This window comes from Centruroides vittatus, unplaced genomic scaffold (genome assembly GCF_030686945.1).
Source record: "Centruroides vittatus isolate TY-2023 unplaced genomic scaffold, ASM3068694v2 contig_371, whole genome shotgun sequence".
NCBI classification, from domain to species: Eukaryota; Metazoa; Arthropoda; class Arachnida; order Scorpiones; family Buthidae; genus Centruroides; species Centruroides vittatus.
Window position 1 is genome coordinate 310,573 of NW_027122194.1, and position 72,089 is coordinate 382,661.

The 72,089-nt window shown below is 33.9% G+C and overlaps 2 protein-coding genes across 3 annotated transcripts; one reads left to right on the forward strand and one right to left on the reverse strand.

The window, feature by feature from the left end:
* Positions 1 to 5,230: 5,230 nt before the first annotated feature.
* On the forward strand, positions 5,231 to 53,501 carry LOC136975383 (vesicle-associated membrane protein 3-like). 2 transcript variants are annotated; one of them, XM_067270424.1, is made up of 6 exons: positions 5,231 to 5,337; positions 7,946 to 8,051; positions 31,641 to 31,719; positions 32,179 to 32,258; positions 50,193 to 50,244; positions 52,974 to 53,501. In XM_067270424.1, coding segments are annotated over exons 1-6 (339 nt in total). In that variant the 5' UTR covers positions 5,231 to 5,335; the 3' UTR covers positions 52,994 to 53,501. The 2 variants fall into 2 exon arrangements, with proteins under 2 accessions (XP_067126525.1, XP_067126526.1); XM_067270425.1 differs by lacking the exon at positions 52,974 to 53,501 and adding an exon at positions 51,554 to 51,702.
* A 5,483-nt stretch (positions 53,502 to 58,984) lies between these two features.
* LOC136975443 (uncharacterized) lies at positions 58,985 to 59,695 on the reverse strand. The gene has a single exon (XM_067270502.1). It carries the CDS (start codon positions 59,693 to 59,695, stop codon positions 58,985 to 58,987), a length of 711 nt encoding a protein of 236 aa, XP_067126603.1.
* Positions 59,696 to 72,089: the final 12,394 nt, after the last annotated feature.

Below are 72,089 nucleotides of genomic sequence, written 5' to 3' on the forward strand. Positions count from 1 at the left end.
CTCTAACTTTAATTTTATCTCGAGCTAACTTATAGGGCCCCTAAATCGGTTCTCCATACATTCCTAGCTACAACTGAAGTTACAAAATTTTTCCAACTATTTGCCTTAGTAATTGTAATTAATTTCTTATATTGCTTATTAAGACTCCTATATTCTGCTAATTTAAAATCCTTTAAAATCACATCTGATTCCCGTTGATATACTCTACGCGCCTTGCAGACCTGCTTCTTCATCTTATCCAATTCGTCACTCCACCATCTTGGAACCAAAGACTTATCCTTGTGCGATGGGAAGGTTTTCCTAATAGCTTGATTTAAGCATCTATGTATATGTGAGCAATAATTAAACACGTCTTCTCGATCACCAACCCAAGAGGTTACACACGGACCTATCAATCTTGATAAAATGCCCCTAAATCGGTTCCAGTTAACCCTCTTGCTATCCCCATATGAAAAATACCTATTTTCTATATATACCGACAATAACCCTACACAACAATATAACAGGGCATGATCGCAAGTAGTATACTCATACGTTACCATCCGATCAAATATCTTTCTATCAATATGACATGAAGTTAGCATGACGTCCACAAATGATTCCCCCATCGCCGATGAGAATGTCGGAACTCTATTATCTCTATGTACTATTTCACAATTCCACCTCGAAATACTGTCCATCAATTTCTGACCCCTAATATCTGTAAATGATGACCCCCAAAGTACAGATTTAGCATTTGAATCTATCCCAATAATATAATTTTTCCCTTGCAACATTGACAACAGACTATCTAATTCTCTTATAGAGATCTCGATATCACCGCTCGGAGGAAAGTACAAGCTGGCCATATAATACTTTTCATCCTCTCGCAACACCTGTGCAACCGCACAAGTTGTAGAAGATAAATTTTGTACGTCAAGAACAGTCCACGAATCATCAACTACTGCAATCGCGGCCCAAGGAGTACCGTCGGTACATTGAACCACGCGCGTTTTCAAGCCATATCCCACTACCTTACCCTTTACAACGTACGGTTCCTGAAGCAGTAAAACACTTGCCCACCCATTATCTACCAATTGAAGCAATTCCCCAGGTACTGATTTCTTATGTTGAGCATTAACCTGTATAATTCCTATAGAACTTATACTTTTATTCCTATTAACCATAATCAATTGATTCTTTATATCTAGATACAGCTATCTGATACGAATAATAATCCTTTCCCCCGGAGTAATGCCCACTAGACCTATTCATTTGCTTACAAGGAATACAAATCCTAACACTATCATTCGAACAATCCCGAGATCTGTGCCCCTGCTGATCACATTTATAACACATATCTGTTTCGCTCCGACAATTCTTTGCCAGGTGACCAAACAACTGGCATTTATAGCATTTAGCAATCTCATAGTAATCTCGGATAGGACAGCATCTATATTCCACAAATAACTTACCTAAATGTTGAATCTTACTCCGTAGTTTAGGTGATACCTCCACCACCCAATTCGTTAAAAATTCCCTATGCCTACCTATGCGATATAATATCTTAAAGTTTAATTTAAACTCATCATAGCTAAATTCTTCATCACCCAACAGATCCAAATTTAAGTCATATATCGCCTTCACTAATCTTTCCTCAGGTATATCCTTAGGAACATCAACTAACATCATTCGAGGATATTTCTTTACTGGGACTTTAATAGACAACTCAGTTTTCTCAAGAACCTTATGCTGTAATACCTTATCTCTATCTTTTTCATCTGCCAATGTAACCAATATCCCATTCGATCGTAATTTACGTATACCTATTATCCGAATTTTATCTGTAGTAGGATTAATACCAGTTAGAAATTTTCTCTTTACCTCATCACTATGATCATCTTCCTTATCTTTAACTATAACTATCACAGGTCTTCTATAAGTACCTTCCCTAGACTCTCGAATCTTATCTGCATATGTACTACTGTTCATAACTTCTTGCCCTATATTATCCCTCTCTCTATCCTTATTCTTCTCCTCAAGTAACTCCAACCTACCTCTTAACCTTTCATTCTCTATCACTAAAGATTTCACTACCTTAGAAAGATCCCCAAACAATTCCTGTAACTTTCCAGCTGTGGCTAAAGTTAGTCTACTTTCCTTATCCGTACAAAGCTTTAACAACTCTGCCTGCACTTTTTCAACTCGACCTAAACCATCCATAGAACTTACTTCCTCAACTTCCTCTATTTCCCTCGCCTCCAGTTCCTCATTCACCTCAGTCACCTCAGAACCCCTACTCACTCTTTTTGGTATTTGGGACCCAGGATGATCCCCCCAACCCCCGGTACTTGTAAACGTTTCTGTTTATTTTTACCTTCCATATTTATTAAGTAGTATACCCCAAAACCCCCAGACTCAGGTGAGCCCCGAGTCCCTTCAGACAAGACAGGCACCCGACCATCCCCAGGGCCTATGAGAAGGGCCAAAGGCAACCCCCGTGGCCTTGGAGAAGGCCCCCACACCCTGCCGAAGGGTCCTGACCGAGGCGCCACCTCGCACTCAGACAGAGCGCGGGATTATTCACCTCCTGAACGGGGCAGCCAGCTAAGATAGGCTAAATCCCACCGGGCCCCTAACTATGAGGCGCCCCAGGTGCACCAACCCCAGTTTATTCTCTGTACCCTCGGGAATTGCCTTCAGTCCTCTCTCCCCGAGGTAATGATCCAAGCACATGAATTGTCTTCCAGAACTCGGTTAATACCTGAGTCTCCCGCCGTACCAATTAGCTTCTCCAGAAGAGCCCGCCAAAGCGGAAAACCGCAAAGAAGGCAAGGCCCGCCTGGGTACTGAGCCCCTCCGCCACGACAAGGCTGGTACGTACGAGTTGTGAACGGCGCCAAGACGCCGAACACCTTTGGAGGAGTCGTTATTAGTATTTACAATATTTTATAAAAACCCGTCCCTACCCTCAAAATTAAATTTTTCGCCATTTTATAATAGTTAAAAATATGATGACAGATGGCGCCACCAAAATTTTAAACGTCTCAGGGAAAGTTGAGCAACTCGTTGATTGTTTATTTACAATCAATTTTATAAAGATATTTACTTTCGAAATATATATATATATATATTTATTTATTTATCATATTATGATAACTTTTTATGAATACACTTGAAGAAGATCCTTGAGAAATCCAACATTTTACATATTTGGTTTGAAAAGATTCGTTAAACATCTTCTTTGGGTTTTAATTTTGGAAAACGTCTTCGTACTAAAAACATACTCAGATTACCCAAAATAAAAGTTTATGAATTAAAACAAGTATATAAATTTTTCTAAACTTGATAAGAACGAAATTCAATAATAAACGAAAAATAGCAATAGAAATTCATTGTTAAAATGTGAATACATTTTAACAATGAAAAAACATTGCGAGCGAAATTTTTCTTCGTAATGTTTCGCTTTTCTATTTTAATTTTCATTTTATCTTCTCGACAAATTTTGTCTAAGGCTTCACCCATTCAGTATAGACACTTTTTTTTTTTTTTTAACTTTTTCCGCCCTGTGGGCACTAAGATGGCCTCTTTTTGCAAGCCATTATGGGTTCGGCCAGGCCTACAATGGGCGACCGGGTGGTGAGGGACGGGGCCCGACATATCCGGACGGACCACCCCCGAAAAATTCCTGGGGATTTTTCGACCCGTCGGGATTCGAACCTGGGTCTCCCAGAGCGGTAGGCTGCCACCTTGACCGCTCGGCCATCCGGCCCTAGTATAGACACTTGGATCCAGTCGAACACGGAACAGAAGACAAAAATTATGCTAGTATGTCTTGTGCGAGACTGAGTCCCAAAGAATTTCAAAAATCTTTCAAAGATTACAACTAGTTAACGTATTTGTATCGACTGTTATCATATCCAACAACCAAAGGAGATATTGGCAATGTAACACCTGAAAGAGAATTCTTAATGATGAAAATAACGACAACCGCCATTAAAGACACAAACAAATTGGCTGAAACTCGAATTGGAAAGAATGAGAGATAAAAAATTGAAAAAATTACAAGATCTCGAGAACCAAAGTATGACGAGTTCGTGTTAATTAAATTCAATATTGGAATAAATATTGATGCAACTAAATCGGAATTATCGCCTACCAAAATTATATATGGCTTTCCATTATACTAGTTTGTGCAACATTCTTCCAACTGTGTAGAAGATTCTCCTCTGAACTGGTTTGTTCGCCAAGTCCAATCAGAAAGTGCATGGAAACCAAAATTATAATTATAAAATAGAATCATTCGGTGCAATTGTAGTGCTATTAGTTTGGGGTATGCATATTTTGGGCTTAGAAGCGCCATATTTCTAAATCCACCAAGGTCCGAATCTGTAGAACATATTTGCCGTAATGTAAATAAGTATACGTAAAATCAGAAAATTTTCAATAACAAAATTTATATTTTGTGATCATTATTTATTGTCTTACTTCATAGCTTTCGATATGTGAAGATTTTAATTTTTGTGTTCTATCATAGGAAACACTAAAAGAACCTTTATAATCGTATCCATTGTAGGTTCGGCCATGCCCACAATTAGGAATAGCTTAATGTTCTTGTGGGTATTAAGATGAATTTTTTCTTCCACGTCCATTATAGGTTCGGTCAGACCCACAATGAGGTTGGCCAGATGGTGAAGGATGGAGCCCGACATCGGGACAGACAGCTCTTGAAAAATCTGTAAGGTTTTCTACCTGGGTTCGAACCCAGCACTGCATTGATACGCTAACGTCTTTACTGCTTCCAGAAAATTCTTCGAATATAAACAGTTTGGCATACATCCAGCCAATGCCGGATTAACCAATAGACAAATAAGACAAATGTCTTGGGCCCGTAATTCGGAGGGGCCCGGCTTCAGAAAGACCTAGAAAACGGAAACGATTTTTGATGAAAACCAAACAGATGAAGATATTAATTTAACTGGTCAAACATATTTTTAAATATATAATTACATTCTATGTTATTTGTGACAAAATTTCTAGCGAAATTGATACAAAATTTCTGTCTTAGTATAATATTTAAATAATACATTAATTAATTTCAAATATAATTTTTAAAAATTAATTTAATTTTTGAAAATTTCCCTCTAAAATCAATATCATAAAGTATTATCAAAATTATAATTTATGATATTTAAAAAATATACATTTTATAAAAAAAGAAAAACATTTTATTACTTTCTCCCTCTGTTAGTGACATTTGTAATTACTAGAAATACCCGGATGAGTGACGATCGTATACTTGGCTCGATCGCCATTTTATTTAAGAAAAAAAAATAATAAGTTCAATCAAAGTAAAATGTAAGTATTTGGTCAAATGTAATTATAAATAACTATTTTAGTGTTAAACTTTTTCATTTCAAGTTAGAGTGTCTTTATTTTCTTATATTTTTATCTAGTATTTGATTTCATTCAATATGTCAGTAGATAAAAATAAGAACTTAATTCTATTATTTAAGAATTGAATAATAATAATTTATTATATATTGTCTCCTTTAATGTTAACTGTGAACTTCTCTGCACAGCACTTGGTAATGCAGAGAAACATGTTTTACAAGCTGATTTTTAACCATATTGAACTTATAAATGCCAGATTTATTTGATAATTTATTTAAATTCCTTGATATTCGTTAACTTTATCTATGATTCAATATAATTACAAAATATATATCATATATTAATAACTAAAAATACAGCATCTTTCCGAAATAGTGGGACAAACTCCAAAAATGATTCCTCTCTGGAAAATAAGGAAAAAAAGATGTATAAACATACGTCCAGAAATGGACATTTTCGAGAAATTAAGCCTCTTGTGACAGTGTCGAGTGCAAGACAGATTTTATTACTCAACGCTCTTATTAATTCTCTTACATAACTCTTGAGTAAAGTGAGCTACTATATTAAACCATAGGCTACCTATCTGTGTGGATAGGTAGAAGAGGTCCAGTGATGTGACTGTCATATTTCCTGGTCTTACTCCTTTAAATTTTTAACTGTGAGGCTGCCTGAAGAAACTAGGGTTTTTGGTAATGCAGAAATGCCTATGTAACACATTTTGTATTGCAGAGGCATTTCTGCATTTACCAAAAGAATTTTTCTACACAAAACACGAATTTTCTAACACTTTAAAAATTCACAGAAAATTAACAAATTTAATTCCCTGAAAAGCATGTTTTCTTTTATTACACCACTATTTACAGAAGGCCTGGAACTTTAAAAAGAGTACCACAATCCACATTCCAATATCTCCTCACGTGCAAGGAAATGTGTTGTATTTTGAACATTTATTTTAAAGAGAGCCATGTAATAAAGAGAGTTAATAAGAGAGTATATAATAAAATCTGTCTTACATTTGACATTTTCATAAGAGGTTTGATTTCTTGAAAATATCTATTTCCAGACATATGTTTATATGCTTTTCTTCTGTTATTTTCTGGTAAGAATCATCCCTTGAAATTCATCCTACTATTTCAGAAACACCCTCTATAGATAAGATGATTAAAATAAAAATGTGCAACATTTTCTTGCCCATAACTTAAATTTATGTCAGTAGTATGTAATTTCTTGAACCTGAATTTCTTAATTCATGATTTTCCTTCTATCCTTTTGAATGTCTTCTGAGAATGAGAGAGAGAAAAGTTTTGGGCAACTAGGTGATAGAGTATTTGCATGAATATTTGTTATATTTGTACAACTTTGTAATTTAAAAGGCTAAATTGTTAAGTTCAAGAAACTAAAATATTCTTATTATGTAATGTTTTCAGCTATTCTGTTCTCAGCTTATAACAAATGCAAATTTATGTTTTGTATCATTGTTTTGTATTTGATATAAACTGAGAAGGCTATAGAAAGACAAAAAAAAATATTGCTGAATACAAAAGAATGATTTTAATTTTCTGAATGTAGTTAAATATGATGTCTTGCTAAGAATAAAATATTCTATTTGATTGATATTGACCATTTATGAATAAAATAGGCACAAAATATTGTAATTTTCAGTTATGAAATCATCTATTAAAAAGGGTTAATATGAATTTTTGCAAATTAAAATGTTATAAAAATAATAAAATGATTTCCATAAAAAATTTGGAGTTCTGGTTAAAAAAAAATAGAAATTATGGTAATTTATAAACAAAATTTAACAAAAACATTGACTAAGTTTGTCAGTCTTTGATAAATTACACAACATACAGTATTATTTTGAATTTTTATTGTAATATGTTTATTGTAAAAATGGTATATTTTGTATTTTTTAATCTAGAATCTAAAGCAGAGATTCTCAACTTTTGTTGCTCATCAATTCTTTTCTAAACTTAGATTTAATTTATTAACCCCTGTCTATTCTTATACAAAATAAGAATAAATTACAAGTTGGATGATTAAAAATAAGATAACAATTATTAATAATTTTCTTTTTATTTTATTAAACATAAGTCAAAATTTTACTAAAATAATCAAGCCAACTTATTTGATTATTAATATGATTTGAGCTTGATTTTGTATATGATTAAAAGCAAAAACTATTCATTTTACTTCACTAAAATTGAAAGATACAGTATATCAGATACTACATATTATTTTTATTAAATTTTTAAATACAATAAAAAAAAAAAATTATCTACTGACACACACAAATTACCCTTAGTAATTGATTGACCTCCTAGATAAATTGACTTACCCCTCATATTGATAGCACCAGGTTAAGGACATTTGATCTAAAGCATTATCCATTACAGGAAAATTTTATAAAAATTAGAAAGATATAACTTTTGCCTTTGTATTTCTAGCAATTCAGTTTTGTCTTATATATAACTGGTTATTAATAATTTTGACATTTTTATCATAATTTTTATTACAAGTATAACATTCTTCTGTTGAATAAATATGAATATTAATATCATTCTTTTAGGTCATCTGAAGTCAATGTTGATGATCTTCCTCCACCAAGGCCTCCGAATCCTCAACAGCATGCTGCTCAGAAAAGAATACAAAAAACTCAGGCCGAAGTGGATGAGGTAATAAAAAAAATTTAACATTATCAGAAATCTGACGACAAATAATTTTTTATAAAATGTAAATAACAATAATTACGAAAACTGTTAAGTTAAAATTCTACATGAATTTTTACTGTCACAATATTCACAAAGGAATGGAACCTTATGGTTTTTAAATTTTAGGATCAGTACAATCTTTCTAATGAACTTTTTTAAATTTGTAACTTGACAAATTTTACTCCTTTGTCATATAGAAAGTTACTCTTCTTGTTGAATTAATATTAAGTTAAATTAATATTTCTTAAAGTTATTGAACATTTCATTAAACCAGTTATTGCTAAATTTTTCGATTTATACCAGCCACACTAAAATATATAAAAGTTTTCTGGTGCCACTTCATGTATAAACTTAAAAACAATACATGTTAAATTATGAATTTAGCTGTGTACAATAATTGTGAAGTGTGAAGCGCAATAGGAATACACGGACACGTGAATTCAATTAAAACAAATTTAATTTCGCGATAAACAATATATACAGATGAGTTCTTTTGGATTCCCTTGGTCCAATTTCTCTTACTGTCCGATAGTAACAATAACCCAAGTAGCTTACCTTCTTGGAAACTACTTGCCTGACAATACTAATGAAACCCGCACAATCCTTAACTAACTTAAACCTAAGGATAGAAAAGTATAGAGATAGGGAAATGAGAAGAATTGATAGGATAGTGGGGTACCCTTGTTCTCGCTGAACTCCGATGCCGGCTGGTGCTTTATTCTGCGTGTCTCTGGGTTCGTCAATGTTTTAAATATCTTCTACTATAATTTCTTTTCGGTGTCTCTGATTCTACAGTCCGGATCCTCACCTCACGGCTCTCTATTCGGCCCTCGTGGAATTCCGTCTCACGAGCTCGCTGTTTTGTCCGTGCTTCTTCGTGTCTGGCTGGAGAAAAAGTGACCCTTTCAGCCGATTGCAGAGACAGAGTTTACGTTAAACGACGTTTGACAACAGAACGGCCTATAGACGTTGGCTGGCTGAACCGCGGTTTAAAGTGCGTTGCAAAGACGACGAGCGTCTATTTCTAAATGCTCTCTACACAAACTTCGGTAAAATACTGGCTCTTACTTTCTTGGCCATTACTCCCGTTTCAGGCGTCATTTGGCCAATCGGGTTATTCGTTTGTGACGTCAGAAAAGGTCGCCAGCTATATTCTGAAAGCTTCCGGAAATAAAATCTAAGGCCGTCAACAACCATTGTTCGGCAGTTAATGACGACCCTTTTCCATTTCAATATTTAATTTCATCGCCAATATGGTTTAAAATATGAACAAATCCATATTTAAAACATTTATAGCGAATTCGAAATTCGTCTTCAGAATAGATTTTTAACGAATTATTTCGACATCGTATTACTGTCACCCCTCGTAACTGTAGAAATAAATAATTTTAAATATTTTATTATTACTATTATATATTATTTTTATTTCTATAAAAAGATTTCGGTAATTATTAAAATTGTCTCATTTGTTTAACAGAATGTTCTGTAACTACAATGACCTCGAAATGCATTAACGTTTTATAACCGACACGATATTCGAATTGTAAATAAATGCATCTAATTTAAATTAATTGTAGTTTTTGTCTTCTCCCATTTGAGTATCGAAATTTGAACATTTAAAACAAATTTAAAGTATTTAATTTTGTCATTTTTGCTCCAAGCAATTAATAAATAATTTTGTCGATTCGTATCGTTTACAACATTTATCGAAGGAACGATATCCATTTTTTTTATCTAAACTTTTCTACCAACAAAACTATAAAAAGCCCTCTAAACTTGCTGTCGAGTGAGTCTAGAAAGTAGGTCAAATAACTTGTTTCTAATCGCTGTCTACACTGTGGCAAGCGAGAAACGTCGTCTCTGCAATGAAATATTTCTGAACCGTGGTCTACCCGATCTGTAAACCACCGTCGGCCTCTAAACGTTGTCTTTGCAATCGGCTGTTTGTGACCCAGATTTGACTCGTCCTCCACTTGAAGTCTTTGTCCCACATGGTCCCCTGGTGGGTGAGGAGTGGGAAGCCCCTGTTCCCAGAAGCCAGAACAATGAACAAAGGAAGTTAGAAAGAAGGGTTAAGAAAGAGAGAAAATTATTAAAACTAATTAAATCTATAATACATATGTACAAAAATATATGGCGTACAGCCACATAATAACTGTTAACCTAGAAGTCAAGCCTGGGATAACCATTATTATTATTACTACTCTTAACTTTATTTCTCCCCATAGACCTTACTGGCATAGGTGTCCCTACCAAAAGCTTGTGCTCTAGCTGACATTATTCTATGGATCAGTAAAATTACTGGGCTCTCCCATCACAACCTGATGGTGACCATGGGAGTTTTTGTTATTATTATTATTACTACTACACTGATTAAAATTAACAGTAATTTATATTTCTTGAAAGGTGTATATTCTTCTTGCAAATGGCATATGTTCTTTTGCCTGAATTCCTGATGAAGACATTTTTGAAAAGGTCAAAACTACTTGTAAAGTCATTTCTTTTTGTCATTAAACACAGATAACATTGAAAAGACAGTGTTTTCTGTGTATATTCTTCTGATAGAATTACAGAATTACATTATAACTGTATTATGGTAATTAAATACAATTATTTTTCTTTAAATATTACAAAAAACACAAATAGTAAAAAAAAAATAATCTGTTAAGCTTCATAGAACCTTTTTCTTAATTTCACTAATTAATACTGTTGATTATTTATAGTACAAGATTTTTTAATTAAATACTGAATTAATTGTAATGGCTAAATCATTAAAACAGTATAGAGCTGTTGATAAATTATGTAATGAAGACATGCAGGTAATCATTATAATATATTACAAGGGGTGGTGGGAGCATGTACAAAAATGTTATGTAATGCAGTCTTTAAATTGGCTGGTATTGTTTGTTAAATAATAATATAATATTGTTTAATAGGGATTAAGCTATGATAGTATTTTTGCCAAATGGCAACAACATATCCCATGTTGTGTATTAATTTTAGTACAATTAAAGGAGTTGATTGAAGATAAGCATTATATAATTGTGGAGTGGGTATGTATGACAGCATTATGAAGCATTACAGGGGAATTGGATAGTATTTAAAATGTATAAAAATAGTGTTGTGTAATTTATAGACTATCTCATACCATAGCAGGTAAAACTCTACTAGAGAGAAATTTTTCCTGCTATTTAGAAAAGGGAACTTAATTTTGCTACAGTAATTAAAAAACAACCTAAAGTTTGAAAATTAATATTTTCAATAGGATTTTCAAAATGATCATCATTCTTCATTCTAGTTACCTGCCTAAAATCTTAATAATTTCTTAAAATAAAACAAAATTAACTTAGCAAAGTTTATTAGATTCCATGTGAATGCATAAATATATGATGCAATTTTACTGAATTTTTACTTTTTTTTAAATATATAATATGAAGTTTTAACATTTACAAACTGATGAAACAATTTATTGAATATATAAAATAGTACTAAGGGCTGAGATACTCATTTAAATATCATTTGAATGTATTAGCATAAAATAAGATTTTACAGATTTGATCATATCAGATCATATATGTAAAGATAAACAATTTTTGTTTGTTTTATATAATACTATCAGAAACCCATCAAAATTGATGATTTTATTTATTTAAAATACAGTCATTTAGCTCATTTAAAATTTGAAATTATTCACAAAATCATCAGTTCAACAAATATGGGAGTCTGCAGAGGGGGCAAGCAGAATACTTACATCCAGGATTGAGTAAAAATATTATTGTTTCTTTTAAATTTATATACATTATATATGTATTTTTGTATTATTTATTTATGCAGAAAAGGCCTCTTCCCGCTCACAGAGCACTAAGAGGCTCAGGGAAGCCTAGGCATAGTTGGTACATGAGAATCATTATGATGGCACAAAGAAGGGACAGCAGGTGAAGCGACATACCCTATTCCAATATTAGAGTTGGAACAGAGCATACGACACCCACAAAAACACACACAAATAACAAGAAACATATACACACATCTAAATATAACAAGTACACAAAAACATATATTACCAAGATAGACCCTGTAGAAGCACTAAATAGCACAGCCAGAAACACTGGCAGTATGCCGCAGCCAGCAGAAAGAGTTTTATTGGGGACCGTAATGACTAGCACATTGAATAAAGCAATTCTTTAGTAAGTTAAAACCCTCAACATCCTCTACTAAAGCGTGGAGAGGAGCTGGCCAGACCTGCAACCGGTCAGAAGGAAGGTGCAGGGCCGGATTATCGAATAGGCAAAGTAGACAAATGTCTAGGGCCCATAATTCAGAGGGGCCCGGCTTCAGTCCAGAAGATTTCTCTGTTTCAAAACGAGTTAAAAATTATTTAAGAAATTCGATAGGACAGAAAAGGCTGTATTTAACAATGCTTACTAAGCTGTGGTTGACCAGCCATTACCTAAAAAAAAAAAAAAAAAAAAAAAACAAAAGGTCAACAGCTTCCCGTGCGTCAGAAGTTATGTACGCCACGAGATCTCTCGCACCATCTAGAAATCTTCCTAGGGCCGCCTCTCGTGGTAGTACTGATGTATGGTTATGATTTATTTTCTAAATCTAAACTTATATGTTGCGACATCGCATATTCGATATAGCGTTCAAATTGCTCGGGTGCGAAGATATTACAATTCAATAGTGTTTTATAAAAGAGTTAAAAAAGGTGACACTACGGTATGACTTGGGGTGACACCACGATATCCGCACCGGGTGTCACCCATGCTAGCTACGCTAATGTCACATTATATAAGATTTGTTTAGAAGCAACTTATTTAAATGGGGCCCCAATTTAAATTTTGTCTAGGGCCCACTAGAGGCTTAATCCGACGCTGGGAAGGTGATCAATTTTCTTTGACAGATATCAAAAAAGCTACAGTCATACAAGATATGCCCAATAGTGTTCGGAACCTGGCAACCACAGTTACAATTTGGGTTATTGATGATCTTGAATCTATAAAGATAGCTATTTAGTTTACCATGCTGCTGTAATAAAGTCGTATTGAAATGGTCACGATGATCCCAATTAATTTTAATCCTGTGACTGACAGTAGGAAAGAAGCTATGCGTAATGGCACCATTTGTCATCTGGAGTCCCACAGCTGAATTGAACTTTGCCAAAGAATATGCTTAGCATGCCCTAAAGGAAGAATAGAATAGTCTATATTACTATTTAAATGTGCACTAGTAGCCAGGAGGTCAGCCAAGGCATTTCCCGGGCAAGCAGAGTGTGCCTTAATCCAAGAGGCCTTAGTGTTGTACAAGGCAACGCACTTTTTGAATAAGTTGTAGATGTCTAAACTTAGCTTGGTGGATATCTTAGGCTTTTTTAAACAAGCCAATGCAGTCTGTGAATCAATGCAAAGTAACACATGGTTCAGCTTATTTTTAATTATGTAATTTAAAGCATGCCAGACAGCTAAAATTTCAGCCTGAACAATGGAACAATCCTGATTCATACCTCGGTACTCGAACGTTTCGAAGCCCGAACAAATCGGTACCTGACCAAAAATTTCGAAAAAAAAATGCCCCTGTTCCCGAACAAAATTTTGGTACTCGAACGGGAAAGCCCGCCAAGTCGACGCTGACGCCACAGCGGCGGTGTCAGTTACGAGACAGTCATTGTTTCGCATGCACATTAACTTACGCTGTGCTATATTTTTTGGATTAGCATCCTTTTCTTTTGATTTATTAGCCCTTAAACATGGGTCCCAAGAAGAATAAAAGTGAAAGTGGTCAAGTGAAAAGGAAAACAGTGAGAACAACAATCAAACTGAAAAAAGAAATCATTGCTAAACACGAAAATGGAGTGCGTGTTTTGGATCTAGCTGTCCAATATTCTATGGCTAAGTCGACGATATTGACTATTTTAAAGAATAAAGAAACAATAAAAAGAGCTAATGTTGCAAAAGGAGTGACTACGTTGACAAAGCAAAAGCCTCAGATACTTGAAGTGGAGAAGTTGTTACTTATTTTTATAAATGAGAAACAGTTACGAGGTGATAGCATTAGTGAGACATTTATTTGTGAAAAGGCACTAGAAATCTATGACGATTTAGTGAAGAAAACCCCTGGTACAAGTACGAGTGCTTTTGTATTCAAGGCTAGTAGAGGGTGGTTTGAAAATTTTAAGAACTGAAGTGGAATACATAACGTAGTAAGGCATGGAGAGGGAGCTAGTTCAGACAAGGAAGGGGCTGAGAAATTTGTCGCCGAGTTTAGTAAACTTATGATGGAAGAAGGTTATGCACCTCAACAGGTGTTCAATGCAGACGAAACTGGGCTATTTTGGAAAAAAATGCCGAAGAGAACCTATATTACAAAGGAAGAAAAAGCACTACCAGGGCACAAGCCAATGAAAGATAGGCTTACTCTTTTGCTGTGTGGTAACGCAAGTGGAGATTTTAAGGTTAAGCCATTGTTGGTTTATCATTCCGTCAACCCAAGGGTGTTCAAAAGGAACAATATTATGAAGAGTAAATTGCTGTTATGTGGCGTGCTAATTCAAAGGCCTGGGTGACTCGGCAATTTTTTGTTGAGTGGGTGCATGAAGTTTTTGCAGCAAGTGTGAAAGAATATTTGCAAGGAAAGAACTTGCCAATAAAATGCCTTCTCCTATTAGATAATGCTCCTGCTCACCCTCCAGGCTTGGAAGAGGATTTAGTCGAAGAATTTGACTTTATTCGGGTTAAATATCTGCCACCTAACACAACCCCTTTGCTACAACCAATGGATCAACAGGTCATTTCTAATTTCAAGAAATTAGACACTAAATCCTTGTTTCAGAAGTGTTTTGAAGTCACTAATGACACTCGGTTAACTTTGAAAGAATTTTGGAAAAATCATTTCCATATTCTTAATTGCGTTCATCTTATTGACAATGCATGGAACCAAGTGACATACCGTACCATGAATTCAGCATGGAGGAAACTCTGGCCCGACTGTGTACCAGAGCGAGATTTTGAGGGCTTTAATAAAGAAATTGTGGATGACATTGTTTCTATTGGACAAAGCATAGGCTTGGAGGTCAACAATGAGGATATTGAAGAGCTTGTGGAAGACCACAGTACCGAGCTTACTACAGAAGAGTTGGAGCACCTTCAAAATGAGCAACAAAGGATTTTGGCTGAGGATATGTCTTCGGGAGAGGAAGAAGGAAAGGAGGATATCCCAAGTTCAGTGATTAAAGAAATTTGTGCTAAGTGGGGGGATGTGCAAGCTTTTGTTGAAAAATCTCATCCTGATACCATGGTAGCCAATAGGGCTGTACACCTTTTCAATGAAAATGTCATGTCTCATTTCCGTAAAATTCTGCAAAAAAGGCAGAAGCAACAGACAATGGATAAGTTTTTAATTAAAGATTTACCTGCCCAAAAGCGACAGAAAAGGGAAGCAACCCCCGAAGTTCCATTACCAGATGTTTTTATGGAAGGGGATTCCCCTCCTCAGCAGTAACTCCCGCTCTTCCTCCTCACACCTCCATCCACTTACGCCATCATATCGCAATCAAAAAGATAAGTTTTCATATGTTAAAATGACTTCTTTAATGTTTTTACTATTTATTGAGAGTTATATATGTGTTATTTACTGCTTGCCTAAAAACTAAATATCATATATACTCTAATCTGTTATGTTACTAGCGAATCAACCGGGGATTGGAATGCATTAATCCATTTTACATTATTTGTAATGGGAAAAAATGATTTGGAGTCCGAACATATTGGTACTCGAACGTCTTTCTGGAACGAATTATGTTCGAGTACCAAGGTACCACTGTATACAGGGTGAGGAAGCTGCTCCACACTAGCATGGATAGCATACTGAACACAATAATTATTAAGGTGCAATGTACCATCCCTCTTAACTCTTAGCCTGCCGTTTGCCACGCCCCCTTATTTTGTAAAACGGCCAAGGTCAAAATAGGTGAATCAGGCAATATTATTTTAAAAATTCACTAAAAATTAAATTATTATTTTATTCATATGAAAAAAATCACATATATTTATCAATATAGTTAGTTTTAAATATGACATATTTCGATAAAGTTTGTTTGAAAAATTTATGAGAAAAAAAAAATATATATATATGATAACTGACATTCAGACTTGAAAATTTGTTACTATTTGTCAAAATTAACATTGTCTGGTTACTTCATTCTTATTGTCACTGAGCCAATACAACGTACAATATTGTTCTGTACAATTTGATATAACATTTATGCATGTACGTTTATTTGTTGTGAAATAATCGCACATTATATCAAACATTTGTTTGAAATCTGAACTTTATTCTGCTTTCAACTAATATAATGAACTAATATACTTTATTCATTTTATATCAAACAAGATTATTTATTTTCGTAATAAACATATGATTACCAGTAGCAATAGATGTAACATTTGCTGATATTTTAGATTTAAAAAATAATTAAAAATTAAAAATAAAAAAAATATATAAAATATCAGAACTGAAAGTCATAACTTGAATATTTATGATGCATTAACATATTATAGCTGAATAAACTTATTATAGCATTAATGAACTTATTATAGTAATATTATTGCATGAATATGCTAAAAATGAAATAAAAAATTATCAGAAAATGAAAAATTAAGGAAAAAACATTGATAATTAAAATTTTTTACATCGACAAAACACCACCTGGACAAAAATATGTGAAACAAACAATAAACAAGACGATACCGTCAAGTGCTGACATCTGTTGTCGATAAATTTTATAAAAATCGATTTTTAACAGGGTAACGATAGATCGGTACCCTGGCCGGGAAAGGGTTAATGTTAAAATAATCATAATGCTCTCTAAGCAGAAGATCCAATGGTAATTTATTAGCTAAAAGTAAAGCGGTTTCTCTTGAAATAGTCCTATATCCCTTAATTATTTTAATACAAATACGCCGTTGAAACTTTAAAAGCATATCCCTATTCTTTTGGTACTTGAGAGCATCCCTCCCATACCCCTACAGCATATCCCAGATACGGTAGTACAGCTCCCTCGTAAATAACATCTAAAGTCTTAGAAGCAAGTCCCCATCGTAGGGTCGCAATTCTATTAAACATGTGTAGCAGTTTCTCAGCCTTCCCCAACTGCACACGGATATGGGGCGACCAGCTAAGCTTGTCATGTAATGTAACCCCCAGGTATTTAATTGAATTTACATACTCCAAGACCTTTCCATTTAAAGTCAAAGGTGGTTTACTAATCTTACGTTTCCTCGTTACAAATAGCAATTTAGTCTTATCAGTATTAAATTTTAATTTAGTTTCATTAGCCCAATTTTGAAGACTGGCTAGTATGGAACTAGCTTTCTTTTTAAGAGAATAAATATTTTTGTCAGTCACTGTCACAAACAGGTCATTGGCAAAGGCAAAGAGTTCACTACCGGCGGGAAGCTTGATCCTAAAAACAGTGTTCATTAAAATATTCCACAGGGCTGGGCCAGAAGCAGAACCCTGAGGAACACCCAGCAAAACATCCCTAGTGGATACTATAGTATTATACCTTAAAGATACCTTCCTGTCCTGAAAGTAACTTACCACGAGATCGTACAGATTCTTTGGTACTTCAGCAGTCCGAAGTTTGCGTAGAATGAGGATGGGCCAGGCGGTGTCAAATGCTGAGGAAATGTCCAGAGAGATTACAATGCATATTTTTTTGTTCTTAAGGCATGCTGCATAATATCCCTAACTTTAATCAGGGGGTCAACAGTACTCATCTGAGAAGTGAAGCCAAATTGGTTTTTATTTAGGAATTTTTTAAGATTTAAGTGGTAATTTATTCTATTGATCATTAATTTTTCTAAAATTTTACCTAATACAGGGAGCAAACTAATTGGCCTAAAGGATTTCGGATTATCCAGAGTTTTGCCTGGTTTTGGAATGAGTTTCACCACTGCATGCTTCCATGCTGTGGGGAAGACACAAACAGCTAAACACACATTGTAAATATTAACAAGGGAGTCGGGGGAGGAGCTAAAGGCATTTTTTATGATCTCCACATTCAACCCATTCTGACCAGGCGCCTTCTTATTCTTTTGAGCCAAAATGATTTCTTTAATTTTCGAATGAACAAAAGGCAGATCATCGCCCATATGGTAAGGTTGCTGAATACAGTTCCTTATATCTCTGTGAGAATCACTATCACTATCAGTATTATCAGTATGAAAGAAATGATTTAAGAGCATATTGGCAATTTCTCTGTCATCGTACAGTCTTGCCTTGAACATTTTTGATAGTTAAATTGGAAGAACTAGTAATAAAGTTGCTTCTTTAATAATTATAAATGCGACCCCATGGATCAATGTTGGCCTTGTCTGTACAGCATCTCTTCCAGGATTCAGTTTTTGAAGACTTAATTAAATTTTGATAGCTCCGTCTAGCTTCTAGATAACGCTTCTTAAAATCTGTACAATCTGGACCACAAGATCGCTGAAACCTACGCCTTAACCTATTAACACTTGCTCTGGAGACCATCAATTCACGACTCCACCAGGGAACAGAATGCCTATACCATTTTTTGAGTGGAATACTTTTATCAGCAGCTTTTTGAATAATTTCTATGTATTTTTGAATAACGTATTCCACTGGATGATTATGATGAATTAAATTATCAATCTCTGGAATATCTTCAGAGAATGTTTTGCTAAAACTGCTCCAGTCAGCTTTATGGACATTGTAGTTTTTACTAAATGGCTTGCTAGTTTCTTGAGTCCTAGCTGTATATAATTCAACGTCAAATAATATATACCTATGGCCTGAAAGTGATTCAGCTAGCAAGACTCTCCAATTTTTGATATTAATGCTACCTTTAGTTAAGGTCAAATTAATATAGCTTTCTCCCTGGTGGGAAGAGAATGTAGGCGGTCTCCCTAAATTATGAATGACTAAATCTAAATTGTATATTAGTTCTAGTATTCTCACTCCTCTTGGATTTTGAAGTCTGTCAAACCAGACAGGCGACTTACCATTTGCATCAGTACCAATCACATAAGGAAATTTAAAGGCAGAGAAAAGCCTATGAATGGCCAGAATCTGTTCATCAATATCACCAGATGGTTTTAAATAAGTAGAGTTTACAATAAATTTAGAAGTATTTGTACTAATTAAAACAGTGCTAGAAAACTCATTCGATAGCTCCTTGATAAGAGAGGACAAGATGCTTTTATTAAATACCAGCACAGCAGAGGCCAAACCAAGGCTATAGCAATTGATTCACCCCGGAATACCCAGTATCCGAGAGGAAGCATACGGATCTTGAATCAATGCTATATCGATCTTGTGGTCTAAGGCAAACTTAATTAAGTGATCTACAGCAGTAGAGCAGTGGTCGAGGTTAATCTGCACTATTTTTAGCTCCATTATTGCTTAGTGCTGTCAGTACTTAGTTTAATGTAATAGTTTAACACAGGGCAGCAACGGCTAAGGGCCCCATGCCTGGGATCCACACGGTCCGCAACCTGGCAGCACCTCTTATTGTAACGCAGGCAGTTGATACACAGCATTTCGTGAGGTTCCATGTTACATTCTCTCGAGCAATGATTTGCTTCTGCACATTTGGTACAGCAAAGTTCACTGTGGCACATTTTAGTAGTATGCCCGTATTCCCAACACTTGCCACATCTTTTGTCATAGTGAAAAGTATATACTTTCCTCTTCCTCCAGCCCATGTATAGAGTGTCACCCACCTCCACAAACATCCTCCTGAGCTCAGGGGTGATGACAAACACCCACGACCATATACCCCTCTCTTCCCTGCCCAGGAAGAAGACGTGCTTAATATGGTTCTCAGTGAGCATGTGAGCATTTTGTTTTAGGATGTATTCTTTCATCTTCTCTTCACTGATTCCCCAAGAAACCCCTGGGATAATAATCCTTGGGTCCCTTAGACTGGGAGCTCTTACTTTTACATCTCCCCTGCTCTTTAGAGTGTTTAGCAACTTAACTGCTCCTTCTTTATTGTTGCAGTTAGTGAAGATCCTTATGTAATCCGCTACGATCTTTACGATGATCCGTCTCGAGTTGGTTCTTATGACTCGAGAATGTCCGTACGATGGTTTGAGGAAAGCACACTCAGTCCAGTGAATATTTACAGTTTATTTACAAAACAAATATTTACAGGATGTACAAGTTTGACAACATTACACACACGATGCAACAAAGGTGTGGTGTCTCGCGTAACATCTCGTCTATTGGGGACTATTAGAGTCTGGGGAAACTCCGGTCGGTTTGCGGAGTTGGCTCAACCGTGTGGCCGTCCGGTCTCTACACTAACCCTTCTCAGAGGAATTCCTAAGAGGAGAACACTCTCTCTACACCACATGGGCTTCCTAAGTGTCAGAGACTACCACGTATCTGGTCTCTCGCCATTCTCCCTGTTCCTCTCGCCACTCTTACAATTTAAAGAGTTCCACGGCGACAACTTGCGACCAATCAGGTCCTGCTTTTCCCCTGGGAGCTTCCAAAGACGTCTGCCCTCCTCCCGACGACGTAGCTTACGGTTGCGTCCGTCCCTTGTTTATGTTTTTCAAGTCGACCAACACGTGGCAAACACATTGACATGTACCCATAAACGGAGATGCTATCCCTTTGTTCTTCCCGGCCGTTTATAGCCCCAACGCCAGGTGGGACCAATTATCCTGGTCGCGTGGCTTTTCAACCTACTACGCTAAAAGTGGACCTTTACACAGTTTATAGCAAACCCTTTTTTGATTTTGCGGACACCCGCTACACCTATGCCCAAATTGGTGATGTCCACCTCCTTCTCAATTTTTCCAATAATATCCTCGCTGTCAGCATTCTCATCTGGATAAACCAGTACAACTTTATCGTTAGCAGGACGTGAGGGCCTCCTCACAACGTCCGCATAAGTACATTTGTTTCTTGTGGGACTTAAATTCCCCAAACCGTGGCCATTATTAACAGGTTGCTGGAGGGAGTCAATGTGGAGTTTTTGCTGTTGGATGACATTATTAAAGCTTTTCTCAAGCTCCTGCATCAGACTACCTACACCAGCCAGACTCTGTATGGCTTTATCTTTGAGATCTGTTTGCATGTTGTGGGTTGCCTCTAAACATTCTTTGATGATGGACAGCTTCTTTATTTTCTCTTCTAGCCCCATGATGATCTCTTGAGACTCAGCCATGTTAACACAAATCAGCGAAACTTCTTAACAGAATGAGCAGACAATTGGGATGTCAAGAAAGATCCAAAAAAAATGCTTGAACTGGAGTTCACCGAATGGCTTGGCAGTGCAGACGGCTAGATAAAGACGGACAGCTGGAGGACGCCAAAAGGAAAATAGATATGTCGATCAGCTAATGAGCCACGTGTACTGAGACAACTGGCTTTGTCCTTCCGCTACAACAGTTACCCTTATTGCGCCATAAATAATGGCTCGACTTTCACGAAAAATAATATATACAGTCGTGACAATGTACACAACCTACAAGCTACGGTTGAGCTCGATCGCGATAATACGAGGCCCGTGATTAACACAATTATGGCCGAGTAGGCTGGTTGGCGTAACAGCACGAAAACAGTTTATAAATGTACAGTAATAGCACAGTGTATAGAGCTTCAGATGCTGATCCCAGTAATACCCCACACAAAAGGGCCTTCACAGTAGAAGCGAAGAATCCGACCACGTGGTTGTAAGAGAACAATGGTCTTTGTTCTGGTACTCCTGGATGAAGCATATAACACCGTACAAAAGCACTTGATTGATATAACATTTGATAAGATCACTTACGGTGTACTCCACTAAGCTCCCGTGCTGGCGAAAATCCTTACTCCTACGTGCAAAGTCCGCAATAAGCCCAAAGCCTACTAAAATGTCTTTGTTATAGTTCCTTATAAATGGCGCGACACATAAAACACATATCAGATGAAGGCTTTCGTTGAGACAAGTCGAACGATATATATGTTCCACCCATAAATCCAAAATCGCCGCCGAAAAAACAATCGAAAGCAGGAGCACATGTACTTATGTGCCTGCTCAAATGCCGACCTAAACCTGAAGCCTGTATTTTTGTATTGGTTCCATACTGTATCTTATAATTTACTTGTAAAAGAATCTCAAAAAATTAAATAATTAAATAAAATTTATTGATGTAGAGCAGTGATTCTCAAACTTTCTCGATCCACCGCCCCCTTTGTTCCATAAAGTTAAGCCCAACGCCCCCTAACCTATTTTCTCTTGTGTGAGAAAGGATTGGAAATATTCTTAGGAGAACCTTTCTATGAATCTCACACTTTGTGCCCTTACCATACATTGTTCTCAACATCTGGAAACCATTAAACGCAATGTTTCCTCTTATCATTTTAACAGAGGAAAGGGAACGGCTGTCAGTGACCCCAACTTTTGCCTTCGGTCACCATTCAATACCCTGCCTCCAGCGCCTCCCTAGATTTACTCACCGCTCACAAGGGGGCATTATCGCCCACTTTGAGAAACGCTGATGTAGAGAATTCATCCTGCGTTCACAAATTCTCCTGTCGGTTTGCAAAAATTGAACTTTAATCATATTTGATCATATAAGGTAGAAACTCACTCCTATTTAGTTAGAGAGATCCTTTTTATCTCTCCTTGCACATTTTTGAATTCCACCACTTCTCTCTTCATTAATTCTACCATCTTTTCACCTCTATTCTGCTCTCCTCCTTCAACTCTCATCCCTCTCTCCCCATTTTTCCCACTTTTTCTCTCCTTTCTTTTGACTCTGTCTATCCTTGTTTAGTTACTTTCTCCTTTTTTATAACCCTTTGTCTATCCTTATTTATTACTTACTATTTGTAAAGATATTGGATATGGAGTAACAAGACTGCAGTTGGGAGAAGAGTAGGTCAATATCACTACAGATATAATTATTTGTCTCTAAGCTTTGCCTCCTGGAAAGTTTTCTGTGGACATCCACGACAGCAAGTATTTTCTTGGCTCCTCTGCAGGAAAATACTTGCTGTCGTGGGTGCAGTCAATGTTGACAAAATTAATTTATTTAAAAATATTTTCAATACTAAAAAAAAGGCAATTAAAGTACATGAGTTTATTTTATTAATACAGTATATATTTTTTTTATTACAGATTCTAAAAAATTAAAAAATAGTTCAGTTCAAAATTAAAAGAGATTCTTAATTTTATTTTATTAATTAAATTTAAACACTTACAATATCTATTTATTAATTTTAAGAAAATAATGCAAAAAGTCTTTTAATTAATGCATAATTAGCAAAATAATGCAGGAATTCAAACAAGATGAGGGATGGGTTGTTCTAACAGTTAAAAAACTAAATTGCTAGATAGAAGCATACATCTGACATATTTGCCCCCATGAACTTAGCATTGTATATTTGCCACTCACCACACCTGGAACCATTGCACCTTTCTCAAATCTCTCTTTAGCAGCAGCATCTACAGGGCAAGAGCTTTAATTTGAAACCTGAACCATTTTTGCACCCTCATCTGTTCTCTCAAACAAAGCTGAACAGTATTTGAGGCTTACCAAATTAATATATGGACTGAGCAAAATAGTAATTGAAGATGAAGACACGAGTGGATGAAAATGTTATGTTACGAAATCAAAGTTTTGAGTGAATGGTGTTTTTATTACTGGTATACAATTACTTTGGTGTAAATATATCCACAAAATAGTGTGTTGCAAAGAGCATTACAATGTTATTTAATTTCTGAAATCTTTAATGGTGGTAAATGAAAGACAGATACATTAATGAAGGACAAATTTGGTTTGGAATAATTCTAACATAACATCTTCATCCACTCATGTCTTCAGTTATTTGGCTTGTATTTGTTTATTTTTGTAATTAATGTACAGTAGACCCCCCTATAACACGGTAGATATGTTCCATGTTATATGAATCTGTGTTGTACAAGTCACTTAAATACATAAGCCAATCACAACCTGGCACGTGTGCAGTTTAGGGGCTACAGCTGTTTGAAAGGTTTTCTTAAATAAAATTAATCGATTCTAAGCTAATTTGACTCAACATTTCCAAATCACGTATAATTTTTTGGGAATAATCCATATAAACTATGCTATAAACAAAAAATTGTAGGATTACTTACCGAGTGTGCACCGTTGATGACGCCATTGTTTAAGCTTGTTTTCATCACGGAGCAGCTCATCAAATGGCAGGCGCATGTTTCCTGATCAGCGAATTTTTTTGCAGAAAAATAACTTAACTTTAGAGACATCATTAATAAAAATATAATTTTTATGGCTGTTGAGTAATAAATGTTTTTAGTAGGTCCAGTGCTTGTTTAAACTCAACAGTTTGTACAATATCTGCTATTGGTCTAGATTTGACCAATCCTGTTGCAATATGAGTTGGCAATGGTGTTTTACCATGTTATACAAGTCTCTTTTAGAGTGTTATACGAATACGATCGCAATTTTTTCACCGCGTTATATGAACCCATGTTATAGGGAGGACTACATGTTATAGTCTCTCATTGTATAGATAAAAAAAGGAGTTTTATTAGGACAAGTGGTTAAAACATAATAGCCTATCTCACATTCACTAGCTCAATAGCTCATTATCTTACAAGAAATGTCCTTCAGAAAAACCTTATGATAAAAGAAATTTATATATATTTCTTTTATCATAATTTTTATTTACAGACATAAAATATTTAACCAAATTTTTTAAATGTTAAAATATCTATTTAAGCACTTTATTCAAAGTATAAATTTAAGTTTGTACGCCAAATGCTATAACATAAATCATTTCATAGAATTATAAATTTCCTTCTTCATAGAATCAAATGAAAAGAAATGAAAGTATATTATTTACATTTTGCATTAAATTTTTGAACAAATTAAAACTGTTATAATGAATTATAGCTTTAAACAGAACTATGCTTTATTTTAAAATGTTAAATATTTTTGAATTTTTTATCCATTATCTAGACTTAATGCTCTATTTAAGAATTAAACATAGATAATTACAATTACATTAAATTCAAAAAATTGAAAGCTTATAGTATTGCTTTTTATGGAGTTACCATACAGGAAATGTTAGAGACCACAGGAATGAATTAAGACTTTATTAATATCAGTTATAAGAGAATATCATATCAGGTGTAACTGATATTGATAAAGTCTAAATTCATTCTTGTAGTCTCCATTACCTGTATGATAACTTCCTAAAAAGTGATACTGTAAACTTTGAATTTTTTTAAACTAAAATTAAAATGGAACAAGAAGCTAAAATAACAACAATTACATTAAATGTTAACAACATGTAAAGGAAAATTAAACATAATTTTAAAAAAAGAAGGTTCAAGAAACATACAGAATTAAATATATATATTTATTTTGAAGTTAATCAATATTTTTGCATTTATTAAATAAAATATGAAATTAGATGATGATAATGTAGTAAATATATAATACTAAAGAAACGAAAACTGTCTTATAGTGTTATAAAGACCAAATAATAATGAAGAAAACGACTAAAAATTTCAGATGAAATCAAAGTCACCGACAAAAATCCTTTTACAGTGTTGTATATGACAGAGAACCAAGTAATGTTTTTGGCCTCCACCAACCTGAAGAAGGCCTTGGTGAAGGCCGAAAACATTAGTTGGTTCTCTGTTGTATAAAACACTGTAAAAGGTTTTTTTGTCAGTGACTTTGTATTACTCACTGCAGTGTTAATAATAGAAGACATTTATTGTGTTCAGATTAAAAGTATAACTTAATGCTATTTGTCAGTTTGCCAAAGATCAAAAGTGATTTTAATTTAAAGATGTAATGTTCAGTATCCATAAGATGTTTGAAGCTCCTGATAAAGAGGATAATGTATCATTGAAAGTACTACAAGGATTAAATTAATTTTAATCTGATATATTTGGTTATTTTCTTCTTTGTTACTTGACATCTATAACTCCATAAGACAGTTTTTGTTTAAATAGTTAAATATGAAATTATCTAGAACTGGAAAAAAAATTTTGACTGATGAGTTTGAAATTAATAAGAAGAATGAAAACAGTTTTATGTCCAGGATTTTGAGAATATTGGTACTGCTCAAGGCACATTCAAAGGAGATCAAGGCACATGCCTCCTGTTGTTTTTTGGACAATGTTACTCAATTACCATAAAATTACTTAGTTATCTAATCTAATTGAAATCATGCATTATGCATATATTTTTTTTAAATTTTAATATAACAAAACTGACTGCTTTGATATCAATGGGATACTGAAGAATCAAGAGAGAAAAAAGGAATAGTAGCAATATGTTAAGAGGAGTAATAAAAAGTTATGATATTTTTTTAAATTAATGAATCATATCAACATATGCACAAATATAAGAAATCTAAAAATTGTCCATCTTCATACATAAACTAAATCCTACTTGTAAAGTGGATTTTTTTCCTGTTCAAAATTGTCGAAAGTAAAAGACTGAGTAAAGAAAAGATTAGACTGGTTACTTAAGAAACAATATTAGTAAGGTGAAATTCTAGCATAAACTGAGGGGTAAATATCTAACAGACAGTATTCAAGTATTTTTAACATAGAAGAAAAGATTTACCGTATTTTACGGACTATAAGACGCACTTCTTTCTTCGAAAAATTGCCTCCAAAATTCAGGTGTGTCTTATAGTCCGTAGCGTCTTATAGGTATTTAAAAAAAAAATTTGCTTAAAAATTAAGGTGCGTCTTATAGTTCGTAGCGTCTTATAGTCCGTAAAATACGGTATATCAATTTGTGAAAATTAACATTTTTTTTTCGGAATGGCAATCAAAACAGTTTATCCATTGGTCCATTTATGCACAGGTAAGAAATTCAGAAAAATTTTGAGACAGCATAGTAGTTACAATAGAAATAGTGTTAAGATAAAACAATGTAAGGGACCAAGTCAGGACTATTTTTAGAATTGGATAGCTTAGAAATGTCTGTATTGATATGTTTAAATAAAAAGGCAATTCCAGAGGATTGAGGAGAAATGTATCTTAGAGGAGTAAAATGTGCATTTTCATGATTATTACAAAAACAAGATGTAAATTGATTATTAATATTAAAAATTTTGGAGTTGGGAATAAGTCTAGAAAGTTTCTTGGAACACTTGGAGAATTTCAGGATACAGCCCCAGAAAGTTTTGTGATTATAAAAGTTTATTTATAATAAAATAAAGTATTCAAATATATAGTACTTTTTAAAAATATTTCTATTATATACAGAATTAGTTGTTTTTATACATTCATACACTATTATACTAAACAAAAACATCTACAGTAGAGCATCAATTATCCGACCCTCAATTAACCGACCGCGTTCTAGTTGGCAAATTCAAATGTCCTCTAGTGATGTGGCACTATAATATTTGGTTATGTCTTGGCTACTTTAATATTATTTTTGTTAAATTTTTGCATGTTTTAGCTGGCAGCACTGGCTTGACCATGAAAGGGAGGCTAGTATTTAAACTAGGCCTAATACACTATACTAATAATGTATTTTTTCATACTTTTCAGTTATCCGACCAACCCCAGTCCCCAATTAAGTCGGATAATCGATGCTCTACTATATTCATATTGTGGGATTGCGAAGATACTTGGGGTTGAAGATCGCAGGTGTGGGTGTTTGATTACCACAAAAGAATGGAGGCGAGCAAAAAAGAAAGGTCACAATTAAAACTACCTTTATGTGCAAAAAAATTATATACACAATCTCAATATCTACACAGAGTTGGCACATCCATAGCCCGTGACAGCTCACATAAAGACATATGACGAGAACACCAAGCGTTGAACAAATTCCAAAAAAAAAAAATATAAACTATTCGCTTCGTGATGTTGTAAACGTTCAACTGGTTCGCTTATCAGAATATTATAACTTATTTCACAATTCTTCACTCAGATGGGAACGGATTCTAAAATTAGGTTTTTCTTCACACACAAAGATAAAAAAAGGCCGGTTCACTCCAATATACACAGTACTCGTGACACCTTCTTACCTCGGACACCTGGAACCAGAATGGGACGTTGCCTGCCCCTCACACTATATATCGTGCCCACCGCCAACATAGTGCTGCCATAACAATAACGCCCAAAAATAGCAAATATATACATATATACGATTTAAAAAAAATAATAATAATTTTACAATTTTAAGTACATCGTGCATACAGAAACAGATAAAATAAAACAAAAATGATAACAATCAAAACATAGACAAGAGAATAAACAATAAAATAAGGTAACCTGACAATATACAAGAACGACACAATATAAAAAGATAACTTTAAAGTAACGTTATCTATTTCAGTCATGTTCATTATTAAATATACTTAGTTGGATGGATAACGATTATGTTGTAACTTGGACTTTTGCTATCCAATAGATACATTGATTTTATATATTGGGTTGTTCGGAAAGTAATTTAGTTTTTTTATTACTAGAGGAATTAATTGTATTTTTATCAGCCAATTTCATTTTAAACCATATTTTCATTATATATTTTGACAGCTGACATTTTAAGGCTTATTTGTGAAAAATTTTGTTTGATTCTGTACAATTGTTTTTTTTTTTTTTTTTTGAGCTTTTATCAGACAATTTAACAATTGATTCAAAAATGTACTGCCATGGAGTAAACAAATTGAGTAATATTATCAAACATAAAAGGCCAGAATTGATGAACAAAAATGGTGTAGTGTTTTACCATGATATTGCTAAATTTCACACAAGTTTGGTAACTGTTACAGCTTGGATGGGATGTACTACCACACCCAACATATTTGCCAGATCTGGAACCCTCGGATTATTACTTGTTCCGGTCTTTACAAAATATTTTAAACAGTAAAACATTTACTTCAAATAAAGATGTCAAAAATCACTTGGATAAGTTTTTTGTAAGCAAAGATCAAAACTTTTATGAATGTGAAATCATGCTACTATCAGAAAGATGGCAACAGGTATTTGATTAAAATGGTCAATATATAATTCAATAAAATATTTATATACTATAAGAAAATTGTTTTTTTCCCCATAAAAAAAACGAAATTACTTTCCAAACAACTCAATAGAAATTTAGACAATATATACAGCTTATTGGATATAAATTTCCATTTAAAATCAGCAGAAATTTTTAACATTGTTTTATGGTGTCTTATATTATTATTATACTCTATTGTATGATTATTTGCACTCGGTGGTTCACCCAGCAGGTGGGCTAAGCGGGTCTTGGCACCTCCTAAAGGAAAAGAAACACTAGTAAATTTTCCAAAAATATTTTCCTAATTAAAATTAACGTGTTCTATATTATTTATCAATTAGCAGTCACATAAGGTGAAAATTTTTTCATCCATTCAATTCGGCTTCCCCAATGTTAAATCTTGAGTGTGCCACTTTTTGCACTATTTCTGATTTTACAGTTTTATTTATTAATGACTATAACAGTTTACATGATCCTATAGTGTATAAATTACTAGAAAATGATTAATTTATTAATTCTTGAATTCTCATGTTAAGAAATTGACAACATAACATTATTTACACTACATATATAGATATGAGTTTTATAGAACCATACTATCTTGCATGGCACATGCACTGAATATATATTATGGTGGCAGACACCATAATATATATTCATTTAGCAATATATCTAGTAACATTTACCAATATGTATGTGGTGGCTGAATAATTGTAACCTTAGCGCTGCATCTGAAAATCCAGGTGGCACCGACGCAAGAATATAAAAATGCATGCAGGCCATCCGCCATTATCTTTTCCCTTCTTCTCAACTACTCTCCAAGCGACAAGTGGATGTACTGTACACACGTCTTGTAACTGTGATCGACCTTTACTTGATGAGTGTAAAATGAATTTTTGTATATGGTTGTAAATAAATTTACATGGTGAGATATATGGCTTCAGGTATTATATATTCTCAATGAACACTAATTAAGTGGTACGTTAAAATGCCACATATTATAGTGTCTGCCACCACAATATATATTGCTAAATGGCACTAGAGATATACCTCACATGGTAGGCTACACCTCACTCATGATGATATGCAGCCTTACATACAGGCAGCTGCAATATTCATTGGTCAGCCATTCAACTTTATTAAGATAGCTGAAAACTTTTCGTGTTTTCCTCTAAATGTCTATGAATTTGAAAATATAGAAGATTGTATTTTGCATACGAATGTTCCAATAAAATACCAGTAGCTATTATAATTATCTCAACTAAAACTCAAACATTAAAATCGACTGTCTTTCACTGCAAGCTGATTAAGCTTTTAAGTACAAAGGGACTCTGAAAAAGCAGTAAAAAGTAGATGGTTATAATTATCATTGTGTAGTTTAAATTCTGTTCATTGGAAAGAATTAAAATTCATTAGCTATTCAAGATATTTTCATATTTTCAATATTCATTGAAATATTTCTTACACTTAAACTTATTTATTATGAACTTTTATTGTAGAACTTTCAACATTTTATATTTTAATAAGAAGACTTCTTTCTGCATTTATACATTTATTTTATAATGCTAAACCACATTACTTCAGATTGTACTATTACATTTTAACACGCTATACTCATTGATATTTAAAATATATATCCATTAATTGTATTTTATCAGTTCAAATCATATCAGCAAAATATAGTTAATAGATATATTCTATTTTAAAACTGTCACACTTCATGCTTTACTTAAACTATTAAATTCAAATCAATGTACATCTTTACCAATATCATCAGTAAACATTTGTATGTTATACAAATAAATAAGATTTTTTTTCAGAAAATAAATATAAAAATTGCTTTGGGTCCAAATTTATGTGTATGTGTGTCTTTTCTTTTTTTTTTTAACTTGTAATTCAGTAGAGCAGTCCATATAATTCTTCTTTAAAAATTTTTTTCCTATATTTTTTTTATTTACCTATATTATTTAATATATATTTTGATTTGAAAAAGATCATTAATAGAATCTTGAAGTGTAACTTTTTAGAAGATTTATTACATTACCGGTAATAAATTTTAATTTCTATTATATAATTTGTGTTATATATATAAATTTAAGTTACATGAGCAAAAGCATATACTATTCTATGCAATAAAAAATATATAAGTCACAAAAAAAATAAAATATTGCTTATTTTTATTGCATTTTATAATTTTAATGCAGACTACTATAGATTTTAATTTAATATTTTAAAAAAAACATTAATTAAATTTAAATGTTTAAGAAAGATTAAAAAAAATTGTGTAATAAAAATATTAGAGTTTAATATTTTCTTTTAATACTTCACATAAAAAAAATCAAAATTGTTTTAATTTTTTAGAAATATTTTTGTGGTATAGTGAAAAATTTATTTATTAATACACATACATGAGATAAAATAATTTATTTCTTGACAAGAATACCGTGAAAGGAGGTATCTGTTCATCTAGTCATTTTACAACTAACCACTGTACTTTTTCTTTATGTCTGCTGTTTGGATGATGTCATTCAATTGACATGACTAGGTTGTGGATATCATGTGTGCCAATTTGGAGAAAGTACTGGAAAGAGATCAGAAGTTATCGGAATTGGATTATCGTGCAGGTAACAGTGTATGTGCTGGCTGATGGAAATATGACCATGAAATTTTAATTTGGCTTTTGTTATACAGTCAGCCATAGATATTCAAACTACTTTTGTTCCCTGTGATGTGTTCTTTTGTTTTTGCCTTGTATATAAAGTCTTGTTTCAGCTTCAGTGTTGTGTTGTGACTTGTAAATATGATATAAATACAAAATAAAAAAATAAAATTTAAATTAATGATAGCCTTTCTTGGTTTATTTAAATACATTTAAGGTATAAAAATTTATTGTGTTTCAAAATTTATTTAAAAATTTTAGTATCATAATTTAATCTATTTCAAACTGAACCAAACTATAATTTTGGTTTCAATAGTGTTAGCTCTCAACATATCACAAACATAATGAGACATACCATTTGAATTATGTAATTCATACTTTATTATAATAAATTCAGAAATAAATTATTTATTATCTTTTACAGATACGTTACGGCAAGAAGCTTCACAGTTTGAACAGAAGGCAGGAAAGCTGAACAGAAAGTTATGGTGGAAGAATTGCAAAGTTAGTAAAGCATTCTTTTGTCTGTCTATTATTATTTTTAATTAATAAAAAAGTTAGATATAACAACACTTTGTTCTAATATATCACTTAATGAATATATTGTAAGATATGAAATGCAATCAGAATACATGACACATGGATTCAAATAAAACAAATTTATTATTGCGATAACTATTTATATACAGAAAAGAAAAATAAGAGGTTCGTTTGGATTCCCTCTGTCTCCCAAAATACCAATCTCTTCATTGCTGTCTGATAGCAACAATAAATCAAGTATCCTGCTTTTGCTAAGACTACTTGCCCAGTAGTAACAATAAATCAAATAGCTTGCTTTTGCTAAGACTACTTGCCTGACAATGATAATCGAATACACGCGGTTCTTAACTAAATTAATACTAAGGTAGAAAGGATAGAAATAGAGAAATGAAAAGATTAATAGGATAGTGGGGTACCCGATTTTTTGATGAGGCTCCTACACCGGCTTGCGTTGTCCTTTTTTTAATTTTTTTAAGTGTCGCCATGGGTTCTCCTTTAATGTGTTGAATATTCCCTTTAACAGCTTCGTCGGTTTCTCCAATCCTCTTGACCAGGTCTCCGCTTTATAGTTCTATTCAACCTCAGTTGAACTTCGTCGCATGAGCTTCCTGACCCACATCCATGCTTCTCCGTGTCCAGCAAAAGAATGACCGTTAGTCACATAGATTTTTACACGTTCTCAGAGTGAAAAGCCCCTGTTTCCCACAAGCCAGAACAATACACAAAGGAAGTAGAAGAAAGGATTAAAAAAGAGAGAAAAATTATTAAAACTAATTAAATCTATGATACATATTTACAAAAAAAAAGGCATACAGCCACAATATTATATAAAATGTCACTATAAACTTCTCTACAATTACAGAAATACAGGTCTACAAAAACACTTTCAAGTGAATGTTGTAGAGTAATGAAAATTATTTCATAATGATGTGGGCAATGTTTGAATCATATAATGTGTAGCAAGTACATGTGTCTAGAATGGTAATCTGCAACAAAACAGTGACTGAAAAAAATAGATGATAAAATAGTTGGGATAATTATGGTCTGGGCTGGAATGCCAGCAAAGGAAGCCAATTTTTATGGAACCTGAGGCAAAAGTATTATCAAAATACTACATTGAGAAGATTTTTTGTCCTTTCTTTTGGTCAGATGCCAAGAGATTGTTTCTGTTTCTAGATGGTGACTGTATTTCATCAGGACTCTGCACCTTCACATAGGACAAAGGCTATAATTGCATTCCTGCAGGAAAGTAAAATTGCATTTATCAAATCTTCAGAATGGTTGCCAAACAGTCCTGATGCTGCTCCCTATGATTATTTCCTTTGGGGCTACTTGAAACAAAGAGTAAAGAAACAAAGTCTGCATACATTACATGGATTAAAATGTGCCATTCAAGAAGAAATTATGAAAGTTTTCTAAGAGATGGTAGAATAGGCTCTAAAGTCTTGGCCATATAGACTGAGGAGTATATATTATGCAAAAGATTGATGCATTGAGAAACACAATTAAATGTAAGATTTATATCAAAATAAAAGTATTCACTTTGATTTTTTATAGACCTGTAATTTATTTATAATTTTTCTTTATCTACAGAATAAAACTTTTCTATAATTAATATTAAATTTTGATTTAGGTTATTTGTATTCTATTGACTTTGCATCAACAGTGATAGGTCAGAAGAGCATATAAGGTAAAATGACCAGATCCTGAAATTTAAAAAGTGGGATATTAGAGATGCAAAAACATGTTAAGTTACATGATCAGTTCCAGTCAACAGCCTTCTAGCTTTCTGACATCATCAAAAATGACAGATGTTATAAGCATTTTACTTATCCATAAAGTCTTGTTAACAAAATAACAATCTACAGCAATAGTGACAATGTACAATTAATTATGGCTTGCAGTGTAGCTTTGTTTAATTACTGTTTTCTTAACTCATATACTTAATAAAGACCATCAACTCTCTTTTATAATTGATATGCACAATTGGATAATAAAATTTTTTTTTCTTTAACTTTTATGCGGTTCTTCTTTAAGACATGAGTACAATAAGAATTGCCTGATGTTTGTTATTTTAGGTAAAGTCTTTGTCATTTATTTTCACAAGGATGCAATTTGTTTTTCATTTTCATTTTTGAATGCTCATGTTTTATAATGGCAATGGTGGATTTTTACACAGGAACATATCAATCCATATCCATTCCCATAGAAAGTTATGGTTTATCATTAGGTATTTTAAATTTTAAATAAACTATAACAGTGGTCCCCAACCTTATGCCCGCGGGCACCATAGCGCCCACCATCGTTTTACGTGTGCTTGTCGCTGTGTGACCACAATAAAAATAAAGATATTTCGGTTTTCAATAAAATGCTATGTAAAAGTTTTTTCGTTTTTAATGATTAACCACTCAAAAATAGAAATGGCGTCCAACACAGATAAAAGCTCAAAGCGAAATGCGACCAATCTCTTTTTCCCCTCCACCAAATCTTCACCAACCAAATTTCTCATACCTGAAATGAAATAAACCGGTCCGTTCTGAATATCATAAAATCAAAGTACAGATTACGACTTACAGATGAACACCCTTGACGATTGCTTACGAGCAGGAATATCATCATACTCTCCTAATTACGAAGCAATGGCCAATGAAATGCAATGCCAAAAATCACATTTACTTTCAAATTTATATTTTTTATAAAGAATTTTTATACTCTGTAGATTTTGTATGCATTGTTTAGTAATTACTCGTTTTGTAAAAATTATTGTTAATAGTCTTGTGTATGTTTTATTACATTTTTGGAATAAAATGTTTTCTGTATATTATGTGTATGTATTATTAACTATGTCCAAGTATAAATTCACCTTGAAAAAATAAATGGTGCCCGCCGTCCGGCCAGTATTCTAGAATGTGCTCTTAGGTACAAAAAGGTTGGGAACCCCTGAACTATAATTTGAAAATATTTATAGTCAATATAAAAAGTAGAATTTTTAATCAAAATAAAAAAAAATATAAGCATGATGTTTAATTGTTAACTTAAAAAAATCATTCAACTTTATTTTTTTGAGATTTGTATGTTTATTTCTTAACTCTTGCTATCCTGTGGGCATTAAGCGGGCTTTCTTCAAATCCAGTTTGGCCCACATTGAAGTGGATAGATAGTGAGGAATAGGGCCCAATGTATCTCGAGACTACCCAGTGAGATTGCAGATATGAATGAAACTGTCGGAACCATGCCTATAGAAGCAAAAAAGTTAAAGGAGCCATACCTCTATATGTGAACCTTTACAAGATATAGTTTTCCAAAAGTAGTCTACTTCCAGGTGCTACAGAAATTTATGCTGCACACTCCACTAAGCCTATCACATGTTTAACAGAGCCCAGTACAATGATCAGATTTTCTAATTATATTCATCAGTAAAGAATAAAGAAAAGTCTGACATGTGACTTTTGTGAGACCTCCAAATATGGAACCCTAATGGCATCAGTTTCAGTTGCCATCCTGCTTATGGATATCATATTTGCAAGCAAGTTATATTATAAACAACTTGCTGCAACAGTCTGTAAAGAAATTATACATGCAACTGAAATTTGTCTAACTTCACACAATGTTTATTTATACCAATTTAACAATTAACAAGCTCATTATTATAAATAATTACTCACAAATACATCATATTTGTGAATAAAAATATTCAAATTTCTGAGTGATGAATTAATATAAAAATTACAACCAAATCTGCTATAAAATAATTATACATATAGTAAATTTGCCCTTTTATATAAAGTTTTACTAATTAATATTGGGACCTTGAATAAGTTCTTGCTGTTTTCCAACAGATGGCATTACCAGAACTGTGTGCATGTACTTTTAGATGGTGATGCATCTGTAAGGAAGTACAATAAGCAACCTTGAAAATCAGTATCTGTCATTTCGCCGAAGTGTAAACAACTTTTTTTCATAGTGTTAAACATGTTGCATTTTGTGCCAAAAAAAGAGTATTTGTGGGGAATTTTATTGCACTATTTTATTCAAAAAAAATCTGCAGTTGAAGCACACAGAATTCTTGTTGAGACTTACGGTGACCATGCTCTGTCGGAAACAACATGCAGAGATTGGTTTAGACCAGAGATGGCAAATCTTTTTGTGTTTGCATGCCATATTGTAAGCATACTTAGCTTTAAAGATGTTAATGTGTGCCAAAGTTTCAGACTTCGAATAACAATATTTAAAGAAATTAAACGAATACGCTTTAATTAGCTTTAATTAGAATAACTGTAAAAAAGCCGATTGAAAAAAGGATGATCAGGTGATAAACCGAAAGGATGATTGAAAAAGACAGAAATCGTATGATACATTACGTGCCAGATGATTTCTCCTTACGTGCCACTTTGGGCACGCATGCCACAGGTTTGCCACCCCTGGTTTAGATGCTTCAAAAATAATGATTTTGATGTTGAAGATAAAAAACATTCTGGCGCACTGAAAAAGTTTGAAGATGAGGAATTGGAGGCATTACTTCATGAAAACTCATGTCAGATGCTAGCTGAACTTGTGTGATCAATTCCTAATGATTCTGCAACAGTTTCGAAACGTTTGAAAGGATTAGGAATGATTCAAAAGCAAGGACATTGAGTGCCGTACGAGTTGAAGCCAAGAGACATCGAACGGCGTTTTTTCACGTGTGAACAGCTGCTTCAACGGCAGAAAAAGAAAGGTTTTCTGCATCGTATCGTGACTGGGGATGAAAAGTGGATTCACTACGATAACCCTAAGTGTAGAAAATCGTGGGGTAAGCCCGGCCATGCATCAACATCATTGGCAAAGCTGAATATCCATGGTTCAAAGCTTCTGCTCTGCATTTGGTGGGATCAGCTAGGTGTAGTTTATTATGAGCTGCTCAAATTGAATGAAACCATCACAGGAGATCACTATCAACTACAATTGATGTGTTTGAGCCAAGCATTGAAGGAAAAACGGCCACTATACGAGCAGAGACAAAACAAAGTGATTTTGCAACATGACAATGCTCGGCCACATGTTGCACTGTGGCTGTAGGCCTTTTATTTCTGTATAGTTTTAGGTTTAATTTGTATTCTATTTCTATAAATTTATCCTTCCTTCCAATTTTCTTTGTCCCTTTGTCTCGAACTTCCAAGAACTCTGACTTACCCCCAGCCCACCAGGAGGTAGGGGAGAGACAATAGATGGCGATGAGCCTGGAGGGGAAAAAGAGATTCGAGTGGACATTCTTGGGCTAGACACGAGAGGTGACGGACGTGTGGCAGCAAAGCTTGTGAGAAGAATCCGACGAGACTGTAAGAAAGGAGACCGTAGAAAACGGATCAAGAAGGAAGTGTATTGATATATTGGGAGAACCCTCAGACAGCCGATTTGCAAGAAAACATAATGTTCAAGACTTGGAAGTCGGAAGCAATACTGGGACTACTTGTCGATTAAATTGGGTACCCCTATCCTATTACTCTTCTTATTTCCCCTTCTTCTATCTACCTTCTATTAGATTAAGTTAGATTAAGAATCACGCGAGAGACTATTAGATACGAATCATTGTCGGTTTGGAGTTGGGATAAGACCAAGTACCTGGATTGCCTGTAATGCCGAAGCCATCACCGAGGACAATTGTAAAAGAGTAAAAGAACAGCAGGAATCCAAAAAGAATCTGTATATATATATCTACATATATCGCGAAATTAAATTCGTTTTTATTGGTAAACACGTGTATGTGTTTTTCCTTTCGCGTTGTACTTATAACAGCACAACCGGTGAAAACCTACTTGGAAATGCTTAAATGGGAAGTCCTACCCCACCTGCTGTATTCATCAGACATTGCACCTTTCGATTATCACTTGTTCCGATCGATGGCACATGGCCTGGCTGAGCAGCACTTCCATTCTTATGAAGATGGCAAAAATTGGGTCGCTTCTTGGATAGCCTCAAAAGATGTGTCATTTTTTTAACGTGGAATTCAAATGCTGCCAGAACAATGGGAGAAAGTACTGGCTAGTGATGGACAATACTTTCAGTGACATGTTTTTTATGACTTTTTTTAAATAAAGCATTAATTTTTACGAAAAAACAGCAAGGACTTATTCAAGGTCCCAATATAATCTTCTTTGTTTTGAATTGGCTTTTAAATCCCATCAGGTATTGATTCTGACAAATGTTGCAGTTCATGTAAGTTTATTTTATCCCAACAGTTATCAATTGCGCTTGTCAGTTCATCAGCAGTTCTGTATTGTTTGTTATTAGCATAGATCATTTGAGAAAGCATTGCCCACACATTTTTATGGGATTTAAGTATGAACTACACAATGGCTAGTCCATTACATCTATTTTTTCTTGTTTAAGCCAGTTTTTAGTGGATTAAATGCAGTATCTTGCTGGAATATCCATTCATTTCCTCCAATCAGTGGTCCAAATGGAATAAAATATTGAATAGCATATTTTGATATTTGTCTGAAGTCATTCTATCATTAATTATGATAATATTTGCTTTGCCATTAAAAGCAAATGCTAAACAAACCATGACTCCACCATTTCCCATTTCTCTGCTAAAATATTTCTTTGATGCTTTTTTAAATCATGCCTATAATATCTATAACCATCTTGTCCATTCAGATAAAACTTTTTTCATCTGGAAACGTCATATTTTTTTATCTTTTGTCAGTCCAATTCATTACTGATTTTGCCCATTCTAGTCTGTTTTGTTTGTTGTCTTTTGTAAGCTTAGGTTTTGAGTTTAACATAGGAAACATAATCATTATTTTTCAAAACATTAGCTACTATTGTAGGCAACACTTTTAGTGACAAACTAGCAGCAATGGCATGTGTAGCCATTCCACATGAGTTGGCAAGATGGAACATCTTGCATTGTGAGGGATCAGGTTAATTGAAAGCTGATTGAGGATCACAATCAATTCCAGAAGATGGAATCACATTATTGCCAAAAAGATGTCTCTGTGAAGATATTCCTGAGTGCCTTGACTTTGAATAAAATGTATACTATGTTTTTGAAGAGATGAATCCCAACATTAGAAAACTGTTTCACATCATACCACACAGATTTTAAATCCATGAATCTTTCATTTCACAGATTCAAAAAAAAACCAGTGTGGTTAATGCATAGCATATCTCCAGGGATCTGAAGAAACAAAAGTAAAAATGCAACCTTTTCAGAACCTTTTTATTTCCAGTAAGGTGCAATATTTAGATGCATGAACAAACATTTCGAATCTCTATCGAGATCTGCTTCAGGTTCGATGGTGTTCTAACTTTAAAATTTGAACTCTGAAAATTCCAAACTGCCAATTAATTCAAGTGTTCAAATTAAAAATGCAAGACATTTATGGCGAGCATATTGTTTCCAAAAATGCTGTGCATGAAATAAAAACCTCTTGCAAGCTTTGCCACTAAAAATGATCCTAGCTTGCTTTGTTTATGTTTTGATCTTCAACAGGTTTTCTATTTGCCTGTATCAAATGATAGCAAACTTTCTTTTTGTAAAATATTGCACTGTTTATAATTTAACTTTTCAGGTTCGATGGTGGCTAGTCCATTACATCTATTTTTTCTTGTTTAAGCCAGTTTTTAGTGGATTAAATGCAGTCCTCTTGCATTGTTAGGTTGACAAAATTGTCAACTTAATCGATACAGGAGATGTAGATGAGCAGGATATTGGGGAGTTACTGCAGGTTTCTGGTAAAAGCCTTACCAATGATGACCTTCAAGAACTGGCAGAACAAGGAATTCGTGTAAAACTGGAAAATAGAGATTCTGAAGATGAAGAACGCAAAAAATTTCTGTACAGTTTTCCTTAATAAAAGTTTGGTAACGATAACCGAAATCATTGATCAAATTGTATCGAATGATCCCGATTTTGATAGGATGCCAAAGCGAAACCAGGCGTTTTGGATGCGACCTTCTGCTACCGACATTTGCTTAAGGAAAGAAAAAGAAAGCAACAATGAAACTACACAACTTCATCACAAAAAACAAGAATTTCAGAAAAGCCAGGACCTTCGTCACAAAAAATTAACTTTACATTTCTGTGCTCATATGTTTATATGTTATTTAACATATATTATTATGCAAAAATTTATATAAAAATAACTTAAAATTATAGTAAAATTTGCTTATTTTTTGGTCGCGTGTTTCCCTATCCCTATTTACTCTATGTTAAAATGGTCTCGTTTAATGCTGTTTCGCTTAGCACTTTGTCGTCTAGGAATGCATCCCCTGCGTTAAGCGGGGTCTTACTGCAGGTTTAAATAAAAGTTTTGAATTTCATTTTTATTTTTCCAAAGCATTTTTTAAACGTACTTTTGTACTTCACGTATTTTCTTCTTAAATAGTCTATCCTTATGTCAATTTACTTGTGTTTTTTTGTTTATTGTTGATTTTATGTTTGTCATTAAAAACTCTTCAGTACAATAATGTCTTTTTTCATTTTGTTTTTATTACCTATAAAACATGTTATTTTAATAGCAATCAGTTGAGTTAGTTACTTTGAGCCAAATTTTAATATTAAATCATAATTATGTTTTAATTGTGAAAAGCATATCTCGTTAAATCAGCAGAAAGCTTTTTATTATTAGCAAAATGTAAAGACGTATCTCAAAATAAGGCTCCAAAATAATGATAATGAAGCCAGCAGTGAACTTGTGTGTTTATAGTATTTACCAAGTACTTTAAAGGAGAACTTGAAAAAAGCAGTGCTTTATACTCAGTTTCTTATTTACCAGTGGCGTGCTGTGACATTTGATGATAGGGAAGCTGTGTTTCTGTAAGAAGCCGACTTTCAGGGGCAATCAATTAATTGCGCGTCAGGCCCGTTCGTATTGGTTTGTTCGATAAGCCAGTAAAAACCGTATACTTTTTTAAATGTATTTTTGATAGATTATCTGACGTACTTAATAAATAAGAAAGTTCAATATAATTACCTCCGTTATTAGATTCAATAAATTCCCTATGCCCTCTAAATGCCAATTCTTGCTTTGAGAAAAAACACATAACATCTATTAATTTAGATATATCTATTAATCGTAATTATCTTGTTATAATTTTCAATATTTATTTTATATTGTCTACCAATGTTAAATTCTATTCCTCTTCGATTGCTTCAAATTGTTTCACTTTTACGAAAGAATCGTCATTCGTCATAAATTTTATTGTCAAAATGTCGAAATTTTTTTGTTGACGTATTTATATTTAATTTAGGCATTGGTCGTTCTCTTTTAATAATGTTTTCTTTTTCATTATTTGGTCTTGAGCCAAAACTTTTTTAAAATAAATTTTTGAATCACTAACCACGATATAAGGGCTAAAATTAAAATTATAAAAAAAATCTTACTCGGTAAAACGAAATGTGTGATGAATATACATACCTAGTACAAAAATTCTTCAATTGTATGAATATACTTTTAAAAAAACTTATAATTAAATACAACTTTGTGAAGAAACGTACATAAAAATAACAAAATATTCTTTATTTTTTAAATCTTAAAACAATCCACTTACAAGTTAGTGAAATAACTCCCTACGAGTGGCTAATGAATGGAATCAGAGACGTCCTGGTAGGTGTGCGGCGCGTGCATGCACTCAGGTTGCCAAATTCCGAGGGTGCCAATACCGTTCAATGTCAAATGCCTCTTTTGTCGCTCACTAGTATATCTCAAAGGGCGCCACAGGGCTGTTGTAAATTTTAAACGTTTCTCACCATAGATATAAATAAGTTAAACTTAATAGTCATTTGTTTTCTAACTACTGTAATTCGTTTTAGTACCATGTGTACACGGAAATTAGTTCCCCACTGTACTGAGCTCGTAATTGGTTCGGTTAAGCTTTCGTTTAAGTAAAATTCTGGCTCTTTCAGCAGGGTTTTTATTTATGTCCCCATTCCCTAATCTCTTAATTATTTAACTACTTTTTAGTAGAAATAAGTCGAAACCAGTTACTTTGTACCTGAATATCTGTAGTCTTGGGAAAACAGTGGAAAGACAAATTTTTATGACAGTGGATATATAAATCGTAAATTTAAGGAAAATAAATTCTAGAGCTTTTTTTTTGTACCATTGTATGTCTCATTCATTAAATTTGGTTGTAAATGATGCTGCCAAAGTAACAGTTAATTTTTTAACATTATGCAAGAATTGTACACGTTTTTTCTGCATTTTCTTACAGATGGGACATACTATAATCATAATATCACCGGTTTAACATTGAAATCCGTAAGTAATATAAGATGGGAGAGCAGAATAAACGCAGAATAAATATATCAAATATTTTAATGGATTTTTTAAAACTCCTGTCAACTATACAGAACTATCATAAAAACATGCCAGTAAACTTCTATCGGTTGGGTTAAGTTATAAATCTAGTCTAGGGTTTTATAACATGGGCCAGAATAAATTTTACGTTTTTTTTCGCGGACCGTAGTAGTTAATTGACGCCTTATTGTGGCTTGTAATTTTTTTAGTCTGCAAATATGAAACAAATAAATAAAAAGTTAATTACTACATTTATTTCTCTTATCGTTTTTGAAAATTACAAAGAATTGGAAAAATAACTAATTAATAGTTATTTTTCCAATTTAATAATCTATTAATGATCCCGCAGGCCGGATAGAAACTTTTAGCGAGCCGTAGCTGGCCCGCGGGCCGGGAGTTGCCCGCCGTTGATCTAGTCTGCTCATGATTCACATAATCGGGCGAGGGTGGCCGAATATCTAGCAGGCGGCTAACAGCCCAGATTCGCTCCGGGATATAAAATTGGATGCTTTATGCGTGTGTTGCTTCTACCAGCTAAACCGTGACTTTGGTGCTCTGTAAAGCGCATGCGCCAATGCCTATAATCTGGCTGATTGGAAACTGATTCGGTTTCAGCATTCCTTCGGCCACCGAATTATTCGAATATACAATAGCAATCTTATCGTTTTTTCCACATGTAGTATAGAAATTTGTAAAAGATACATAATGCAGTTATAATAAAATATTAATTTTAATTAATTAAAATTACGTTAAAATATGAAAATTTATATTATATAAAATACAAGGGAAGGTCATTGGAAGGTGGAAGCAGCGCTTCCATCGCTTCCAATGACGGCACGCCACTGTTATTTACAAAGAAAATAAGAAAGTCCTTTTTTCTATAAATTGCTTGTTGCAAAGTTAAAAGAAATGAGAAATGCCCCTATGTATTTTGTGCTGTTTCAGTGGTAATTGTTGATTTTTGGGCTATACATTGTCAATTTATATATATTTTTTTGGTTTGGCAGCACTGCTGTGATGGGGGTATTTAAGGAGGGTGTGGATTAGCAACTCTCTCTCTGAGACTTTATGGTTGGAGCACTGGTCACCTTGGTTTTGCTCGGAGAATTCACATTTCTTTTACAAGTGTGACACGTTCTCAGGAGAATGTATTGTGTTGAATTGCTAAGGTAAGCTCTGAGCCAAATCCATTTGCATCGAGGAAATTACCTGCTGGATATGTTAGATTTAATGTTCAAATTAAGGAATTGTTAGTGGATAATATTGCCCGACGAGTATTACAGAGATCCACGTGTTAAATTGTAGAAAGGGCTGTGTGTCAACCACCATGTGTAGCCTAATTGTGCAACTTGTAAATATATTCTGTACATATTAATTGTATATAACCTTAATTTTATGTGATATTTCGTTGTCTCCCATTGTTTGTGGTAATCACACTTCTACATACCCACAATCATCCTATTATGGATCATTGTGAATTCCACAATTTTAAATAACAATATATCTCTTAAATAATCTTAGTTACTGATGAGGGGTTGTAAAATGAAAGTTTGCCTGAAATGCATTTAATAATTTATGAAATTAATCAGAGTAAATAAAGTTAAAATTCTGCATTTTGGATCATTGAATCATCAATAGAGTTCCTTTACACCTGCAAATACAAGGTACTGGACTTTATTGACTGCATTCATCTAATAAATAATTCTTTAGTGTGTGAAATAAATGATTATTGATAAATTGTAATTTTTTACACTAACAATTATGCATACAATAGTGAAGAGAAACACAAAATATATTATATATACATATATATATATAAACAAAAATAAAAACTATATATATATAAAACATAACAATATATATATATATTAATTAATTAGCAGTTTTTCAAAAAATATTTATTATAAAGTATCAGTGGCGTGCTGTCATTGAAAGCGATGGAAGCGCCGATTCCATTTTCCAATGACCTTCCCTTGTATTTTATAAAATACAAATTTTCATATTTTAACGTACTTTGCATTAATTAAAATTAATATTTTATTATAACTGCATTATGTATCTTTTACAAATTTCTATACTACATGTGAAAAAAAACAATAAGATTGCTATTGTATATTCGAATAATTCAGTGGCGGAAGGAATGTCAAAACCAGGTCAGTTTCCAATCAGCCAGATTATATAAGCATTGGCACATGCAGTTTACAGAGCACCAACCTCACCCGGTTTAGCTGGTAGAAGCAACACACGCATAAATCATGTAATTTTATATCCCAGACCAGTTGTGGGCTGTTAGCCGCCTGCCTGCTAGATATTCGGCCGCCCTCGCCCGATTATGTGAATCACGAGCAGACTAGATCAACGGCGGGCAACCCCAGGCCCGCGGGCCAGCTACGGCTCGCGAAAAGTTTCTATCCGGCCCGCGAGATCTTTAATAGATTAACTATTAACTATTTTTCCAATTTAATAAACTAATTAATAGTTATTTTTCCAATTTTTTGTAATTTTCGAAAATGATAAAAAGTTAAATAAATAAGAGAAATAAATGTAGTAATTATTTCATATTTGCAGACTAAAAAAATTACAAGTCACAAGAAGGTGTCAATTAACTACTACGGCCCGCGGAAAAAACGTAAAATTTATTCTGGTCCGTGTTATAAAAAAGGCTGCCCACCCTAGACTAGATTTCTGACTTAACCCAAATGATAGGAATTTACTGGCATGTTTTTATGATTTTAAGATAGTTCTGTATAGTTGACAGGAGTTTTAAAAAAATCCATTAAAATATTTGATATATTTATTTCGCGTTTATTCTGCTCTCCCATCTTATATTACTTACGGATTTCAATGTTAAACCGGTGATATTACGATTTAGTATGTCCCATCTGTAAGGGGATGCAGAAAAAACGTGTACGATTCTAGTACAGTGTTAAAAAATTAACTGTTACTTTGGCAGCATCATTTACAATCAAATTTAATGAATGAGACGTACAATGGTACAAAAAAGCTATAGAATTTATTTTCCTTAAATTTACGATTTATATATCCGTTGTCATAACAATTCCTTTCCACTTCTTTCCCAAGACTACAGATATTCAAGTACAAAGTAACCGGTTTCAACTTATTTCTACTTAAGAAGTAGTTAAATAATTAAGCGATTAGGGAATTAGAAACCTAAATAAAACCTTGATGAAAGAGCCGAAATTTTACTTAAACAGAAGCTTAACTGAACCAATCTCTTGCCGAGTACAGTGGGGTCTGATCTCTTTGTAATATTAGATGTAATAAAGACAAATTTTTTCAGTTCAATAAGTGTGACCGAAAAGTTGTAAATTTTGGAAATTTCTGTGAACACTTCTAACTAATTCGTTTCAGGACCAAAACGAACGCCGGACAATCTGTTAAGTTTAACATATTTAGATTTTTACAGCTATGGTGAGAAACATTTAAAAACAACCCTGTCGCGTTTTTTGAGATATACTAGTGATGCGACAAAAGAGGCATTTCGACATTGACTGGCGTCGGCACCCTCGGGATTTGGCACGCACACACCTACCTGGACAGTCTCCGATCCATTCATTAGCCACTCGTAGGGAGCTATTTCACTAAGTGGATTGTTTTAAGATTTAAAAAGTAAAAGAATATTTTGTTATTTTTATGTACGTTTCTTCACAAAGTTATATTTAATTATAAGTTTCATTAAAAGTATATTCATACAATTGAAGAATTTTTGTACTAAGTATGTATATTCGTCACACATTTTGTTTTGCCAAGTAAGTTTTTCTGATAATTTTAATTTTAGCCCTTATATCGTGGTTAGTGATTCAAAAATTTATTTTAAAAAAGTTTTGGCTCAAGACCAAATAATGTTTTCTTTTTCATTATTAAAAGAGAAAGACCAATGCCTAAATTAAATATAAATACGTCAACAAAAAAATTGACATTTTGACGATAAAATTTATGACGAATGACGATTCTTTCATAAAATTGAAGCAATTTGGAAATCAAAATAGAATAGAATTTAACATTGGTAGACAATATAAAAAAATATTGAAAACTATAACAAGATAATTACAATTAATAGATATATCTAAATTAATAGACGTTATATGTTTTTTCTCAAAGCGAGAATTGGAATTTAGAAGGCGTGGGGAATTTATTGAATCTAATAACGGAGGTAATAATAAATAAGAAAGTTCAATATAAAGTAAGTCAGATATTCTATTAAAAATACATTTAAAGAAGTATACGGTTTTTACTGGCTTATCGAACAAACGAATACGAACAGGCCCTGACGTGCAATTACTTGATTGCCCCTGTAAGTCGGCTTATTACAGAAACACAGCTTCCCTATCATCAAATGTCACGGCACGCCACTGTAAAGTATAATTATCATCCACATTGGTGAAAATGGAACATACCTAGTGATCTCTATAGTTTGTCAGTTTGACAGTTGATTTAAGCAAGGTTGTAATTGATCTTGTAAGTGAATAATTGGGAGTTCACTGTATTTAGTATTTAAATCACTTGAACCATTACTACGTTTCAACATAAAAATAATTTCATTAAAGTTTTTAATTATTCCCTAACATATACATTTATTGAAACAAACATTTGTTTTATTCTTTATTCTGTAATATATGATGTACAATTAAACATCAAGATAAAGTTGAACTAGTTGAAGTGGTCTTCTTGCTGTTGTTTAGCTGCCTGGTTAAGTAATTGTCTGGACAGAAGATATCTTTCCTCAGTGGATGTTTAGTTAAGTTGTTTAAAATTATATTCTTCATTCATGTGATTGGCAGTTGGTAAATTGCTTTTTGGTTTTGCATCCAGAAGCTTCACTGTCATTCATGCCTTTGCCCAAAAGGGATGTTTCACATGCCCAATGGGCAACAGATTCTGCTACATTTGTAAAGCATCCTTAGATCATAAATGTTGTTGACTAGATGGCCAAAGCAGCTAAGGCACCCAATCTTGGGACCCAGCATCAAATCTGGGCATTTGAAAAGAATTTTTTAAAGGGTCTGTCTCAGATGTGACAGGCCCCATTTTTTTCCACCTTAGCTACACCACTGTGAGCCTGGCTAAACCCACAGTTGACTTGAGAAAAGGCCCTCTTAATGCCCATATAGCAGAAAGTTTAAAAAAATCACAAATGCTACAAAACCAAGATTTTAATAATACTTTTGTCACAGGAAAATTTAATATTCAACAATATTTATTTGAAAATATTCTGGTTTTATAACTAAAAGTTTAGAAAGACATTTAGGCTGCCTTCAGACAAGTCACTTTGTTGCACAACTGATAAGGGGAACATACACAACTTTTAACTGGCAGATTTGAACAAAACTACATTTTGGTCATATTAGTAAAGATGATAATACAGCAGTCAGAAACGGCGAAAGTTGCATCATTTCCTGTTCTCAGACACTGTACTGGTTAGTGTTGATTTGTGTAAAAACATTTGTAATTGTGAATATTTACTTCGACTCATCAAAAATAAATCAACAAATGGACAAAATTAATGATATTTAGTAGTATCAATGGTTACAGAGAAATTGTACAAGTGATGTACCCAGAAGGAATCAAGAGATCCTGGCACCTTCCAATAAAAAAGGAAGAAAAAAAAACAAAATTTTCCAGGAATCTTTTCCTAATTAAAATTTATATGTTTTATTTATATTGTGTTGTCTTCTATTTCTATACTACTAATGAATTATCAGTCACATAAGGTAGGAATTTTATTAAATTTGCATTAAAATTTTTATCCATTCAACTCAACTTACCAAGATTAAATCCTGAGTACACCATTGGCTGATACATACCAAATGAGCAATAAATTGACTTTCCAGTAGATAACAGGTAAGTCAATGTCAGTCATTGATTCAATTTGAGATTTTGATTCATGTCAACTTATAGCTTTCATTAGATCTGCTCAGCAAGCCCAGGAAACATAATAAGAAATGCTTACTGGAACTAAGTATCAGAATTAAATATATTCACACCTAGATGGATTTACGTTTTCACTGTTAGATGCATGACCAGTTTTTGAAATAATTGTTCTTTTTAAATTCAAATTTTTTTGTTCGTTCTTTGTAAACATTAACTGATGAAGATCTCTTAAAGAGATCAAAAACGTTTTTATAGAAATTAACGTTATGCTGGTCATGTTAAAGGTGTGAATATATTTAATCCAGGAAACATAATTCAAATGTTTGAAAACTTTAGATTTGGATGAACTTATAATGCCCAATGAAAATGATGACTGTGATGGAGATGATGAGCAGCTCACAACTTCAGCAACACAAGGGATAAAGACAGAGCCATCATTCCAATGACAATATATTTAAGCTTTAATCACTTGTATTAGCTCCTTTGCTTAAAGAATTTTGCTGGTACTTTTTGTAAAAAGTAAACTGGGTCATAGACTGTCAAGATTTGTGTGTCTGGTAAAGTTTTGTTTTGAATTTCGTACCATGTATTGCCAAAAGTGTAGTCAGAAAAATAATATGCACTCATTCAATGTGCCTGGTATGAATCAAAGTTACGCTTCCATCACTTCTGGAATGACAACCACTTCAACTACTTCAACTCTACTTTTCCTTAGGCTTCCACTAGTTTTTTTTCTAGCATTATTTGTACTAATCCCTGAGAGCAATATATTCAGCAAGATTTGCAAGTTAAAAGTTGGGTATGTCTCTTTGTGAATGGTACTGCTTAGTCGTGTCCATTCATCTCCCCATTGAATCCTTATATTTTGAAGATGTGCTTGGGTGTTAGTGATGTGCATCTGTGGCAAGGAGTTGTGGATCCCTGTCACAAGTGGCTGTCATTGGTGGTGTGAAGCTTTTCACATGGACTACTTTCCATGGCTACATCAAGAAACTAACCCAAGGACACTAGGTGATCTTGACAAACCTACAGATTAGCTCTGCAATGGCTTATGACTGTCATGGTCAGTTGGTATTGTAATCCAAGTAGTTGTTTTATCCTCATTACTTTCCAATATTTTTAAAAGAAATTAGAAGTAGAAATTATGATCTTGTTTATTTTTGATTTAGTTTGTTATTAAAAACAGAAACTACAAATTTATTAATTCAAATTCATTTAATTTATCGTATTTAAAATATAAATTTGTATAACAAAATTTATAAATTCTTTATTAAAATCACATCAAGATAGCTGAAAAAATTATTTTAAAACTCTTCATATATATTTTATAAAATTTTCATATTATTATTATAAAATATAAAATTTGAATACAAATACAGTTGACAAATTTTTTCATCTAAAACTATTTTTATAAATTGAAATAACACTGTTTATTAAGAAAAATAATATGACTGTCTTAAGAACAAAGATATAATGCAGCAGTAGAAAAGTGACACATTTCTGTCCCTTTCACATCGATGGGGTGAGAAGTGCTACTTATCGATGCATTTGAATCATTAGTGCATATGAATGAGTGGTAGCATTCAGTGGTGCAACAGAGTGGCCCATCCAAACCCAGTTTTATAATTAAACAAAAGTTATTATTCATTGAATTTATATGTATTAATAAAATAGTGTATATTATTTAAATCTTATATTGAAATAAGTTTAAATTTTTCAGATGCTTACTGTCATGATCAGCATTGGGATAATCATCATTATAATTATAATAGGTAAGAAATTATTTTAAATAAAATAACTGTGATTTATATAGAAAATAAACAAAATAGGTTACTTTGTCAAACATAATTAGTGGGAAGATAGACATTTTCAAAACATTGAAGCTTAAAGTTTTTGAATACTGTATATCCAATCTAAAACTTTCAAACAAACTATATTAACTTCTTTAATTATAAACAATTTTAAACCTCTCTGAGATTGAGTTTAATTATTTTGAGTTATTTATAATCAATAATAATAAAGGTAAATTAAATAATTTTACACATAGAGTGCTAATTATCATATATCAATATTAGTAAGGAAATAAAAGTAATAAAATAAAAAACTTAAATTTAAAATCATAATTTTGAAATTTTTTTAGTAAGGCATTTAAAAAAATTTTTAAATTGTAAAAATAATTTTAAAATATAAAAGCTTCATACTGTAAATTTAAAAGAGGTTTGACTATCTTGAGGTGTTGTTAATGCAATTAAATTTAAAGCAAGAATTTAAAATTCTTATTGGCCATTTAATAAGCTTAATTTATTGAATCACTCATTTAACTTTTCTGTTCTCAGACACACTAAAACAGGATTTTAGTTACTGATAGGGATCAAACAAAATATGATTAGAGTTTATCTTATCCAACTATTTCAAACAAATCCTAGTATTACAACTAAATGCATTGGAGCTATTATTTAAACTTTCAATATACTGTGTAACCTCACTTAACGAGCACCTTGCATAACAAGTTTTTCGCATAATGAGCAAAACAAATTGTTAAAAAATGACTCACTTAACAAGTGATGTTTTGCATAACAAGTGACCAGGAGAGGGGAAGTCCCGGATTGTGCGCATGCTCCATCAGTCTGTGTTTAGCACTTGTTCCACTAGCATCTTAATGTCGCTTGTGATCACACATTTTTCCAAACTTGTGTTCACACACATTACATATAAATATCAACAACCATAGCCCGTTATATAATAAACAGGCCAAACAATATGCCAAATTCTTGTAAAGGCTATAATTTGACTATAATTAATTTGTCTAGTGGTAGGCAGTTATGCTGCCATCTCGTATTAAATTTAATGACCAATTCCAAATTAAATTTTAGAAATGTGTAAATTAAAAAATTAATTATTTTTAATTACATTAAATACAAGATGGAAGCATAACTGTCTACTTCTAGTCAAATTAATTAATTCCTAATATTTAATTATAGCATTTACATAGCCCAAGAATTTGGCATATTGTTTGGCATGTTTATCAGACATAGTATCTGTGAATTTTTTTCTTTTCTGCAAATTGAATTCACATTTCAGGTTAGTTCATTCCATGCTAGAAGAAAGATGATGATGATTCACGCTCCTTAACAATGTATATTGTATAATTTTCTTTGAATAAATGTTATACATAAAATATTTGAGTATTTTTTTTTGGCATGGAACACATTATTGTATTTTACATTAATTTACATTACAGTCAGATACAGCCAGACATACTTTATTGAAATATTTTCTTTACTACTTATATGCTAAGTCCTTTCAAACTTCTTTGACTAAAACTTACTTGTTCGACTAACTTTATTATCTAATGCTTTCAAATTTTTTCCCTTTATTTTCAGAAGAAATACACTTTTTGACCTGGTTAAGAAATTGTGTGATATATTGATCCCAAACATTTTATTTTATTTTATAGAGTCATTATACTGTTGTTTTGTTTTCAGTTTCAGGCAGTTTGTTTTGTTAATAGGGCAAAAAACCTGCACCCTCCATTCATAATTTACCTTAATCTTGTGGAATTCACAATAAACCTTAATGTAGTATTGTGTGGAAGAGGTAGTGTGTTCACTACATGGTATGGAAGACAAATAAAGTAAGGGTGGTTATTTTTAAATTTATATAAAAGCAGGACAAGCACGTAACAAAGACAATTATTAAGGAACGGATCCGAGGTTTTTTTTATTATTGTTGCCAGTCACCCCTTTGAACTTTTCATTCTGACAATTCCTGTATAATTCTTATCAACCTTATCTTGCTCTAGGGCCCTTTTCTTTGTAAATTTAGTTAAACTATAGTTAAGCTCAGCGCCGGATTAAGCCTCTAGCGGGCCCTAGACAAAATTTAAATTGGGGCCCCATTTAAATAAGTTGCTTCTAATCAAATCTTATATAATGTGACATTAGCGTAGCTAACATGGGTGACACCCGGTGCGGATATCGTGGTGTCACCCCAAGTCATACCGTAGTGTCACCCTTTTTAACTCTTTTATAAAACACTATTGAATTGTAATATCTTTGCACCCGAGCAACTTGAACGCTATATCGAATATGCGATGTCGCAACGTACAAGTTTAGATTTAGAAAATAAATCATAACCATACATCAGTACTACCTGTACATCAGTACCCAATCAATTATTTAGCTTTGGCAATTGTTAAATATTACTAAATAAAGCATTCATTACTGACTTCTTAATTGATTATTTTTGGATTCTAATTTAGGATATGATAATTAAAAAATTAACATAGACCTACTATATAATCAGATTTTGAGCTAATTTGATGCAAATTATGAATAGTAAGTAAATATTCTGACCAAAACTACTAGCACTTTAATATTAATTTTCAGCTCTAAATTCATATTTCTTTAAATATTAAAATAATAAATAATGAAAAACTTTTTTATAACTATAATGACTAGAAAATAATAATAACTTTTATCTATTTAATTTTCTTTTTTAGCTTGGGCATCCAGCAACTAAACATTTCAGCATGATATATGCACTTCATGCCTTCTATGTAGGCTAAACAAAAGGGTCGCTTAATAACAGTTCAAATAAAACAACAAGTAACATCAAGGTAACAACATATTCAAAGACATCTGTATTGTACGGATGGCTATAGGCCATATTTGTTGTTGTTGCACCGTGCTCTTCACTGTTGTGCCTCTATCAAAAGAAAAAACATAAGAAGCTTTTGTCACCCACTACAATATACAAATGACATTAACATCCCATCAAACAAAATTAAAAACAATTATAAAATAATGAGGTGCTGTAATTGTGTATTGTTTTAAAAATACACACAGTATTATTGATGTATTATATTAATTAATGTGATTATTTTGACTGATATTATTTTATTAATTACAGTGAGTGGCCTTTCAATTGTATTTAAATTTCTATAAAATATTACTCAATGTCACCCTTCTTGATCAATAAATCTTCCTTTGTATATGTGCTTCACAAAAATAAAGGTTTGTGCAAACCATTTGTATAAAAAGGTGGAAAATAATTTGATTAATAGTTATTATTATTAAGTGACACTAAAATAATAATCATCTAACAATAGTAGCAATCATTTACTATAAATACTTTTTCAATATGTTTTTATTAAATACTTTTCAAGTTAAGAAGCAAAATCGCACTAAAAATAAAATCATTTGCTTTTAATAATCTTGAAGTACTTCTAGCTATTGGGATGCATTTTCCCAAACTTATCACAATGAGCACAAATGACTAAAAGTGATTTGTTTTTTCTTTATTTTATTTATTTATATTCCTTTGTATTAACTCCAATATGCATTTCAGACATAGTAGGAATGTCAAGTAATACATTTGACATGCATATTGGAATTAATACATAGAAACAAAAAATGAAAAAACAGTCAATGTATTAATTCCAATATGCATGTCAAATGTATTACTTGACATTCCTACTATGTCTGAAATGCATATTGGAGTTAATACAAAGGAATATAAATAAATAAAATAAAGAAAAACAATCACTTTTAGTCATTTGTGGTCATTGTGATAAGTTGGGAAAAGGCATTCTACAGGATGACTCTGAAAGTTTTACAATATGGGAATACTATAAGGTCTTAAACAAAATATTTTTAGTATTACCTTCAGAATTAGCACAAGGTTGCTGTTGAGAACAAAATCACACAAGAACTCTCTTTTTGATGGAAAAAGTAGGTTTATTTTCTATAATTTAAAAGGGTATGTATTTCAGGCTTAATGCCCCTCTTCAGCCCCAAAAACTATTATAGTGACCAGTTGGTCATTATAATATTTTTTGAAAGTGCATATCCTTTTAAATTATAGAAACTAAACCTACTTTTTCCATCAAAAAGAGTTCCTGTATGATTTGTTCTCAACAGCGACCTTTTGCTAATTCCGAAAGTAATACTACTGTAGTGTTTTTACTGCTATTACTTTTGCTTCTTGTCACTGCGCGCGATTAAAAAAAAACGAATGAGACGAACAGTAACAAAACTACGTTTATTTTCTGCTCGCGTAACAGTTACATTGTAAAGTAACTGTTAAAAAATAGTACTTTACTTTGTATCTTAGGAAACCGACTATAATTACGGTCGGTAAAACTTCCGTTAACCTAACGGGTACTTTACGCGGATTCGAGATTAGTTTGCCAGGCCTGGGCTTTTAAGCGTGCACCGAAAAATTAGTAATAACAACGATAAATATCAAGTCAAATCAAAAGTTCAAATATATTTAATTAGCAACTAGAACGTACTACGTACAAATATCAATAATTCCAAACAAAATTTATTAACGAAAATCAACAAGTCAACCCGACAATAAACTTAGCCACTTAGCTTAACTTAATAATAATTTCCCCTTTGAAATTCGACAAATCAAATACTTAGCAACTATGAACAAAATCTCTTACTAATTAAACGTCTATCCGTCACCTCACTATACGAAGAAACTATTTCCTCAATCCTTTCGATATCGTCAAATCGTCAATCGAACTCCTCTTTAGCACCTTGGATCGTCCAATTATCAATCTGGACTTCTATCAGAAAATACTTCGCTTTCGAATCTACCTCGCTCTCACAGTCGCCTCGATTTGGAAATCACCTCTCCTTCTTCGGTTAACGTACGGGTTTTATACTGTGAGGTGACGTCACACTTGAGCTGGGTTACTCCTCTTATTTACATACTTAGTTGCTAACATTAACTTTGTTCTGGCAGCTTTAAGTTTCCGACAAAGCTTATAAACCGTTTACAAAATATTTATCATAATTTTCTGGGATGTTTAAGACGGTTTATCAAGTATTTCTCTACTAGTGATTGTGAGTGTGTGTACTAGCTACTAGGAAGTAACAGTCCGCAGAAAAAAATGGGGGACTCCCCCATTTTTTTTCTGCGGACTGTTACTTCCGCCGGGCAGCGCAAGTGCGCAAGATGTTTCCTATGGCGCTTATTTCTCCGTGAGTTGTTTTTTCTTCATTTTTTCATTACTAACAAGAGAGTGGTGGGGAACCTTCGTCCTAAATAAACATAAACCCCAAACAAAAAGATAATAAAACGGAAATAATAATAAAATAAAAATAAGGTTCGGACTCAGTTCCTTACAACATGACTCGACGATGTGGCTAACAAAAGGCAACTGGCTGACCAAAAGGTCCCACAGGGTGAGTCCGGTCCCGTTCCAGGAAGTAATAACTCTTACCACCTGGGGTTCGTTACGACTGTTAAGATGTGGAGGGTGACGTTCCCCACAGAGTATCCCCCAGTGAGGGACGAGCGATAGAACTGATGTCGAACGAATCGCTTAACGTTACATTATGGTGACTAGTCTTTTAGGAAAATGAACATGACGGCCTGATCTCGTGGTAACGGTTTGATCTTTTTTGGAGGTCGTTTCCAGTTTTTTGTTATTCGCTGTTGCAGATGAAGATGGTGTCTGTGATGGTCTTGATTGGACGGGTTTTATACTAGATTTCTGAAGTGGTTCGTCCTGTAAGATATACGCTGGTTTTACTCTGTCAATTGAGACGGTGGATTTGCGACCTTGGATGTCAATTACTAGTGTTTTGTCGTGTTTTTCTAGCACTTTGTATGGGCCTGAGTAAGGTTGACGAAGAGGAGGTCGGTTTGCGTCGAATCTTAAGAAAATATGTGTACACTCTTTTAGTTCTGGATGAATGAAAATTTTCTCTGTGGAATGAGCGGAAGTTGCTAACGGTTTCAGATTGGCCATGTGGGTTTTTAGTTGGCTGACAAAAGATTCGCAAGAAATTCGTGGGGTGTCGGGGCTAATGATGTCAGCTGGTAATTTTAACGGGGTACCATATAACAGTTCAGCTACTGTTGCGCCTATATCGGCTTTAAGTGCTGAACGAATTCCCAGGAGGACTACCGGAAGGGCGTCGGTCCATTTGGAGGATTCGTGTGCCATTAGCGATGCCTTCAGGTGTCTATGTAATCGTTCTATTAAACCGTTTGATCGGGGATGGTATGCTGCTGAATGGATGCGATTGGTGCCGAGAAGTCTGGTCAGTTCTCGGAAGAGGTTCGATTCGAACTGACGTCCTTGATCGGTGGTGATCGTAGTAGGGCATCCGAATCTTGCGATCCAACCTGAGAAAAAGGCTCGGCATACCGTCTTAGCAGATATGTCGGCAATTGGGATGTCCTCTGGCCATCTGGTAAAACGGTCGATCACTGTAAGGCAGTAGTGTTTCCTGTCAGCTGGCGGAAGTGGTCCTATCAGATCCATGTGAAGATGGGAAAATCTTGCTTCCGGAAGTGTAAACTTTCCTATCGGTGTCCAGGCGTGGCGGTGAATTTTCGATTTCTGGCAGGGGATGCAATGTCGTGCCCACTGACGGATGTCCTTCCGCATGCCCGGCCAAACATAACGGCTCGAAATTAGCTTAGTGGTTGCTGTTGCTCCTGGATGAGAAAGTCCATGTAGATGGTCGAAAATGGTTCGTCGGAGATTATGCGGCACGAAGGGGCGAGGTGTTCCGGATGATGTGTCACAGTATAGGTCGATTTCGTTAGGTGGAAAGGATTTCAGCTCTAATTTGAGCGACATAGGATCCTTTAACAATTGATGAAGTTCCGAATCTGTAGCTTGCGTTGTGGCTAGCTCTCGGAAGTCTACAGGAGAAGCAGAGGTGATCGAATCTATCTCGATGCGGGAGAGCGCGTCTGCTATCGTGTTAGCTGTGCCCGGAATATGACGTATATCCGTAGAGAATTGGGATATAAAATCGAGATGCCGCATTTGTCGTGGTGAACATTTATCTGGTTTTTGTTTGAAGGCATATATGAGCGGTTTTTGATCCGTGTAGATCGTGAATTCACGGCCTTCTAGCATGTGGCGAAATCGTTTTATTGATGTGTATATTGCCAATAGTTCTCTGTCGTAAGCTGACCAGTTGCGTTGATTTGGTGCTAGTTTCGCTGAGATAAAGGCGATGGGTTCCCATTTCCTGTTGTATTGCATCAGTGCTCCTCCAACCGCTACGTCTGACGCGTCTACCCATATGCATAGTTTAGCTCCGGGTAGTGGATGGTGAAGAAGTGTGGCTTTGGACAGTGCTTCCTTAGCTGATACGAAGGATTGTTCTGCCGCTTCTGACCATTGCAGAGATCGTGATTCTGCTTTCCGAGTGAGTGACGTACGTTTCCCGTTCTTTTTTCCTTCTAGTAGCTGCACTAGCGGGGCGAGGGTGTGCGCCGCTCGAGGGATGCATCTCCTGTAGAAATTTATTACGCCTAAGAATCGTCTAAGTTGAGTGAGAGACGAAGGTTTGGGAAATTCTCGGATGGCTCTGACTCTATCAGGGAGTGGTTCCAGACCCTTTCCCGAGACCTTGAATCCGAGAAATTCGATTAATGGTACGCCGAAGGTGCATTTCGACGGATTTATGGTTAACCCATATTCTTGGAGGCGTTGGAATAAGTCGCGAAGATGCGAGATGTGTTCTTCCTGGGAGCGTGACGCTATTAATATGTCATCGACGAAAGCATATGCAAAGGGGAGTCCTCTGGTTACTTCGTCGATGAACCGTTGAAATGTTGCGGATGCGTTGCACAATCCGAATTGCATCCTGGTACTCTCGAAGAGACCAAACGGTGTCGTTATAGCTGTTTTGTGCACGTGCGGTGGGTAGATGGGTATTTGATGATAGGCCTTGATTAAGTCTATGTGAGAGAAGATTTGTGTTCCGTGCAGTTCCGATGTGAAATCTGCGATGTTTGGAACGCCGTATCTGTCCTTTATGGTTTGTGCGTTTAGAGCACGATAATCTCCCACGGGTCGCCAATCTGAACTGTTTTTCTTGGTGACCATGTGGAGTGGTGATGCGTAATTGCTTTTTGATGTTCGCATATGGCCGAGAGCTATCATCTTATCGAATTCGGCCTTAGCGATTTTAAGCCTATCGGGTGCTAGGCGACGTGGTTTCGCAGTTACGGGCTGACCAACAGTTTCTATGTGATGTACAACGTTGTGTTTTACGGGTTGGTTAGGACGTGGAGGTCTGGTGATCTCAGGAAATTCTTCCAATATCTTATGATATATGGAGTCGTTGGTCGTTATCTTGATAGAGTGGATGGAGGTTTCTAATAATTTGCCTGGAGAGTTCACCTTTGTCTGAACGTCTGTGAGACATTTGCGTCTAAGATTCGGTACCAAATGGAAGTGATACAAGAAATCTGCGCCTATTATTGCTGTTGACACGTTGCCAATAAGGAATTTCCAACGAAAAATTTTCTTTAACCCAAAATCGAGAGTGAGTGTTCGTTGGTCGTAGACATGAATTGCAGTTGTGTTTGCTGCCATCAAGGTCATTTGAGATGCGCGCTTCTTTTGTGACGAGGAGGCTGGAAATATTGATACGTCGGAACCTGTGTCGACGAGAAAGTTTACGTTCGTTCTCTTGTCTAGGATGAACAGGCGACGAGATTGCTCCGGCAAAGTGCATGTCGCCTCTACGCTTCGCCGCTCTCGTTTGTTGGAAAACTACACGGCGGAGTACATTTTTGTGCCTTTGCGCCAAAACGGTTGTGGTACCAGCAGTAGTTGTTGATACTGCGGTGAGTGGAATTGTTGCGATGTCCTGAACTACTGCGGGAGCGTCGAGAAAAATGGTCGCTGCGATCCCGACGTGCCTGCGTTAGTTTATCGATTCGCTTGTTAAGTTTATCTATTTCGACTAGTATTTTGTTGGTTAAGGTATCGGGCTTCTCAGGTTGCGACACTGAAGCTATCGTTGCAGGGGTTACTTCCACCACGCGGTCCGCTACTTCCGCTGCTTTGTCTACGTCGAGTGGGGTAATGGCGGCTAGGATAGATTGGACGGAAGTCGGAAGATGTTGTATGAATAACTCTAGTATAACTGCGTCCGGGATTTGAAAATTTTCCGCCCGACGCTTTAGAACACGTAGTAGTTCGGAAGGTTTGCGGTCTCCTAGCTGTTCTCCGGCCAATAGTTTTCGTAACTCTTGTTGAGACGATTCGCCGGATCGTTTAATAAGTTCCACCTTTATGTGACCGTACGGGTCTGTACGGTCCGGAGAAATAATAATGTCTCTAACCGTTGATGCGACTTCCGGTGGTAAATGAGCCACTACGTAGTTGAACTTTGTGGCACTTTCCGTGATCGGCTTTGGAGATCCTAGAGCAAATGTGCTTTCGCACATGTGGAACCATAAGGCTGGTCGGAAAAGTTGTACGGAGGGATTTTTACTGCTCCAATCTCGGCCATGATCTGACGATTGAAGTCGTGAACAAGGAAGAACGACGTACCTGATGAAGGTTCCAATGGGTGGATTCGGTAGTTTTCTTAGTTGAATTACGTTATTAGTCCGGGTTCGGGTCACCAATGTAGTGTTTTTACTGCTATTACTTTTGCTTCTCGTCACTGCGCGCGATTAAAAAAAAACGAATGAGACGAACAGTAACAAAACTACGTTTATTTTCTGCTCGCGTAACAGTTACATGACTCGACGATGTGGCTAACAAAAGGCAACTGGCTGACCAAAAGGTCCCACAGGGTGAGTCCGGTCCCGTTCCAGGAAGTAATAACTCTTACCACCTGGGGTTCGTTATGACTGTTAAGATGTGGAGGGTGACGTTCCCCACACTACTAATTGAGAGAACAGTAAGCAATCAAGTACTAAAAATATTTTTTTATTTATGTTCATAGTACTTTCCTATGCCAAAATTCACTTATGCAGTTGCTCCTTCCAAAGATCAAAAGCTTGACATCACTCATTTTCATGAATGCTATCAAAATACTTTGTTAAGGAAGCTTCAGTTTCATCCTTTTTGTTAAATTTGCAACTTCTCAAATGTTTTTTGAAATTAAAAAAATAGCCAGAAGTCACACAATGCACGATCTGGTGAATATGGTGGTATGGTGGATGCTGAATGATTCTTATTAGCTTGAAGGAAATCAACATCCTTCTTGGCAATGTAGTATGATGAAGGATTATCATGATGCAAAATTTGACCTTAAATTTTCAGTGACTCCAGAATTCTACGAAAGCAAACTGTAGTGTACCAATTAGCACTCCCATCAACAAACCTTTATCTCCAGTGATGCTTAAATTTCGGAAACACATTTTTGGCCTTGCTCGAAATCTGCTTCAGGTTAATTGAAAACAGGATTCCAAACTTAGAATGACTTTCCTTGAAACAACTTCAAACATTGAATTTCAAAATAAATTGGAACATATGTGTGTGCTATAGCATGTTGGCAACTTCTTCTTTGAGCCTTCCACGTTGACCACATTAGGACACTTGAGGTCCCCGAAATATACAAGGCTGACCTGAAGGAGAGATGTATAAACTCTAAAGATGGCAATGCACTATCATACACTTGGCACTACACATGCGAAGAGCAAGAAGTCGCCGACATATGCATGTGCTATGGAGCACAAGCATATGTTCCAATTTATTTTGAAATTCAATGTTTGAAGTTGTTCCAAGAAAAGTCATTTTAAGTTTGGAATCCTGTTTTCAGTTAACCTGAAGCAGACCTCGGGTGAGGCCAAAAACATTTGTTTCCAAAATTTAAGCATTACTGGGGAGAAAGGTTCATTAAGTAGGAGTGTTTATTAACACCGGTAATCAGGTTAGAAGATATTGATGTACCGTACCAATTAGCCATAACTGTCTTCAGTTCATCAAGCTTAATTGCTTTTGTCAGACCAGTGCAACTGAAGAAAAACAGCAAACATGCCTTTTTTTATTGCTCAATGCCTTTTCACAATTGTTGAAATTAAGTCATCTTTATGGATCCATACCTAACATGTGAGACAGTCATAGAATGGTATGTACGAAATATGTCTTATTAACTGTGACAATCTTGGAAATAATCTGGTGTCCACCTGGATTCAACATTTCCAGATTTTTCTTAGAGATTCTGACATGCTCATTCTTGACATGCTTCAAAATCTGTCAACTAATCAAGACACTACTTTTTTTAACCATAACTTCTTATGCAGAATGTCTGCAACTGCAGAGGCTACAATTTCATAGGTACATCTTTGGTCTTCTGCAATCATACATTGAACAGCAGTCACATTTTTAGGAGTCACTGATGATCATAGTCGCCCTTCATGTGGTTCATCATGGAAGGAAGTATGACTTCTCTGAAATTTTTTGTACCACCTGAACACAATCGTAAAGTATGGAGCATCATCCCTTAAGCAAATTTCAATCGTTTATAACAGTCTTTGTCATTTAGTCTATCACAAAAATCATAGTAAATTATTGTACAAAGTGCTTCTCTAGAAAGTTCCATTGTTACTATTAGAAAAGGGGTCTGTCACATTTAGATTAAGAGAGATTATATGACACATTATGCATAAATTTCATCAAAGTTTATTATTAAAAAAAATAAACACTTTAATTCATTACAGATGGTTTTCTTGTATTGCAAAACTTTCATAGTAACCCTTATAATAGCCAGAATATATACATTTTTTAAATTATTTTCTAACCTACTCCAGTATTTCACTAACAAAATCTTATTGATCAGATTTTAAATATCATTGATATGACACTGATAGTGGACTGATAGACTTGAAGCTACTAGAGAAGAACAAAAGTCTGCTTCAAGTAAATGGAGTTTTTTCTTTTTAATTTTTATGCCCTATGTGCAATAACTTGTAAGAGGGCTTCTTTTATAAATCCTATTATGAATTTGGCAAGGCCTATAATATGGCAGCCATGTGGGGTGATGAGAGATGGTGCATGACATATCTGGAATAGACGACAACCTGAAAAATTTTCTGAGATTTTTTACTCATTCAGATTCAGTCCCAGGTTTCCCAGAATAGCAGGCTTAACCAACCAGACATCTTGCTAAGTAAACTGGACTACAATGACGTGGGTGAATCCATCTGTGTGCCTGCTGGTCAATGGAATTCAGAGTGAAAACTACATTTTGCACTTTACCAAATTCATAAAATTGGAACTTGGAATATTCAAGTTATTAGTGTAAGCAAGCTGAACATCATGAAATGGGCGATGCCACAGACTGAATATCGGCATACTTGGTATAAGTGAACTCAATTGGATATGTAGTGGAATAAACTGGCATTGTCTGAGTGAATATTTTCAATCAGACAATTTCACAGTTTGCTATTCTGAGAATGGTTAATATCAACAATGAATGAGTAACATTTATAGCAAGCATGAAAATTTCAAGATGCTTGTAGTTTTCAGAGTACAAGTGACCAGATAATAATGATTCCTATTAGTGGAAAACTGCATAGCATCACCATTCTGCAGGTGTGTAGGTGCATAATTTGATACATCTGCAATTGGAATGTATTCATCAATGCTTCTTCAGTGTGAACATAAAGGTACCTTAGATGATGAGAGTGAATGGTTTTCTGATGACATCTAGGTGAAGGAGGTCCCTAAAATGAACATTAGTTTACCTTATAAGAAACTTTAATGCAAAAGTAAGTGATTAACCAGTTCCAAACATCATAGGCAACTATGGCTTGGGAAAAAGGAATGATGCAAGCAGTTAAAGCATACTGGGTACAGACTGTGGCTCAGATCATCAATTACCCTTTGCCAGAGTTAAACAGACTTTGCAGGACCAAAAGACTCTAAAATATGGTTTAATGTTGAAAAAAATCCCAACTTCATATGCTGTCAAAATCAAAATCAGATTTGTTGCTCTGGCTCGTGACAAAAGAAATTAGTGAGATGAAAACCTCGCTAGATTTTTGTCTTTACTTATTTATGGGAGGAGATAAAAATAGTTGTTACTGAAGAAGCACAAAGATGTATAGAATACATCTTTGCAATACTTTGCAGTTGGGAAGCTTACCTAAATAGCTGACAGAAGATACAGTTGGTATCATGCATAAGAGGAGAAAAGCTAAAGGTGCAAATATAAAAAAAGGAATTAAAAAGGTTAATTCCAAGTTCCAGAAAGCAGCAAGACAGGATAGGAAGAAATTTTTGGATGAGTGATGCAAAGGGCTAAAAGTGCATAAATATGGATGTATCAGAGAACTTTATGCACATGAAAAAGGAACTGAACTTTTTTTGTATCATGCAAGGCAAAGTTCAATGCTATGATGATGGGAAAGGACTACACAACCGATAAGCTATCAGGAACAAATGGAAAGAATATACAATAGAATCTTACCAATGTCTGACGATGATGCATGCATAGATAAGTTAAAGCATCGTGTTAATGAAGAAGAAGTAAATTCGGCCCCAAAGCAGCTACCAAGTGGCTCAAGAATATAGAAAATAAGATCTTCCTATATTCTTCATAACTTGCAGCAATTTTATTTATTAAAATATCTTAAAATCAGAGGATCACATTAAAATCTTTAAACAAAACAGAGAGAGACAGATCAATTAGCTAGTCTAAGGCAGGGGTGGTGAACCTATGGCATGCAAGGAGAAATCATCTGCCACATAATGTATCATATGATTTCAATAATCCTTTCGATTTAACACTTGGTCTTCCTTTTTTCAATCAGATTTTTACATTTATTGTAATTAAAGCATATTTGTTTAATTTATATAAATATCATTATTCAAAGTCTAAAACTTTGGCATGCATAAACAAACATCTTTGTTTTTTAAAAGAGGTTCTCTTAGTGCCCACAGGGGCACTAAAAGGGCCTCTTTTATGGTTTACTCTGACAGCCAGTCATCGCTGACCAACAAGGATCATAAGGACAAGTTGGTACAGGAGATCAGAGGTAGGGTACTGAGCGCGAGGCACGCACAACACGTTGACCTGAGGTGGGTCTGAGGCCACATCAGTATCCTGGGCAACGATCACACCAACCAACTGGCCAAGGAAGTGGCCAGAAGCCCATTTGTAACAAAGACGGTTGAACCTTCGGCTTCTTACATAAAAGGTACTCTATTGCAAAGATCTATGACATACTGGCAAGAGCGCTGGACTCAAAGTACGGTAGGTGAGTCAACCTACACCTTTGTGTTTGAAGTTGGCCGAACTTCAGTGAATTGTAATTGGTACATAACTCAAATACTGACTGGGACATGGGAGGTTTTCCCACTTCGAGTCCAAGTTCAGACAAGGAGATGGTAACTACTCCTGTAGGTGCCCTCACGGAGATGCAAGACATTATGTACTTGACTGTCCTCTAACCAAGGACTTCTGGTCTAAGCCTTCCAAACAAGTACTTCAAACACTTGCTGCAAGTAAAGGAAAACTATTGAAACTAAAGGAATTGATGGGAATTGTAATAGGTTTCTTCAACCTATAAGTTCAGTGGACTCACTGGGCAGGGCCCCCTTTTCTAGGGGATGGAATCCTATTGACCATTTATAAGAGCTGGTCTCTCCTTGGTAGAGAACTTTATGTGCAGTACAGGCTGCACCAAATCATATGTCCAGGTAAGAGGGTTGGACTTGGGAACAAGGATGGTCCCTATTGGATAGTACCACCAGAGTTTGAGCACTTAATTCAGGTTCGACCTTATAAGTCCAGACACCTCAATGATTACTGGGTGCGAGGCAGGCCTATGATTAAGACATAGTCTTTTTGTACTCTGTAGTGCCATTTGGCAGAGCAGAGACAATTTACTCAGAGTTTGTTATATGTGGACCACCCCAAAAAATTCCTGGGAATTTTTCGATCCAGCCTGATTCAATTCCAGGTCCCCCAGAGCAGTAGACTGCCACCCCCAGCGTTGGTATCCGACTGTCTAAACATAAACGTCTTTAAAACTAACAGTAAGTATGCTTACTATACGGTATGCGTGCTCAAAAAAGTTTGCCACCCCTGATCTAAAGACCAAAACATCTTGCCTCACTAACTTCTATATGATGAAATGTATTGCGAATATCATATTCTATTATTGACATCCTTCTTCAGTCACATTTGTAGTTCTTGTATTTCTTTATATTGGTCCAGTTTCTTCTCTGCCTACGATCTTTTTTGTATAATATTTGCTATTAACCAGTGGCGTAGCTAGGATTCTCCGTGCCCGGTGCGGAACCAGATTTGTGGGCCCTGAAAAAATTTTTCGGGTCTTTTTTCGTGATTTTTGGGCCCCCATGAGCGTATCGTTTTCCAGGGGCCCGGTGCGGACCGCACCTACCGCACCCCCTAGCTACGCCACTGCTAGTAACCTTCTTGCATCTTTTACTACTAACATCGTTCTCTTCTCGCTCTAAAACTAAGCTGACCATAACATTTATAACCGAAGACATATTTCAGAATCAGGAAAATGGGGTCTAAAACTGATTGAACTTTGGCTAGTTTTTTAAATTTATTCATTTATTGATCTAGAAATTGGTGATATTGGCGTGTTAATAAAATTGCTCTAGTCAGACATTGATTCTACAAGTATAACAAACATCGCGAAGTCCGATAGGTATATAGAAACATCACCAAACGATCGCCTAAATAATGTTTGTTATACTTATACAGCTCGCCGGGTAAAACGTTAGCTGGCTGACTGCCGTGTTGAAGTTATACTTAGGCCGTGGGTGTAGGAGTCGTCCCCAGCCGGCGCCGTATTTAACAACGTAAGGTTATATCAAAATTTAAATACATCTGGAAGCGAAGGCTTACTCGGGGTCCGGATGGTGCAACTGGCAAGCGGAGGCTGCGGGTTCATGTCCTGCCCCGGTTCAGTTCTTTTTTCCAGATGGTTATAAATTATTTAATAAGGTATTATAATTATTAATTTAGTTAAGAGATGGTGCGTAACGTCTACCTCTAGTAGCAAATTACTTAGTATTAATTATTTAATTTAACGGAATTACAGCCTGATTATTTAGGCAATCGTTTGGTGATGTTTCTATTGATTCTACAATCGAATATTAAAAACAGGCAAAACCGGGGAGTCTTGTCATTCAACTATACTCTCTACTTCTGTTATAATATACCGTAACGCTGACCTTTACACCCAATTGGCGCTAAGTTAAAATTCGTCATTTAAATTCATTTTATTTTTTCTATTTATAATACTAGTATGTTCTTTTATTTTTCTTTTTATTGTATTTTCTTCGTAATGTAATATTTTAATTCCGTTCATATCTATATTACAGTTATATTTTTCTCAGTGTTCTGCTGTTGCTGAGTTTTTATATTAATATTTTAGTTTAATAACTCTTTTGTTCGTCAATTCTTATTTGTAGTTTTCTTTTTATACCCATTCTCCTATATAATAATGGATTGGTGAAAATTCCTTATATCCCAAATTCCTGTATGATTGATTCTCCCAAACAATTTTTACTTCTAATAATTTGAAAAGAGAACAAGAAGCGATCAAGTATCAATGAAATTAATAAATTTTTATTTTTATAATTATGAGACTGTTCTTCACTAAATTTTAAATACATTTTGTGTTTGGTTATGTTATTTCTTATGGATACATATAAAAGTTTTGTTTTTTCTATTAAAATGGATTTCAATAAATTTTGGTATTTCTATGATGGATTTTCTGGGATGTTAAACCAGCTGTGAGAGTTTACGCATAATAGTAATAAATTAATAAAACTGTACAGTTTAATTATAAAATATTGAAAAAATAATTTTAAAAATAATAATAATAAAACTACCTAAATCATTATAAGATTAGTGATTCGAATATGTTAATGGTAGAAACTCCGAATTTTTGGTTAATTTCTATTAAGTAAAACTAGGTACCCAACAGTTCAATTAATGTTAACTCGCTTCAAATTAAAATTTTTAAAAAATTTTAAAAATCAGGCAAATTTATAAAGCAAAAATGAACGAAATTACTAAAAAAAAGAAAAGAAATTTAAATTTGATTATTTTTTGTGCGAAACTACAGTACACTAAAACAATTTCTGTAGTTATGTCGCAGAAAAAAGTTACAATTAATTAAAAAAAATTGTAATTAAGGGTTCAAAAAATGCAGGCAAAATTAAATACATATAAAAATAAAACTAGATTAAAACTATAAAAATAATAACATAATTACAACGCTGACCTTTACACCAAAGCCGAAACCAAAATTAAAAATAAAATCGAAACTAATTAAAATCGAATCAATTGAAAATTAAAACATGTTTAAAAGTTGTTTTTAAATTTTCAAATTGTAAATCAAATTAATATTTAAATTTATCTTATTCGTGTACGGCGGTGACGAATTATTTGCTTTCAATATACAGTATATGTTGTGGTTGTCTTGGAATTTTGTGTTCGTTGATGCAGGTAAGACAAACAACGCGAGCTAACTGAACGAAAGTTTTATCTAACAAAGAACGTTGTATTCTGCTAGGACCGTACAGTGCTGTACTGTACATACAACACTCCGCGAGCTGATGACAAATGAAGAATATTCTTTCACAAGAGTAGCTCCCAGGTAAGCATTAATTCGAAATAATGCGGCTACGGCGAACAGCGTTAATCTCGGCAACTGGATTTGAATCAGTTTCGGGTCATAGTCACAAGCCTTATCATTTGTTTATCGTGCTATCAACGTTGATGAACTCGTTATACGTTAAATAAAATGGAATGTAGTGAGTGGCTTAAAATACAGTCAAACCTGTTTTTGTGCGGGGGATAGGGACCGCATAAAAGAAAATGCATAAAAAAAATCGCGCGAAACTTCACGAGTGGCTATAAAAAATAGTTTTCGCAACACAATTAAAAAAATATTTTTTTATGCGGTGAATAGGGACCGCATAAAAAAAGTCTCAGCGTAGAAAATAACTCGAAACCGTACGAAATAACTAGGAATTGCTTTTTTAACTCCTTGGGCCTTTTTCTGCAACACCTAATGGGGAAAAAATCCTCTAAGAATTTTAATTTTTATATTAATTAATTAATTTCCGCTTAAATACGAATCTAACATTAAAAAGTTAAAAATAATCGTTAAATAATGATTTTATTTGATAAATATAGCTGGAGGAAGTGTTATTTCATTTAACAAGGCGTGAAATTTCACACCTGCAGTCTAAAGCTGGAGGGGAGCTAACTTACCGCATCTGTTCAAATATAACATAATATTTATGGTTTTTATGCTATTAAAATAAGAGGGGACCGAAATAAACGTATGAGAAAAAAATTTTTCTGAATAAAAAATGAAAAAACCTGCTGATGTCATAGAAAACAACCAATAGAGTTTTTAAAAATTTTACAGGAGTCAATTATGTTCCAATTTGATTGAAATTTTCATATACCGCACAGAAAAAGACCGCACAAAAACAGGTTTGACTGTATAGTCATAGAGAAAGTTTAAACGATACGATTTGTGATATACTGGTACAATACTTGTGTTTTCTGTTCATAATTATAAATGCTTTGTTCGAAATTATTAGTTAAAAGTGAAAATAAAATAAATTTATGAATAGACATTTTTCTTGAAAATGAATTATTCTATAAAAAATTAATACTGTAAGATTACGAGATGAAATTATGAATAAAATAAAACATAGAAGAGCTTAAAATTTGATATTCTCTCACTGAGAGAAGTGATATTATTATTAGTAATTGAACATTTTGTAATATACATAAGTATATAGCCTAAAAAACATTACTGTTTGCATTAATTATAAATTCATTACTCACATGACATACGCAACCATCATATTGTCTGGATACTATTTTGGAAAGGATAGAGAAAAGACGGGGTGTAAGACTAAAACTCCCTCTCACTCAGCCAATTACAGGTGGAAGGAACGTAACGTTTGCAATGAGGAAACTATTCCACATTTTTTTGTTTTTTTTTTTTTTTCTTAATCATTGCAACTTTAAAATTCAGTACATAATTGAAATCAGAACACAATCTCAAAAATCATTATGTCTGGTCACTAACTATTTTAGAACTACTTTAAAAGTTAAAAACTTATATGAACATAAAGTTTGGAAGTTTTATGGAGTGTATGCAATTTCTAAACGTTTCTTTTCTAAACAAATTACAACGTACTACATAATTACAGTACAATTCCTTATATGCAGTAGTTTTAAACATTAAATAGTAACATATTTAACATTCTTCCATTCCATAAGGGCAGATAGAACCAAATCTCAAGATGTAATTTTTATTAAAAAAATCAAAAAAAATATAATTAAAACATGCCAGGACGAAATTCATACATTACAAAATTAAATGCATAAAAGTATGAATTTCATCTTGGCATGTTTTAATGATATTTTTTTAATCGTAAATTAAATTTAATGATTGTGCCGAAAACCTTGGAAATATTTTAAACCGTTTTTTACATATTGAGGCGGAAGAGTAGCCTAAAAATAAAGATCGACTCCGCCGTATGATAGATAGTTCCTGAAGTGTAAAAAGGACGTTAAGATTTAAAAGAAGACATTTTTATAATACTTTTACGCATTTAATTTTGTAATGTATAAAATCAAATAATAAGCACAAATACTATAATTAAATTTTAATGTCATTAAATTCAAAGTATATAAATTAACAATACTACTACTTTTTTATGAAATTCACCTGAACATAAACTACGTTTAAATAATTTTATATCTTCATCATTCCTGTTATAGTCCTTTTTTTTATGCTTCTCTTTAATATGTCTGCTTAAACTATGCTTATGTTTATACTTCAAATTGCATATATCGTATTCCATTTTCCAACCGTTAACGAAATTCTTACACAAAGACAAATTCAGATGCCCCGATTGGCGCTATTCGCCTTAGCGGCATAATTTCGAATTAATGCTTACCTGGAAGCTAGACTGTTGTCATTTTTTGTATCTTACAGGCTTGCAGCTGCATTGCTTAATAAAATAAATAAGGTATTTCACTTTTTATGCAAAAGTACTAAATTTAGTCTGAGTTTAGAGGGTAAATTTTTTAACATTGATAAGTTTGTTACGACGTGTTCATTTCGTTCTAATTAATATGTAACGCCACATTAGGGGCTTTAAAATACTCCCAGCAACAAGCTCCATCAGTCCCGTAGCCAGGAATAAATCAGTATTACTGCGGCTTGATTAATGAGGGCAAGCGGAAAAAAATTGTATAGGTCTATAAATAGGCCCAGTATTAGTAAGACTTTAACATCAGCGACGTCCGCAGACTATAAAAAAGGGCATCATTCATTATGCAAGAAGCTTCAAGTCATATATTAGGATATCATAGTTCATACTTCCGACTATAATTCAATGTACCCACCTTGTGGGTACATTGAACATCCACAAGGTCGCATTGGTTGCAATCGGGATTAACTTGGCATTTAAAACAAAAAATGTTCATTGTTATCAAGGCCAAGTTTTGGTCAACATACGATAAAGTTGCATGGGTCAATGGACAAATATCGTTCATTACTTTATTTTATATTCGCAGAATAGTCTAGAAATCATAAATTTTCTGTTGTTTAATGATAATGGAATTTGGTGTTTCCTTGGGGATTAGGTAATGGACAACGCTGACGAAAAGACAGGCATGTGAAGTGCCCCAATGTACGGGCGCCCATGATGAACATCTTCGACTTTTTCAATTTTCCCATTTTTTCAAAGCTTGTTATGGGTGATTATTATTAATAATAATTTAATCTATTAAAAATAGATTTACACTATTTGATAGTGCAAGGAGCAAGTTTGGACGAATAATAATAAATTAAGACGTAAATACTGTACACAACAAAGGGAACAAGATTATGACGAATGGCTAGTATTTTTATTTTTCCTTTTCTATCCAGCTCTATCGGCTAGAGTTCACGTGTAACAGTAGTTTAAATTTATTTGACGAATGATATATGGATGTTTTTTTTTTTTACTCTTTCCACCCTGTTGATACTAAGAGAAAATATACGGGTATTATCAATACATACTAGCAGGCAGCGCCACTCCTACCTTTTGCGGGGCCCGGGGCAAATCTGAAATTGCGGGGCCCTTTCTAAAAATAAACTAAAGTATTAGTAAAAAAAATCTAATAAGTAAAATAATTAACATTAACTGTTCAAAAATTTATTTAAACAAAATTGCGGAAATTATAAAACAAAAAGTGTAAAAAGAATATTTTTTTAAGATTGTACGTTTGTTTTTATTTATTTTTATCTTACCATATATTTCCGCAGATAAGACGATAGTTGTATCATAAAAAAAGGCCCCCAAAATCTGGGGCCGTCTTATAGGGCAGATACAAAAAAATTAAATTGAAAAATTTATATAAATTAAAACCATTATAAAAAAACGGACAAACCGTAATTATTTACTAATAGAGAGTAGGGCATGTCCACAAAATAGAATAGGCCATACGACGTTTTGTGAATAGTCAAGGTCATTACCCGAATACCCGAATCAGTGCGAACGTTTGCAACAATAGCAAGGCAGAAAATAAAATTTGTTCATTCGAAAAATTACGAATACACATAATTCCGTATACGCTATACAGTATTATTATCCAGATGATGATCGCTGATCTAAACTAAATTCATAGGCCATTGATAGTTTGGGGGTCGTCTTATAGGACAGATATATGCTAAAACTATAAAACTTTGACGAAAATTTATACCTAGTCTTATCTGCGGAAATATACGGTTATTTTTTTAAATGAACCTTTCGCACTATTTTATGTAATATTAATTTTGCGGGCTTTTATTTCAGCAAAACCTTTCATTAAATCATCGC

Coding starts and splice junctions, on each gene's coding strand:
- LOC136975443 (XM_067270502.1), bottom strand. CDS start 59,695: ATGTGCGAAAGCACATTTGCTCTAGGATCTCCAAAGCCGATCACGGAA.
- LOC136975383 (XM_067270424.1), top strand. Junction 31,720..32,178: donor GGAATTGGATTATCGTGCAG/GTAACAGTGTAT, acceptor TATCTTTTACAG/ATACGTTACGGCAAGAAGCT. Junction 50,245..52,973: donor CATCATTATAATTATAATAG/GTAAGAAATTAT, acceptor TTTCTTTTTTAG/CTTGGGCATCCAGCAACTAA.